The sequence below is a fragment of the Harpia harpyja genome, chromosome 18 (assembly GCF_026419915.1).
Source record: "Harpia harpyja isolate bHarHar1 chromosome 18, bHarHar1 primary haplotype, whole genome shotgun sequence".
NCBI lineage: Eukaryota > Metazoa > Chordata > Aves > Accipitriformes > Accipitridae > Harpia > Harpia harpyja.
The window spans coordinates 23736716-23808804 of NC_068957.1; the positions used below are offsets into that span (position 1 = coordinate 23736716).

Sequence of the window (72089 nt, forward strand, 5' to 3'; positions counted from 1 at the left end):
CGCACCGGAGGCACTCCCGCGGCGCCCACCGTTACCTGCCCGCCGGCGGGGGATGCCGGCCGGGCCGACCTGCGGCGGGGGCTGAGGCCGGTGCGGCGGGGCCGCTTCCCGGCGCCGTGCGGGGAGGCCGGGTGCCGTCAGCTGAGGGAGCGCCGGGCGCGCCGAGGCGGCCCCGGCCGCTGAGGGGGGCTGGAGACGGGGGGCGGGGGGCTGAAAAGGGGGCTGCGGGGCAGCGCGGCAGCCCGCCGCGGTCCCCCGGGGACGCCGTGGGGGTCCCCGTGGGGGTCCGTGTCGGCCGCTCCCCGCAGCGGCCCCTCGGCCCGGCGGAGCCTGCACCGCGCACAACTCGCCCCCCCCCCCCCCCCCCGCTCCCCGGGGGGCGAGGGGCGGGGGCGAGCACTGTCCCGGCCGGCGCTGATCTTACGCTCCCATTGGCCGCTGTCTGCGCTGACGTCACGATCATGATGAGAATTAATGATCGGAGGCGCTGATTTCATTGTGTGACGCCGGGACCGACCCAGCCGAAACCGGCTGAATCCGGAGCCCCGAGCCCCCCGGACCAGCCCCGCACAGCACGGTAAGCCCGGCGCGCTGCGCAGGGGCGGTGGGCGGGAGCGAGTGAGTCCCTGGGGGGGGGGGGGGGGGGGGGGGAGCCGGGTCCCCGCCCGGGAGGGGCGCGGCGGGCGGGCGGGGAGGAGGAGGAGGAGGAGGAGGATGGTGATGATGATGGTGGTGGTGATGATGATGATGATGATGCCCCTGGGCCGGCGGCCTGGCGGTGGGGGAGGGCGGGCCGCGCGGGCTCGCTCTCGCAGACCCACCTCGGGCGCGCAGGCGCACTGCGCCCTCCCCGGCGGCCCCGCAGAGGCAGGCGCTTGGCACCCGCCGCCGCCGCCGATGGCGAAGTGCGCATGCGTGGGGCCGCTTACTGGAGGAGGCGGGGGGGGAGCCGCCCGCGCCTGCGCTGCGCGCGCGCACTGCTCCGCGGCCCAGGCGGCCTGCGGGGCGGTTGGCGCGCATGCGCTGAGGGAGGCGGCGGGCTGGGATGGTGGTCGGTGTCCGTCCCTCCCTGTTGTCTCTTTCCCTGAGCTCTGGGCCCCTTCTTACCCCTCGCGTCAGCCCTGGGGCAGCTGCTTGAGGCTGGGCTGGTACAGCTGGAGGCTTTTTGGGGGGAGATGGTTGGGGAGGGGTAAGAGGAAAGCTTGGCGTTGCCTTATGGTGTGAGGCGTGCGGGGCCCACAGAGGGGCAGGTGGACACCCACGCGTGAGTGGGGCAGGAGGTGGCCAGCAGTAGGGGATTGTCACGGAACAACTCAAACCTTGTTTCCCGTAAGGACTTCTACCTCTCAGGCCATATCGGCCCTGTTTTGGTGCCGAACGCAGCCGGTCGTGGTGGCAGTTGAACAGGGTGTCCTTTTGCTGTCAAGATTTCAGCCCTCGAGTATTTGGAAGGGAACGAGGAGGAGGAAGCACGCTGGTTGCGCAGTCTGTGGCGTTCTGGGGGGGTGATGGTGCAGGGGAGGTCTTGCCTCTGGAAGCGCTTGTGTTGCACGTGGGCTTGCCCCACTCCAGGGAATAACAAGCAGTCCCCAACCCTGTACGCCCGTGTTCTGTTAGCCTGGGGCTTCTGATATTATAGGTAAGATTGTATGTAACTGACCAAAAGTAGTTCTATATCCGCTGAACTGGAGTCTTGAAGCAGCTCACATCTTCAGAGTAAAACTGCATTTTAGTATTCCTTTCCTTCTTTCTGACATGGGTCTTACGCTTGTGTACGTGCTTAATTTAAAACATGTGGCTAATCCAGTTGCAGTCAGAAGTCCCATTTATATGAGTGAAGTGGGATGGGATGCATAAACCTGCAGAGTTGTGGTCACAGGTTATTATGTTACTAAGTTACTGAGGGCTGTCTAATTTGTCCCTAATAAAAGGCTGAATTTTATAGGTAGGACTGTAATACAATATTACAAATGCTGTACTTAGTGGAGAGGGAAGCAGTTGTGCTGCGAATCACGGATATTTAAAAGTATTTTTACGAGCTGGTCTGTATATTACACTAACCCAACCATAACCATGATCTACTGGACTTACAGTTGTGTAGTCGTAACTATTTTGGCCTGAGTAAGAAAGAGGCAGTAACCTACAAATTCGGATTATTAAACATTGTTGCTTGATGTACGTCCAGTATCTCCACACGTGGTGTGTTTGTTGGTTGTTTTCTTTCCATTTGGGCTGTGCAAAAAACTGTGAGCTTTTGGCAGACGTGGAAAGTGAATTAGGTGATCGCCGGTACAGTTCAGGTTTTTAAAGCTGTAGTAATAGTGTTACTACTGCACTCTTGTTTTATTTGTGTATATGGTAGCTTTCTTATTATAGTTGCAGATTTATATTGGTGCCGAGTCTTGTTATTTTGTACCACTGGAGATCTGCGGAGGGAAAGAAAAAAAGAAATAAATTGAGGAGTGTGCTGATTTTCTTGTTGTACCTGTTATGGATGAACAGACCAAAACAGCAATAGTCCTACAGGCTCTTATGAGATGACTTTTTTCCAAACAAATGCTTGTTTGATGCTGAGGTTGAAAAAAATAAAACCTCTCAGAAACTGCTTATTCCCTTTTATCACTATGTGTTAATCCCTGACAGTTTTATAGTGTTTTATACCATAAAGATTTTTACACTTAGTTACTTTGTGGTGGCTTGTACTCCAAGTGAATTATTTTTATTATTAATTATAATTTCACATCCAAGACTAGTTTCTGTTACTGTTTGAAATGAGAGGATTATCTGTAAGTTTTTATTCCCTATTTTTCAAATTAATTAATATTAAGGTAGCATTCTATAAAGACTTACCTTGTAAGTAAGTTTACTTGGTTCGGCAATCTTAATATTTAGAGACTTTTTGACATTAACACTATAATGCTATACATTGGAGGCAGACTTTAGGCCACAGAAATTTTTTTTTCTTCTTATGCTGCTGCTTTTTTTTTTCTTTTTTTTTTTTCTCTCCAGATCTTTCAAGTAGTCATTGCAGAACAGCTAAGTAACTCTTGAATTTGGGGTTTTTTTTCTAACCAGGGGATCATTGATACAGGATTATTCCCATTTTCTTATTGTTCTTTCTTTTGTAGTAGTCCTTGATACCAAGTTGTTTTCTTTAGTTTCTAAAAATACATCTCTGGGCTTCACCAGGTCTCCCTGGAGAGATTCTTAACTTTGGATGTTGAATAAAGTAACTAGAGTGGAAGGAGTAGGCATTTGCAGCAAACTGCGTGGGATAATTGTTATATTAAGTACCTGTTTCATGAAGCAAATGTGCTACACTTCAGAAGCAAACTCGGCTTTAGTTCTTCTGTGTTCTCCCCTCTCCACTTGTGCTCGCTCTTGCCACAGAAAGGGAAGGAAGGTGGATACTGTGGAAAAAGTTGCTCAAGCAGCTAAAGAAGTCTGAAGAAGTTCAGCCGTAAGAATAACCTTAATCTCATCTGACGAGCCAATGTGACGGGTCGCAGTGTGTCAGTAGGATTGTCCTTCGTGAGGCTTGTACTCAGCAGTCTTGGAGAAGCAGAAGGGCACGGAGTTCCTGCCTTCGTTCTTATCACTTACCGGCCTTAGATCTCTCGCGTGTCCCCAGTGCCTGACTTAGCACTTGGACTACATTTTTGTCTCCCGAACCACCGCATATAGCAAAGGGATTCTTCTGCTACTATGATAATGTGTTTTTTAATTAGTATCCAGTTTAGAAAGGGAATGAAGAACAACATCTTTGTATTGATGGGTTTACAGAAGGTTGAGGGGTGTGAGACCACCAAAGTGGAAAGCTGAATGATGTTAGTTGGCCTGGAAGACATAACAGGGGTGAAGGAAGTACTTACAGGAAACCTGCTTTTTCATTTGTCGTAGATTATTCTCTCCGCTGTCACATAGACAGCAACATACTTGGCCAAGGCTACCTTATTTTATCAGCAGAGATGGCAGAATTTGAATCCTTAAAAATACTGCTTTGCTACCTCTGTCTTTTATTGAAATGAAAATATAACTTACGTTCATGGAATCTCAGTTTGCGTAATGCTTTGCCTGAATTTTGTTAAATTTCACAGGGTTCTTTTCTGCAACAAACTCTCTTTTCAGTGCCAATATGTTGCCAACCAACTGGACACCTGGCTTCCCAAAAGCTCAGATGCATGTTTTCTAAGCTTGGCAAGTCAAGATTGAAATGAAATTATGATAAAAATCCATGTGGATTTCTAACTTGGAGTCTGAGGTTCAAGACAAAGGTGAGAAAGCCTGAAGAAACTGGAGTGCTTCGTAGGTACACAAATTGGGAAAAGGAGTTTATTTCCTTTGAAGTTACTGAGATTGTCTTGAGTAATACTGAGTCCATTATGAAGGCATACGGCCTGCTGATTCCCTTGATACTAATGTGGCTACCTTAATGCTTAGTATCGTCAGCACTTTGTAAGTTATGTCCCATATTAAAGAAAATGTAAGAATATACAGGTAATACTTCTCAAAAAAAAAAACAAACCCCAAAGCCAAAAAACCAAAACCACATTGTAATCCTGTGATGAATATACCCTGTATTAATTTGTCTCAGAGACAGTAGCATTATGTTCTTCCAGATGTTTGAATGCTCAGTGTACTTAATGTAGATAAATTGCTAGGTCTGACAGGTATGGAAAGTGAGCAAAGCTTGTTGCCTGTGGAGGTGGGCTATGCAGAGGCAGCGCTTCATGGATTAATGTGGTGGCTTTGGACTTTGTGGCTTTCTGATGGAGCTTCCAAACATTTAGTAACTGTTTTTTTTCAACACTGTTTTAGGTATTCTAAGTAAGTACTTAAGAACTGCTGATAGCAAACTGATTTCCATCTGGACTTTACAGATTACATACTATCAGTAAATTTTTAACCTGCAAGAGAAGGAATATTGCCAAATGTTCTACACACTAGTATGAAATCAGTATGCCAGTTATTGTTTTGTCCTACAATATTGAGATTGAATGCTTGGAGATTATTACTGCTATTTCTACTTCTAATAGTAATCTTGTGATCTTTTATACCTAGTTAGAGATTATTATATAGGCAGTTAAAAAGCAAAGAAACTGTGATTCTTAATTTCCTTTCTCCTGTTCTGTGTAATCCAAGATCTTCATGCAAAGTCATATTTCCTGCCCAGCTATGACCAGAGCACGCGTCTTGTGAGGTTGTGCTACATCTGCAACCCAAATAGGAAAAACTGCCTTGCAGCTTCCTGGGGGGCGGATGGGTTCACTGGGGGCTTTGTTTTAGGTATTAGTGCAGTATGTTGAGGTTATCTATTGCTTATGCGCTGCGTGGAGCTTAAGGTCTACTTGTTAATAACCATGTTATACCAAGCAGCTGTAGGGTAGTTCAAAGTATTATGGGATGTAATAGAATGGCTTGTTGTAGTGGGCCTGTGGATCCAGTGGTTTGGTTGGTTTGCTCTGAGTTTAATATTTTGAGTAGAATTGGAACCAAGTTTTCTGTTGGACAGATGTAGCTGCCTGCATAGCCCTGCTGAACAGTATGTGTGTGGTCTGGTTTATTCCACAATTTGCCCCTAAATTTCTGTTGCCTCTGGTAAAAGGCAGTTTAAAAAAAAAAAAAAAGAATTAATTAATTGGCAGAGCAGAACGAATAAGATTGATTTACAGAGCAGGATAGGTAATGATATTTTAAGAATATTTTAATGTCCCTTCTGTAGTTTTGGTAAATGTGCATGTGGATGGATGGCAGTGGGAAATGATACAGAACTGCCTACTGACTTAGGATTCAGTATACTTAAAAACCAACTAAACAAACAAAACTATTGATAAATCCTCACTTGCTTATTTGAAAGTTTAGATGTTGGAATGTAAACTCAAGTTATGCGTCAGCTTCCATAACTCTGTGTTTGTAGGGTCCTGCAATGTGTTTATTTAAATCAGTTTCTGATGGCCTCCGCGCAGATCCTCTGAGCTGTGCTTGACTGGATTCAAGGCAGAAGTTACTAAGGAATCGTACCAGTATTTTGGCTGGCAGGTGTAGTTTACAAGTGATTAAAATAAACTGCAAAAATGAGTTGCTTATTAAACCAGACCGTGACCTCTCTTGAGCTTAGCTAGGCGAAGTCTGTCATGCAATGTATATAGGTTTATCTGAAGATCAAGAGACTTCCTCAAAATGCTCCACCCTGTCCTTATCTAAACTACAGATGTCAAACACAACAATGAAAGTATTCTAACACAGAAGTGGCTTTGGATACAGAAATCCACATAATTAAAAAATGTGTTAAGCACCTGATACACATCTTCACTTGCAGGTCATCAGGTCTGGTTCTAAAAATTTATCTTGCAATTGGAGGAGTCTTCATCGCAGTTGATGAACTATTTGGAGAGCATGCTTCTTTTTGATGAGCCTATGTATAGAAATGCTGGAGCTATTGGATGACAGACTTCATCTGGATCTGGAAAGATAGAAGGTTCATAACTTATTTCTGACGGAAGTCATTTGTGGGAACTGATCTCAACTGAATAAAACAGGACCACTGGTACTGAAAGAATAGTAGACACAGAAGTGTAAGCTGCCTCCTGCCAATCCTGCAGGAGGAAAAAGAATCACAAAATTAACTCTTGCTTATTCTTTAAAAGTGACATAAATCAGTTGGTGGCTGCATCATCATGCATATCCACATGGGAGATCTGAAGACAGTTCTTAACTTTATAAAGTAGGTTTTTATGAACTTTATTGATTTGTTAATGGGCTAATAATTGTCTCCTCTGTTGCTTGCTATAAATTTCTTTAAACAGCGGAGTATTCAGAGCAAGAGTCTCCTTTGCCCAGCTCTGACTGTGACTGAATACACATTCTGGGGGAGGCATAACTCTGGCAAAGCCTGACTTGTAATGCAGCTGGTAGTGCTGCATTTAATAATGCACTAGATTGAGAGGGTGAATTAAGAATTGGGAACAGAGGTAAAAATGTGATTGAAAAATCATCTTCTGGTTTTAGTATTATTGAAAAGAAAACAGTAATATTTTACAAGTTGGTAGTTAGTGATTTTTCTCTTGTCTGTTGACATTCAGAGGAAAGTAAACTCTGAAGTCAGAGCTCTGGCCTACAAGCATTTTACTCCAAATCCTAGATATCTTTTTCTTTATAGAGGCTTGTTGAACTGTAATATCCGTTACCATTACATAGTATAATCATCTTGATTAATAACGCGAAAGGAGTTGGGTGCCTGCTCATGCTTTTTGAGCCCTTAATAATTTTATTTGGTCTAAATTAGAAGCAGTTCTTGCGCAAAGATTAAGTATATTGCTACTCTCCTCTTTTCCATCCAAAATTTCCAAACCTGGTAACTAAAAGCTTGGTAGCTACAAAGGGTTCCCTCACCCCCTTTAGTTTCCTACAAGATGATGGTATGGTTTCTTATTCTTTAGTTCATTCTGCATTATTTTGATACATGTACTGAAAGTATTAAAAATAACTTGTGGCTGGTGACTGTTTTGCTTTCTGAGACATGAGGTCGGATGCAATGCAGGTTGTTCCTGGCCAGCACTTGTGGTGTCTCAGCTGGCAGCCTCCTGTTTGGGACAAGATAAAGGCCCCGTTCTGGAAATACTGTGATGATGGGGCTCTTCTTTTCTTACATATAACCAGAGGATTATATTCTTTGCCTGTACAGACCATATAATGGGCATAAAAATTCAGTTTGCCATTAGGGAGTCTGTTCTGTACTTGCTAATACTCGGCTGTTTGCCTTTTCCAAGGTAGGGCATAAATTTTCGTGCGTAACAAAGCTGTGCTTGGTTTAACGTGTTCATCAAACCGCTGCTGAAGAGGCTGCCTCATCCCTGGCCATCTCCCGCCTCTGCCGTGGCCCAGTATAGCCCCGTGCTGACCAGTGTGACCAGTGGGAGTGCTGCTCCCCGGCTGGGCCCTTGGGTGCCCGCTGGCCTGGACGGCAGCGGAGCGGCTGCCCGATCCCTGTCTGCCCTGTCCCCATACAGCGAAGTGCTCTCCCGGGGGGACCCGGTGCTGAGCTGGCTCAGCAGACTGCAAACAAGACCCCAGGAGTTGCTGTTAGCCTGGGAGGAGCATGGGTCTCTTCACTCTGGTTGAGCCTGCTGAAAAACTCAGCCCTGCTTCGGACAAAGCGAAGGGGCAGGAACGCATCCTGCGGTCTTGTAGCCAGCATTGGCTTATACCCCTGTAAAACAACCCTTAAGTGTTCTTAAAAAGCCTGATTTATAGCCTCGGGGTATAGTTTCACAGTAGCTTGAACCTTTCTAAACGAGGGCTGTGATTTGGGTGGTCCCTCGTTTCTGTTAATATTAGAGCGTTAGCATTGCAGTGGGCTGGACCAGAACTGCCTAAAGCCCTTCTCTTTGGTTTTTTTTTCCCCAGTTAGTCTTCTGTTCTGGTTCTTGATCTTTGTGACTTTGCAGCTGGGAAGTGCCGGCGCTGACGCAGGAGCAGGAGTAGCATGACTAGCCATAACGGAGTGTAGGATTTGCTGAAGTTGGAGACGGTGGAAACTTTACTTGTGCCAAACAGTCATCTTTATTTTATCTGACATTTTGTCTCTTTTTTGTGGTAGGGAAGGGGAAACAGACCTGCCAATATTGTTGGAGCTGCTGGTGTTACTCTGTATTGCCTAATGCCTTTATTTTTTTATTTTTTTTTAAGGGAGAAACTTTTTCTTTGAAACTAGAGGCTCTTGGACGTAGCAACACAATGTAATATTTACTTATTTTTGAAAAGCTGTCAGTGTTGTTCCAAACATGTAGTTCATCTGTTCAACTTGAGTCCATCACAAAGGAATCACTAATGCTGACTGTAACAGGTTTTTTTGGAAAGTAAGTAAAAGTGTTGGTCAAGGACTCTGTAAAAAAAACATGTCAACGCTTAGTGTTATCACAACAAGCATAAATGAGAGGCTGTGCATTCTGCAAGTATTACAGTTTTTATTCCAACTTTCAGAGTATCTTCTTTTATTTTTAGATGAATCTGCGTTCTGTATTTACTGTAGAACAACAAAGGATATTACAGCGTTATTATGAAAATGGAATGACAAATCAAAGTAAAAATTGCTTTCAGCTCATATTACAGTGTGCACAAGAAACTAAACTGGACTTCAGTGTAGTCAGGGTAAGTACTGAGGCCTTCCAAATTTGTATGTTAAAGTTATACACATTCATTTCTTTACATAAAATATCTGTAGAGGGCTGGAGTCTCTAACTTCATACGTGTCTTAAATCAGACTTCAGTATGTGTGTGTGACGTTCATTTTTATCCAGTGAGTCTGTTTATAGTTTGTTTTCGCTGAAATGTCTTCACATGATTGCTGTATTTAGCAGGGGCCTGGATTGCACAAGGAGCGATTTTTGTTTGGTTGGTTTGGTTTTTTTGGGTTGTTGTTTGTCTTTTGTTGGTGATATTATGGTTTGGGTTTTGGGGTTGGCTTTTTTTTATTCATTAAATTGCAAATTAGTTTGCCCTGTAGAAACCTTGTGCAATGTATTGTATCAAAGAAAGGTCATGTTATTAGGGAACTATTCTTAAGTTAAACAAATTTCTGTAAGCTAATGTATTTGGGGGAATAATTGTAGAAGTATTTCTTTTAACACACTCTGTCACACTTGTATTCCATGTCACAATCATAAATATTGTGGTCCCTCATGATTATTTACAGTGAATACATTCTTTTCTTATAAAAGAAGAATGTCACTAGTGCTAACGGGAGCTCTTCCAAAGTCTGTGAATTCCACAGGAAGGGAAATAATAATCCCTTTGTGAAACACTAGACAACAAAATGGCTGTTGTCTCAGAGCAGAAATAGAAATCATGAAGCGTTAGCTGAAAAAATAACAACAGTAGTGGAACCACTACAGCAGGAGTTGCTGCAACACTGGACACTGAAGAGGAAGAAGTAAGACCAGTTGAGTTTTTTTTTAAGTGGTATACCAGTGCTGTATTGACAATAACAACCCCTCCTGCTCCCTAATTCTTACCTGGATTCCCCTCCCTCAAAATACTCTGAAAATACTAAAACTTACTTTCTCAGCTCTAGATGGTGGGAAGTTCTGAAAGTCAGCCAGAAATTCAGACTCCCTGGAACAGACAAACAGTTGTAACAGGAATCTGGATGCTGATGATGCAGTCAGGGCCTGTTTTTCTATTTTTATTCTGATTGAAGGACCTAGAGGAGGCAGCCAGTCTCTTCTACTTGCAGTTCTCATTCACTCTCCGTCTTCATGTTTCCCTGTCCCTCTCTGTTTCCCTTACTGCAATAATGTATCATAGCCTTTCTCCTTTAGTTTTCTGCCCTTACTGAGCCCTTATTTGCAATACTTAAACTTTTTTCCTGCTTGTGAAGTGCAATGGAAACAGACCCAGCATTTGTCCTGCATTTCTCATATTTTTGCACGATCTTAGCTTTCCTTCTTTACAGCCCTCCTTTCTGCCTCTCCTAATCCTCCCTTTTCTTCTTTTTTTCTTTTTTTTCCTATAAAACTCTTGGACAGCAGTTAGTACTTCTTTGCACCATGTCTAGCAAAATGATACTTGGGTTGCAGCTGGCACTTGCAGATATGACTATAATAGGAACACGAATTCCCTAAATGTAACAGTTATGATTCAAATGTCATAAATCTATGAATATATTCTTGCCCTAATCAGGATTTCTGTAACCTTTTCCCATAGAACTACATCCAGTCTTTCCAATCTTGAGCTGTGTTGGAAAAAAGAAAAGTCCTATTTATTATTTGATGTAAACCTCTACAGATTTTTTTACTGCAATACATAAAAATATGTTCTTCCTTTCAAAATTAGGAAAGGTAGTAGAGTTACTCCTGGGAAAAAACCCTGTCCCTCTTCAAATTTAATAGAGTTGTATTCTAGCTACATCAGGTTTGAAGGACTGAAACCAGGCTATTAATATTAGTATACTTCTGCTGGTTGCTTGTTGTGTTTACATGAAATGTGAGCAATGCGACTTGAGGAAGTGCAGAAGTTCTCCAAGTCTGATTTTCACAGTTTCACTGAGTGCTGGGAGCAGTGATCAGGGAGGTGGTGTGGGGTTCTCCCCATAGTACAACAGCAGATATCAGAAGAGTTACAGCTTCGTTATTCTTTTACACATCTTGAAAGATTTCCTGAGGACGCTTTATTTTCAGATTTAGGGTGGACCTTCTGGTCAAAACTAATGGGCAGGCACCACTGACAGTCTCTGTGGTGTGTATCTGGATTGTGGGACAGTCTGAAGTTCCAGCTCTGCCTGAATCAAACTGGGAATGTAAAATCAGGCTCTCTTAAATTCCAGGTAATTTTCTTAACAGCTGGACTTTTGATGTATCATCTCTTCTGGGATCTTCTCCTCCTCCTAAATAATAGTTGGGAACTTCAGTAATGCTTCCAGTGTTAGAGAAAGTGCTCCCGAAACTTACTAGTTGGGGAACTTGATTGGAACAAAGATTTGTGTCTGTTTTCTTGAGATAGTTTGTACTTAATGACTCCTCTGTCACATCCGAAATTAATACCATGACCACCAAGCTAGTAACGATGTGGAGCTTCCCTTTCGGTCTAAGGATATAGTTTTACATAATTATTCTCGGTGCTAATGTCTCACAGCGCTAAAAATGGGAGGTTTTGTACTCTTTCCCTTCTCCCAGCTGCACAATTCTTTCTCTCTTTTCTTCTTGTGCTGATCATCTCTTGCATTTATTCAGTTTCAGAATAACCCAGTTAAATTTGCTAACCTTACCAACTTACGGTCTTTTTTTTTTTTTTTTTTTTTTTCTTCTAATTCAGTTTTATGCCTTTTGGGGGAGTTGCACTTGCTGATCCTTCAGGTGGGTGCTTTTGGATAAACGGTGGGAGTAAGAAGCTGGGGACATGGTCAGGAGAATGGGACTCTTTCAGCAGTGGCAAATCTGACTTGTGCTGTCTCATGAAACTGTAGTTTAATCCCAAGTGAATAGTAGTGCTAGTAAGTTATTTACATTTCTTTGAATGCATTTCTTTTCAGGAAAATTGTGAGGAAGAACTTCAGATTTTAATTCTATACAGGTGGAAAAGTTGAGAATGAAATCTCTTTTCCTGGTCCAAAACCTGCAGTGTCTCTATTATAATTATAACTTCTATCTTGAAAGTTTATTGACTGAGCAGAAATTTAAAAAAAAAAATTGATCTTCTAAATTTGTTTTATGCAATAAAGTAACTTGATCTGTGGCTATAATTTCTGTATTTAAACTTACTTTTGAGAAGAAAAATTTTACCACTAGTAACAGATTTTATTGCATGCAACAAATCATGCCTTAGATTAGGCATTTTGTAAAATTTGACACCAAAAATGAGTAGAATGGAATGGAGACTTCAACATGCTTCTATATGGCAGGGATGCGTATTTTTCTGTAGAAAAATCTGTTTACTTCCTTAGCAGGTATCTGTATGTGAAGAAAGCTTTCCTCCCTTCATGTGATGAGATGGAAACCCAAGATAGGTACTCAGTGCAGTTTGCTTGTAATGGGGTGAGGGAGTTTATTGATTAAATCAGCTGGTTTGGGTTGCTGAACGTTGAGATCTTGCTTCGGTTTGGTTTTAGGTGTGTAGCAGATGACATCCAGAGTGGTGCAGAAAACTGTTTCACCGTATCTCTATATGTGTATCTGATCCTTTTAATAACCAGCATAAGCAGATGCAAAAGCTTATTTTTCATTCTTCGGCACTTGTATCCTGCTCGCTTGTGCCCTCACATTAAGTACAGACATACTGTGGTGAAAGAATTGAGCAAGTCCTGTCTCTCTGATCATGAAAGTTGCCAGGAATAGTTATGCTTCCAGTGTTAGAGCTGGTGCTTCCACCAGATCAACTCTCTTTATCTTGAAATACTGAAGTTAATGTTTCCCCTTCAGTTCTTCTAGCTATATCTTAATGTGTTACTTGCAGGACAGGCTTTCCTGTGTGTTTGAAACAGCAGTACATTTTAACCTGTGCACAACTACCACAGTACCTGCATTTTCAATTTTTACCTCTACTAGCTTTTACACAAAACCATATACTGTCATTGTCACTTTCAGAAATGTCCGTAATAGCAAACTTCTGTTGGAATCTAATCCCAGTAGTCTTAATCTTGTCTATCAGTGTCTTTCAAAAGCAGGTTTTGACATCAGATCGTGGTTTGTGCAGCTGGTAGGGGAGGAATTAGTCCATACGTCTGAATACTTCACAGAATTGTTTTGTAGTTGTCTAACAGAAAGAGTTCTTTTTCTTCCTCTCATCTAAATTCAAGACTTGGCAGTTTCTGTTCAAGGCAGTTTTGAAGGTCATATCTCTGTTATTTGGTTGCAAAAGTTTAGCTACATATCTCAGTGACTGTTCTGCATCCCAAGGTGCTAAATATTAAAAACTTAAAATTGGAGGAGTTACAACGGTGTCAATGAAATAAATCTTAAGGGTAACTTTGGGACAGGAGGCACGATTACAGTCTTAGGATTTTTGAGAAACTGGGACTTTGGAATTGAGACTGGGGTTCTCATGTGTATTGGTGTATGAATTGCAAGCATGAGAGGCATGGATTTCCACCCTGTATTGTTCAGGCGCTGCATAATCAGTAAGTGATTTACATATTTGTAAACTTAGGTCTCAACTTGAACATTTAACATTTCATCAGATCTGCTTGAAAATAGAATTGCCTAATTTTTCTGCTTATTTAATACTTTTTGTTTGTTGTCGTTGTTGTTTGTTGTTTGCAGACGTGGGTTGGCAATAAACGAAGGAAGATGAGCAGCAAGAGTGCTGTAGAATCTGGAGGCACTCCCCCAGGGACTGTCCCTACTACTCCCTCAGTACCTCCAGAAGCAGCAGTTAGAAATGTGGTAAATATTGCTCGATCCCAAAGTCAGCAGTCTTCTTGGACCTCTTCTAATAACGATGTAATAGTTACTGGTATATACAGTCCTGCTAGTTCATCTGGTAGGCAAGGATCCACCAAACAGACAAATGCTTCAATGGCAGACATACATAAAACCTCTATTCCACGACTACCAGGAAAAAGTGATACAGAGTTTCAGCAGCAGCACATCCCTATAGGACGACAAGTACCACATTGTAAAAATGCTTCCCTATTAGTAGGGGAAAAGACTATTATTTTATCTAGGCAAACAAGCGTACTGAATTCTGCGAACTCCATATATAGTCACACTAAAAAAAGCTATGGTGGTTCTTCAGTCCAGACTGCAGAGTTGGTGTTACCTCAGAAACCGATGATATGTCACAGACCCTGTAAAGCTGAACCCGTGGGCTGTCAAAGGTTACAAAAACCAGAACATGCAGCTCTCGCATCGCATGTGCCCCCTGGACAAAGGGCTAATACCAGGGACCCTTCTTGTAGCACGCAAAACCTGGAAATACGTGAAGTGTTTTCTCTGGCGGTTACAGATCAACCTCAAAGAATTGTGGGAGGAAGTGCAGCGCAGAAGCATTGCTCGGTGGAAGGCACCTGTCTGTCCATTGCGATGGAAACTGGAGATGTGGATGACGAATATGCTAGAGAAGAAGAACTAGCATCCATGGGAGCACAAATACAAAGCTATTCAAGATACTGTGAAAGCAGCAGCTCTGTTCGAGTAGAGAACCAAAGTGCAGCCTTGTCCGGGCCAGGAAGAAATGTGAGCTGTAGTTCACAGATGGTGAATGCCAGGGACGTGCCTGACAATATTCTGTATCATAACAGAGACTATCATTTGCCTGCACGGACCTCATTACACACAACATCCAATACATTATATAACAGTGCTAATCCATCAAGAAGTACCTTTTCTCCTCATTTTACATCTTCAAGTCAACTGAGGCTGTCACAAAACCAAAATAATTACCAGGTAATCCATCAATTTATCTGTCTTCAAACCTGGAAGACAAGGTTGTAGATAAGCACTGTTTTCTTTGAAAATTGGTAGCTGGTAAGCGATAGGTTCGCCTTTCTGCAAGCTGCGCTCCTTTTACATCTTTCAGTAGATATAATTCCTTCTTAAACATAAGTGCAGGTAAGACCGTAGTATGGTAGCACTCTTATCTGTATAGCTGAGCCCATGGCTGCAGTGGGTAGCTGTATGTTAAAGATCAGTGTGGGCTTCATAGATTCAACAAAACAACTTTGGTTACAAGAGGATGATACCTACGACTGCTGAGGCATGCTAAAGTCTGTGTTGTCCTGACATGGCTTGCCAGCACATGTCACAGCGATACCCTTGGTTTTTCCTCTGTAGGCATACTTTGCATGTGGCACAGGGCAGAACATGGGATCATGCTGTCATTTGTGTGCTGTACAGTTGCTTGCCCTTATTAATGTCAGCTTGGATTAGCTCTTCCATCAGCACTGCCTGTACCCCCTGTGCAGATGCCAATCTCTTGGACCCGTTTTCTGTTAGGGATTAGGATCTCCTGCAAGGTGGTTAAGATGATGGGAGATGCTAAATGAGCAAATATTCTTCCTCTCCCACAGCATCTAATTCAAATATCGCTTTTACATTCAATCCCATTATTTCCTCATTCTGTAGTAGAGTCCCTTCAGTGATACTGAGAGGGGAAAATTAAATGCAGATAATTGAAGAACTAAAAGATGTTCAGAAGAAGCTATGACACTGATACGCTTACATTTTTTTATTTTTTGGTATAACTAGAGGAGGAATAGTTGTGCAGGAAACGTCCAAATTGATTTTTTTCATGGATTTTTATGCCATCTGGCACAACATAGTCTAGAGACACTGAGATAAAAGTCTTAAGACTGACAGGATGTGATACTGCGTGTGTTCCGTTTGTGCATATGCCTGTTATTACCTTTTTAATTTATCCTGAAAGTGAACCATGTAAACAGCATACCATCTTTTCTTGTGCATTGCTCACTACTATAGGGAGCAATACTTTGTGAAGCATTTTGTGTTTGGTTTTTGTTTGGTTGGTTTTTTTTTCTTTTTTCTGACTTGTTCCTATCTCATGAGGATTTGAAAGAAAGCTTTTGTGTCCAAGTGCCACTTTTCACCAGAATTATTGCTTTTCTTGGTAAACCTGAGGTTTGATGAGCATATATACTCTGGAGTAGATTCTATGTAGTAGATGGGATGGACGTCTGCAATTCTTATTTATAGCCTTTTCTAAGCTGAGCACTTTAGACGAGATGTTCTTCCCTTTCTTCCTTCTCAGATAGTCTGTCAGTATTGCCTATTACTGTTCTTACTTGAGTTATAAAATTCATTAAATGCTGTTTACTTTTGACATCCCAGTTTCATAGAAGAAGAAAAGCTGTAAATGTGCACGTCTGTTCAATAAAGGGCTGGTAAAACTGCAAAAGTGCAGACGATAGTTAAGGAAATTTTTCTGAAGTTTCATGAAGTGAAATACATTATTGATACCTGCAGCTGTGTGCTCTTGGTACTTTATTTCACTCTTGAAAAAGCATGAGTGAGATGTATTTCTTACTGCTTTTTTTAATTCTTAAGTGAAATTTGAAATAACTTTGATTTGGGATTTTTTGAGGGTAGGGGCAAAGTCTTTTTAAACAGCTGGGAACAGTTCATGGTAGGTGACATTTTATCTGTTCATGTGGTGTGGTACGGATCAGAACAAGATCTCTGTAACTTTGTTTTGGGTGGTTTTTTTCCTTCCCTCCCACCCCCCTACCCCCCCCCCCCCGTTATAATGACGTACCTATTTTTTTTTATAAGTGAGGAATTCATCTGTACCCTGTTTGACTTCCACACCTGTCTCTCAGAGACCCTGTTCTTTGGATTGGGATTGCACCTTAGACTAAGGGAGCTCCTGTTTCCTGTGGTATCCCTTGCTGTTCCAGAGCTTTAAACCTTGGAAAAACTGGCCAGGTTGCTATTAATTCACTTATTCCCGTAAGCATGCATGCTGTGCACCTCTGAGATGACACTCTTCAGTATTAGAGAATTTATAAGGGAGGGCAAAAGCTGTGGGGTCAGAGCATGTAGTATCATGGCTCTGTGGAAGCTGCAGAGGAATACTGTCCTACAGCCTGGCTACGTGCCGTCGTACCTTGAAGAAACGACAGTGCTGATTTCTCCAGATCACTGCATTCCTTGCTGAGAGTTTTTAGCACGTTCCAGAACAATGCAAAAGCAAGTTCTGTATCTTAAGAGGTGTTAGTGTGTGAGAGTGATGCTTCCAACGCTCATTTATCACGTTGACAAGAGAATTTCACCTACTGCCTTCAAAGTCATGTGTAACAAACAGTGTACCCCGCTAGGCTGATAACATATTTTGTTGAAATCATCAGTTCTGCACTAGTTTAAACCCCTCCTCCAAGTCCTCCCCTTAATTTTAAGTCCAGTATGACTATTTCATGTAGCTTACAGCTTAATAATATTTATATATTCAACTTCCAGAGACATAGATTTCATAACAGGTGCTGTCTGAATTCTTCTAGTCTTATGCAGGATGACACTTCTTTTGTATGCAGTCAGTTTCTGTTAATGTTATTGCTTGTGTTTAGTTAATTTATCCATCAGTGTAGGAATGAAATCCTTAAACTTAGGGAAATCTTCCTAAATTTAAAAACAGATTAAACCAGAGCTACATGGTTATTGAAGTAGTTAAACATCCAAGCAGATGCTTCTTCAAAGTCAGGACTGTGTGATTTGTGTTTTAATGAAGTAATTACTGTCATGTATTGGTGGGGTATCTAATTAGCAATTAGTTATAGCTTCCTTACTGGTTCAATTAATCAAATTCATGTTAGTGTAACTTAAGAGTAAATTTAATAAAGTGATCAATTTTAATGCCTGAGCAGTTTCAGTAAACAAATTGTTCAACCTACTTGCTTTTCTTGGTTTGGCTTTAAGCGTATTGAACTAGAGAGGCTATTCTTGCTCTTCCTCAAGGCTGAATCGTGATTTAGTCTTGGTTTTCTTTCCCCAACCCTAAGGGACAAAAATACTGTTGAAAGTATGTGTATTTTTAATTACTTTGTTATACACACTGAAGCACAGTTATCTAGTTTAGCCCTGCCTTCTTCAAGGGAAAATCTTAAGCCTTGCAGCCAGTATGTCAGAATAGTGTCTAGATATATTATATACTTATTTATTTGTAAGATTCACTTTGAGGATGCTACTTTATATGAATGAGCTGCAAGTTTGCTTTATTTAAGAAACGGGAATCCGTTTTTATTTTGTGGGGGCTTTTTAACGTGTCAGAGCAATTTGTTTACTTCCCTAGGAACTTTGGAAGACAAGAGGAGGACTTTCTTGCTAACTTTGGGCAGTGCACCTTTTTGCTAGTGTGACCAACATGGTCTTCTCAGAAGAGACTTGAATAAACTGTTTTGTGACTCTCATTTTTGTAACAGAAGCGGAGTTACCTTTGTCACAGGAGTTCCTCCACTTTATTTCTGGGATGAAATACTTCCAGCTGCATGAGTGGGGAGAACCTGGGGGGCTCTGGGGAAGACAGCAGCTGTGAGCAGGCTGCAAAAACACTGCGTATGGCCTCAAGTAACGCTGGGACACACAGCAACCAGGACTGGGTTGGGGCTCTTGGTTTGTTCCAGTGCACTGAATTTGGGACAGTAAATCTACAGGTGAATTGGGAAAAGATTTTGTAGGGACCTCATCTAGTGTAACCACTTTAATTAAGGTAACAGCACTGGCAATACACAAGTCTTGCTGTACCTTTGAACTTTCTTTAGCATCTGCCAGAGTTGCAATTTGAGACACAATATCTTTTCTGAGACAAGCATTTCAGGTTGTCATTTTTGCAACTCACTGTAGCTTCCCAGTTGGACTAGGACTGGAGTTACCTGTGGATGCAGGATAACTCTCCATCTCACTCAAAAAAGAAACCCAAATGTAAAAAAAACCCAACCCTTGTGCCTTTTTTATAGAACCAGTTCAGAATACTCGCATGCATGTTGTCTTTCAAGTAGTTATATTGAGATAAACTTGGTTGTATTTGGCATCACGCCTATCAGAACTTGTGTGCATTTGTCTTCCAAGTAACCGTTAATGCTCTGCCAGACTGACTGCTTTTATTCATGTAGAAAAGCACTTTTTTCTGTAGCCCCACTTTAAATTTGTGAATAGAAGCCATCTGGGTGGATACTGAGGATGCATTTACAGCAGATTCTGTGGTGTGAAGCTGTTGTGTGGGATATAGAATTGTAATAGACCTAACTTGTTTATACAGAATTTCTAAAATGTGTGTGTGCAACTAAGAAATTAATATTTTAGACACAAAAGCTGATGTAAACTTGCCCTTAGGGGGGAAGGGTGTTCATTTCTAGCCCCTGTCAACCTGCCTTGTGCTGTAATAAGAAAGTGTCTGACCTTAGGTCATCTCCAAGCGCTTCCAGCGAAAAGCTTGAAGAATAAAAGTATCTTATGGCTTGTACACTAGACAAAGTGTACCAGGTATTCTATATTTGGTTATGCTCATGCTACAAGATTCATTAGTAGAGCACTTCGCTAATACAAAAACTATTAGCGTAGTTTGATACAGTCAGCAGAAGTGCGGAGATTTTTCTTCCTCACATACATAGTGTGTATAATGATTTGAGATTGATTAATCTCTCGAGAGCTATGTTTAGTCTCTCAAGCATTGGTTGTCTGCAGCAGCAGATGAACATGGAATCCTAAATAAGCCTAAAATATTCCAGGCTGTGACACATTTCAGATGGCCAGGAAAAACAATCCAAGATTATTATTTAATAAATTCTGACTTCTGGGAATGATGGAGAAGCAATGGGAATCAAGGCAGCTAACCTTTGTCTTCATACCCCTTGCCCTTCCTTCTCCTACCTGATGTCCCTAGTTTTTCTGCTAATATGCAAATCCTTAACATCTGACATTGAATAGCTCAGTTACTAATGTGATAGGTTTTTTTCTGAAAGTTTAACTCATGTAATTGAAAAATATGTGACAGAAGTTCTGTCAGACATTGGCCCCTGTCTAACTCCAGTCTGCTTAATCTTACCAGTTTTGTGACGCATTGAAAGTGAGGAACACAAAACTTGTGTTCTGAAATACAAGTTTTGAGATAGCAAAAGTACAGAAACACCCGCGTTGCCGTCGTGTTATCTTACCCTTACCCTTTGTTTTTAGCCTTACAACAGTAAGGCTATGTGTGACTTTGTTTTGCTTTTAAATCTTAACCTGTTTTAAAAACGTTCTTATCAGAATTGAATGCACAATACTGAAGTCTTCTGAAAGCTGCTCAGTATTTGGTATTATAGCAACCTAAGCTGTTGTTATTTTCTGTTCTGTTTCCTCCTTCCCCTCTACAGATTTCAGGAAACCTTACCGTGCCTTGGATTACAGGTTGTTCCAGAAAAAGAGCGGTAAGTATATCTCCATATAAGTATCTAATGCATCAAGTGAAGGAATGAAAAGCTTATAAAAATGCATTTTTGAAAACGTTTGTTCTATTTATATTGTGTGGGGTTTTTTCCCCTCTATACTTTGACTAATACAAACATTGTCTGCAGGTACAATGTTTCATTTTAATGTAAAGTTGATGTATATCTTTAAAAGCAGGTCAAGGTCATAATCCTGTGTCAAGTAATGTGATACCCAGATATATGAATAGTGTGATTAGCTGAAATGTAACATCTGAATTGATAAGGACTGAGAGTTTAGAGCTCAGAATAAGTTTTTTATATTGAAAGTGAAATGATTGTTAATTGAGGCAACCGAATGCTTAAGAGAGTAGCTCCCTCTTCAGCTACTCTGCACATTCACAGAATTAGTCCACGCTACCTGTAGTAACTTTATCAAGTCTAATTTTATCCACATATATGTCATTTCATATTAGGCAGAATCAGCCAAGTTGGTGTCCTCAATTCACAAATGACTCCAAACCATAACACGCGGTATGAAACAGCTTTTGTCAGGAAAATACCTCTGTCCAACTCTTTTGTTTGATTACTGTTCAGCATTTCCATTCAAGAGTAGTCTGCTAGCTTCTCTTTGAAGAGCATGTTGATTCTGCTTGCTTACCATGAAAAGACACCCTAAGCCTGCAGGTTGGATGGTACAACCAAGCTTTCAAGAAGCTGTTAGATATTAGTCCAGCTATATCAGAAGCAATAGCTAGGGAGATGGCTATCATGATAACCAAACTTATCCCATCAAACCCCCCCAAACCATTGAGCTGTGAGTGTCATGTGTGCTGCTTTGGCAATGATGTCTAGGTAATGGAAGAAGCTTTCCTTGCCTTCTCCTCCCTTCTGTACCTGGTACTTTTTTCTTTTTTTTATTATTTTCCGTTCTTCTGTTTAATCTTCAAAAGGTGTGAGTTTGGTAGCATTTCCTGTATAAGTAGGAGTCTAAGGACCACCACATTAATTGTGTTTTCTCTCAGGCTTTTGGTAGCTGTTAACTGTACCACACTTATAGTTTCTGCAGACTTTGGTAGTATTGCTTATTTCTGTTTATATAGAGAACACTTTATAAGAGCATATCCCAGAGGAACCAGTACTTTTATACAAATCCTGTTGTTGCTTATTCCGTCTTTTTTTTTGTTGGTTTTTTTTTCCTGAGTCCTAGTTCTCTTGAGTAGGCTTTTTTAAATGTAGCCCTTTTCTGGAAGGCACCTTCCCTCTATCACTTAATGACCTTTTAAGACACCAAGCAGCTGGTGAGTGTCCCAGAGTACAGTTTCACTGTTCGGCTGAGCTGATTTCACAGCACATCACTGTTGAAAGAGGGAGGTTTTCCACCCCCCCTCTCTACTGGTGCACTGCCGCCCCATCCATAGCACTGGTGCTAGTATCTAATTGCAAGGTAATCCAGGTCAAGCGTCTGACCTGTCAGATGCATACTCTTCTGCTGAGTTTGTCCTTAGTGAGTTGAATGTACTTGCTGGGGATCAGACGAGTGCCAGAGCCAGCTCAAAGTTGGCAGCAGGAGCATGTGGCTGGGAGCAGTAAAGGGAGTGGGGCATGATGCTGTCCCCTACTTTCCAGCACTGGATAGGTTGTTGAGGCATGGTGGTCGTGCTAGATATCTGACACAAGCTGTAGAATAAATTTCTGCAGTAAGTTTACAACCTTCAAGGATGTGGAAGTGCCTGTTTATTAAGGATGGTTATTAGGGAATTCTTTTTCCTTAGACCTTTACTCCTGTGTCTTTGTTAATCAATAAAATGCATAAAGCCTGTTGGTTAATACAGTCCCATTTGACAACATCTGTTTCCAGATTGTGGATGCACTTTCTCTGATTTGAATGCATAATTAGCCTTCTTAAGGAGACAAGTTTAGGAATTGGCGCTCTAAAACTGCTGTATACACACAGGTGTAAGAAAACAAAAAGAGAGAAAAAGCTCCTACTTCGTAGGAAACTTCAGTTTCAGATGTGAAAGTCTTTTGAAGAAAGACCGTGAGGGAACAGAAATAGAATGGATACAGTTGTAGAACTGCGATTATGGCAATTACTGCCATTCAAACAGTAAAAAGGCTAATCTGTACTTTGTTTAAAGTGGAGAAGATAGTCCTTTAGATGCTCTGAATTTTTAATCTTTTGCCTTGATGTTTTGTTTTCCTTGCCCTGTCCTTCAACTGCATCAAGAGAGAAATAAAAACTGTGCAGTTCTGCAGAAACTCTTTCTAGTCTGCTCAGCTATGCTGTAAGATGACGTAATCGTGACTGTTAATGAATATTAGTCTAGAAATATCACCCTTTCAGTTATTCATGAGAATGTCTTTGGAAATTACAGAGTTCTGTATTCAGTCATGGTGCATGTGCAATGCATTGGCCTTTACAAATGCATTGATTTTTGGTTTTTCACAGGGTGGTGGAAGGGTAACAAGGATTCAAAAATAGCAGTGAAGATACTGGTTGAAGACAATTAAAAGGGGGAAAACATATTTGCTTTTGTCCTTGCATTTAAGTCTTGAGTGTAATAACTGTGCTTCTGTTACATGTCATCTGATGTCTTAGCAGAATGGTTAGTGTTTATGGTAGCTATAACTTGGTATGCTAACTATGAAAACCATTTGTCACATAGGTGTTGAGTCTAGGTAAGCTGTGCCTGGCTTAGTTGTGAAGTTTTATTTTTGGGGGGAGAGTGGGGGTTTGGGTTTGCTTTTTTTTTTTTTTTTAAATGTCTAAGTAGAAACTGTTCTAGTGGTCTTAATATAAAGTCTGAAACACAAAGTCATTAAGAGAGCAGATTAAGGTCTTATAATTATTTCTGCCCATCACCCTTCAGAAGCAGGCATAGTAAATCACATGGTATGTAGCATGGGTCTTGGATGGGATTTTAAATGAAACTTAAGTTGTCTTTCATGTTAACGTCTGGGCTAGTTCATGCAAGGTTTCAATGGAACACTGCCCTCAGTGGAGAAACTCACGGGGGAGCTGGTCTTGTATTTTCCCCCTACCTGGAGCAACACTGCATTGTAGTGATGGCTTCAATACCTTCCTGAACAGTGAACTGCTGCACTTTGGTGGAACTTCTGCCATAGGTAGGTTGGCTGAATCTGCCTAGAGATTCAGCTTGGGGTCTCTGGCCTCTCCATCTGGCATGTATTTTGGGGGTCAGATACCTGAAATGAGTGGAGAGTTCCTGTGTTAAATTTTTATTTTTAAATTGCTTTTTCAATATTGACTATTTGAATAAAATTCTGGAGATAGTGGCATTAAAGTGCTCGCCTCAGAGTCCTGCCTGTCACAGAAAGAGTACAGTAGATGCACTTTGAATCAGGTAAAGGAGCTGGTCAGTGTGAAACCTGCCACCAGTTGTGCTGGCACAGCTGTGGGCATGGGGAAGACAGCCGGATTGTGTGGAGGAGACTAGGTGGGGGAGATACATCAATATAACTACTAAAGAAAATACCTTATTGGACTACGGTCTATAAGTCTCATGCAAACTGTCGGCTGCCGCTGTAAGCCCACGTGCGCTGGAGGGAAAATATCTTACAGTGGCTTTTAAAGTAAAATAAGAACCCATAGGGATTAAAGCTACCTAAAGTCAAAGTGTACCTTAGTTGTACCTTTTGTTTTAAAATTATACCAGTATTAACTTGTGAAGTTCTCTTAACCTGTTTGCATTCCTCTCCTCTAGAAGGGCAAGGGGAAGAAAACTGTATTTTAGTCAAGATGGTTAGAGCATGTCTGAGTAAGGTAGTTGGAGTCTTCAGCAAGAGAGACAGACAAGCCAACCTGAAGATCTCAACAGGACTGAATTGTGAACACTGTCCTTGTTCATGTTTTCTGTGTCATTTGGATAACCCGTTAATGTTTTTCCTCTTTCTGTGAAATATTTCACCACATTATCTCAAGGTATTTCACTTTGTTGATGTTTACCTTAGATAATAATAACATGCATAGCATGTCATGACCTTCTTGCTGTGAACAGCACCTTTTCACTACTCCCAACAGCAATCCTTCAGTTAATGCAAAGAGAAGGCAAGTCTTACCATCATTTCAGACAAAATACATCTTTTTATTATATGTCATGCTGCACCTAAGTTCCACAGATCACCTAGGCTTATTGTACGCTGTGACCCTGCAGGCTGGAAATATGTCATATCTGGCCAGGAATTGGAAAAGCAGACTTTGTAGTCAAATGTGAGGAAGACATTAATAGGTTAAGTAAGAATCATGATAATAACTGTCTAAATATCAGTTTACTTTGCAGCTGAATGTTCACTACTTAACAAACCAGTTCAGAATCTCAAGAAGAAGGGTGAGTTGTCAGTTTTTGTGGATTGGAAGTTGGTTTTGGAAATTATGGAGTGAGATGACTGGAGTTTAGAGTGTAATTTTTTGACTAGACTATTCTATTGCACTAATATCTCTTTCTTTTTTTTCCTTTTTTTTTTTTTCCTTCTTAGCTGTGTTTGGTTAAGAAACACATATTAACAGAATATATGTAATTTTGGCTGAGTGTTGAAGCAGTTACAGCTCTTTTCAAGCTGTGGTACTATGAAATATTTATTAGTCCTGCTTCCACCGCAGCAAACTTCAAGCTTACACAACCAGTGGGAAAAGATGCAAAAAATCTCTCTTCCAGAAATCTTAACAGTTTGTGCACTAGCAGTATGTTAGCAATAATAGTTTAAGGGTGCCTTCAGATGCTGTTTGGCTTGCAGTCCGTTTCCAAACACCTTTTTGTCTGAAGGCTGTGCAGCTTGCTGCTGTATCTTCTGCTCTGAATGAAGCTGGTAGTAGCAACTCTTTCCTAGTCATTTGCTTTGCTAGGGGCCTTCAGGTACATTTCTTTGTCCTCAGAAGATTGAAGGTATCTCGTGATGGGTACTTATCTGCTCACGTGATGAGAGGGGACCTGTCAAGTCTCAGGGAAAGGCAGTGTCTAGATACCAGCTCTCTGAATTGCTCTGGTAGTTATGGCCACCAGTTGCCTTTCATTTTTTTTCCCTGGGGAGAACCATGCGTGGCCTGGGAGTCTTTAGGGCTTTACTGTGTGGAAATGCATGCAGTTTCTGCCTGTCTGTGGAAAGTATGGTTCTTTCAAAAATGCTTCCGATTGCACTGCTCCTGCACGGGCAATGTACACTGTGTATGAGCATCAGTGTCTAGCCAAAGCAGCAGGACTGCTTCTGTAGCAGGAGACTGGGTATCACTGAACTGGGGGACAGATCTGTGACTGTTGTGAAACCTGAACTTAAAACCCCAAACTGAAGGAATGTGTAATCTGGCGTAGCTTTAATGAGGTTAAATATGCTGGTAGTGTTAAGGGAAATATAGACCCTCAGAATTTGTGTATGGGCAATGAAATCAAGAAATAATAAACTGAAGAGTAAGAATAATATTAAATGGTGCAGATGGGAAAGGGGGAACATATGTGTGATGATTGATTCAGAAATAACTATTATTACATACAAATAAGATCCTGAGATATGAATTGATAATCCTCTGAAAAGATCAGTTAAACATTAAGTAGTGTCAGAGTTCAGAGAGCTGAATGCTGGCATCATTAGGAATGGCGAACAAAGTAAGCTAACACTATGCTTGTATAGAAGAATCCAGGATTTGTTCATACCTTGAATGCTGTGTCCACTTCTGATCTTCTCATTCCTCCCAAAATATAACAGAGAAGCAGTGACAGTGATCAAAGGCACAGAACAGCCATATAGCGAACAACCAAATGGGCTGTATCTCTTCAGAGTTGAAAAGAAGTGACTGGGAGGGAGTGGAGAAGTGTGATGGAGAGCTTTAAAAATATGAAGAGTGTGGAGAAGCAGATACGGACTTACTTGTTCCAGTGTAAGAGTAGGTATCAAATCAAGCTAGCCTTAGATTGGCTCAAAAGGAGATTGGACGTGTTTGTTTAGGGTAACTTAAAGTAAGAAGTGCCTCCAATTTATAAGATACTGGGATTGCTAGGAAGTAAGTGTCACTGTTTGTCCTAGTTTACTTTTTACTAAACTTTAAAGAACCTTTAAAATACACAAAAAAAAGTATTACTCTGAGATTTCTTGCTGTTTCTCTGTGATAGAGTTTCTGAGCGGTAGTGACTAAAATTTGTTGTGAGAGGTTTGTTTGCTAGAAATAACCATTACCTTAGAACATTTCATCACAGAGCATCGGAACTGAACTGTTGATTTAATATGATTTCACTGAAATTTAAATAAACATAACTTTTTGTTAGCAACGTACAGTGCTCAGCCGCAGCATAAATGCAATAGTTATTACATTTATGTTAAAGCTCTAGTTCTTTCATTTTTTAATGTCTTTTATTAATAATCTGAAGACTGTGTATAGCTTTTGTGCATGTGGTGTGAAACATTTTCAACTCATGCATAAAAACTGATCTAAAAAAGCAGGCTCTAATAAAAGATGGGGTAAGGACACTCCACTGCAATGCAATTATTCATACCAATTATAGACACCAGATTTGCACCACAAATATTGCATGCACAGTGGGTATTATGAGGGGCTTGGCAAAGTGCCAGGAATGTCTATAATAAACTGGGTCATCTCTTATAAGAATGTTACTACACTTGAGAGGTCAGGGAATAAGCAGGGTTTAACCCTGCGCTCGGCAGAACTGCTGATTCAATTTGTTCACAAGGATTGCTTTTCATTGTGAGTTGATAGTCTATTTTCTGCTGGAAGAAGCTTCTCTCTGCTTTTCATACTATGGACAACAGAACTGGTAAATGTAGAGAATTCAGCAAACAGTTAACATTGCTGAGGATAAAGCCAAGCCTCGAATCAGCAAGCAGGGGATCTGAAGAGAGGAAATGAGAATTGTATTCATAATAGTTGTTATAATGAAGTGAAAACAAGAACTGAATTACTGGCTTGTCTTCAGCTGTGGAAAGTTATGTCCTAAATATGAAGCTTTCAGTATTGTCTTTTGATATTTTTTTCCTATGCTAACTGATGCATAACCATGAATGTTATGATATTTATAGGACTGTGGGTTTTTCCTCTTGTTTCTTCAGCTCCTCTGATGATACTAAGCATGAGAAGGTTATTAACTAAATTGATGGAAGTATAGTTATATGTTCAATGTAGAAATTCTACCCTTTATTTTCTCCCAAAAGTAATTAACTTTTATAAAGCATTATGTAATTTTGGAGCAATTTATAATGCAGGTGTCAAACTTAGGTATAATCTTTGTCAAGGGGACAATCCTGCAATTGAACATAGTTTGTGATTTCCTAAGAAATTCATGAAGAGGCATATGGCACCATCAGTTATACAAAGGTAGGTAGTCTGGATCTACATTTTGGACAAGCTGAAGTGTTATTTACATCTAGTGAGCATAAGGGTCCAGACTGATCCTGTTACAGTGGTGCAGCAAGTGAGAGCAGAGTAAGTAAACGATCTTCCTTTGTGCTCTCTGAGATACCGTAAAGCAGCTGACGTTGTGCGCAAGCGTGCAGGCAGACAGCTCCTGCGGCTCACTTCATACGCGGTGACCTGCTAGCCTTTCAGCAGCTTCTTTGTGAATCAGAGCCCTTAAATGTCGAGAATCTTTCTTTTGGGGCACTGGTAAAATTTCAAGTCCAGAAACCTGATAGATTCTGTCTGTCTTTGCTGCAAAGACTGACCAGCTGTAGTACAGTCATCATGCCGCCAAAATGTACCTTTCTGAAGACAGCGCTTTCAGCTTCTCTGAGGCTCAATTCCTACCTGCTCGGCTGTGTTCAATAGGTTACTCAGTGCTGATCTTGGTGGAAAAAAATGGCAAAAATGAGATAGAGACTCCAAAGTAGAAAAATTAAAGCAGGATGAGAAGTACTAATTGGAGAATATGCTGAGTTTGCTGGGCTGGATTGAGCCAGGCATCTCAGTAAGGCTGCTCTCCTCAACCCTGAGGGGGACCTGACTTTTCATACCATCTTCTACTTACATGCACTTGTTTTTCCCCTCAGTTCCGTTCCTGCTTTCTGGACTCTTTCATGTGGTGTGTGTTGTGGGTTTTTTGTTTTTTCTTTCATATCAGTTGACTGAAAAGACTTGTTCTCCATTTCCTTCTCTGACCTGTGATCGGTATCAGTGTGATTCACGTGCTGCTGCACGAGCTCTTCAGGAACGAGTGAAAGGATAAAGTACCTGGTGTGGCAGTAACTGCAACAAAAAAGTGAAAATACATATTGTCATCTGAAACACTAGGGATTATTTTTGACAAGGAGGTAAAGCAAAAATGTAAAGTTCTTCACCCCCCCCCCCCCCCCCCCCCCAGTAGGTGGCTGCAAAAGACTTCTTTGGGAATGTAGCTACAGGAGAGTTCCTGTAACTTTTAAAACATCTACTTTGATCTAAACTGTGGAGACTGACTCTACGACCCTGGTCTTGTAGCAAAATTATATAGCAGTTGTGAGGTGACAACCATTGAATAGTGATTTATCTAATAAGATTTTTATTAAAACATTTGTAGTAGTTCATCAGAATTAACATACATCCACCTAAAATGAAAAAGATATGACACTGCTTTTTTAAGTAAAATTTTTGAAGGCCAGGTGGTTTTGCTAAACACGGCTTTCTCCACTTAAAATTCTTGTATTTAGTAAGTAAAAGCTGAGCAGCCTCTGCACCCTTCCTACAGTACCATCCCTTTGGTAACTCTATCTGTAGTCAGTTATTGTGTATCTTTTGTCTAACGTGGGATCCTTTTGCGTATCACAACTATAAAGCTTTTCTCTTAGCGAGTATTCTTGCCCTGTATTCTTTCAGTAGAAGCAGGATTTTGTTAGATAACCAGAAAATCATGTGGCAAGCAGAAATCTGAACTTACTCCAGCATCAGCTGTGCAGTCTTTGGTTTTTGTTCTAATTTGGCCACTGCAACTAGGTGAGAGAAGACAACACTAACTGGAGTTTGCTCCCTTACATCTGCAGCAATATTAGGCAGATTTCCTTTTGCTTCTCTCATTTCAGCCCTCCGTTGGGGATGGGAAATTTCCACAGCATGTTCCAGGTGGATTATTTAAGCTGTACATATTAAATATGAAGACATTTTTTATTTTATTTTTCTGATAATTGCAGATCGCAGGAAGCTGTGAGGGTGGTGGATTGTTACAGCAGTGTTGTCAGCGTGAACTCTCCACAACCAACAGCGAATGTTACCTACTTATTTATGTCTAAAAAATGCTCAGTGTACTTTAGAAGGTGAAGTTGCTCTAAGCGTTCAGGAAAGCGGGATAGGCCAGAGTGACTTGTTTCTCTGTGTAGTTTGAGTGTTGCTATCACGCTCCTTTCTGCCTTCCCTTTCCTCAACGCTTGGCTGCTGCTCCCCGACTGCAGAGCAAGAGCTCTTCCCATCATTTCCAGAAGTTACAATCTATTTTCCCAACAGCTATAAGAGGAGATATTGCTGCAGCGATTCAGGAGATAACTATACTTTTGTTCTTTGGAAATGGCTTGGAGCTCAGGTCAGGCGTACAGGGAGAACCGGCATCTGCTAAGGGTGAGTGGGCATCAGGGATTTCGCTTTGCTCAGCAGGGTGCTCTTGAGGTGAAGTCCACTTACTGCACTTCGCTGCTCATCCTAGAGCAGCCTTGAAATGTGCTGACTAGATTCCTTTTAGATTAAAATAGACTGCGGCGTGCCGTCTGGGAGTGCATCTCGTGTGCTGTGGCTGCTAATAGGTGCTCGGTGTGCAGGACCGGAGGAGAGCTGCTCCCGGGCAGCGTGCGTGGTGTGCCCATGGGCTCTCCGCACCTCCCGCCTCGCTCTGCAGGGAACCTCTTGGGGTCCTGCGCTCCCTGCGTAAGACGTCAGCTGATGGATGGGCAGCTTCTCTAATTCTGTACCTGAATGTATGAAATGATAGCCAAGAAAAACATCGGAGTGCCTGGTAGCAGTTAATAATGGACCATATTTGAATATAACTGGTACTTTTTTTTTTTTTTTTTTACTGGACCACCTGGGATTATTTCAAGGAGACAAGGGTTTGATACCCCTATTTTATGTTCATACATTAAGGAGACTCGGGTGCTTCTAACATTTTGAGAAATAGTAATTTTTAAAAGAAGAAAATTGCAAGGATTACCATATTCTGAAGATTAACAAAAATTAAAATTGGTAACTGTAGAAGATTGTCAAATTATTCTAGTTCTGCAAAATTTATTTTTACTCCATGTTAAAGTTATTTCATTCTAACTTTTAACAGTTTTTAAATGAGCAAACCCATATTTCAACTATTGAAATCATGATTATGTCTTACAAAATTCAACTGTTGAAATAATGACAAATTTGGCACATGTGGCTACAACTTACTAGTGCAGACTTTATTGTTGCATTTATGTACTGCTAATAGCAGGAGAGATGGCAAACATGGGTTGGTGTAAAAAAACTGTAGATTTTGGTTAAAATTCTGGGCTAAAAGCTTTTGATAAAGCTTGTAAGTTCTGCTAGCAAATGATACCGTATGCCCACAACAGTTCAAGGAGTGGTAGGATGTCTAGGATTTGTTTTTCAGTGTTACTCCTTTTATCAGTAATCCACTATCACATATTTTGATAAATGTACACAAAGAGTTAGGGAACTTGCAAATAAACAGTGGAACCAATTTAAACTCTGAAGCTTACCAAATAAACATTAAAGTATTCCCTTTAGGAACTCAGAATCCTTTGAATTATGCATGTATTGTAGTTTGCAGTAAGATAAAAGAACTCTAGGTGGGGGAGGGTGAGAAACTTGAAAAGCCTTAAGGAATAATTTGCATAAATTGGGTGGAGAGAGTAAACAGCACAAGGGGAAAAAAGTTATTTTCAGTAAGGCCTTATAGAATGAGATAAAACAAATTAAAAAAATCAGGTGGAGTTGAAACAAAGCTGAAGTGCTTTAAACTTGTGTTAGCACTGCCATTGCCTTTAAAGCAAATCCCAGGGAACTCTGTACTGCCCTGGATAAAAAAAACAAACTTAAAAAAAAATTTCTTAAGGGAGAGTTAAAAGAGAAGAAAAACCATGGAGACAGTATAACCTGTGTGTCTTACTGTATGCAAGACCTCTGGAAATTAAATGAACAGCATAGGCAGAATTTTTTTTAAGTCTAACAGTATTTTTTTTTTTATCTTACAGTTACAGGACCGTACACAATTTAGTGACCGAGACTTAGCTACCCTAAAGAAATACTGGGACAATGGCATGACCAGCCTGGGCTCAGTCTGCAGAGAGAAAATTGAAGCTGTGGCTGCAGAATTAAATGTTGACTGTGAAATAGTGCGGGTAAGAAATCTAGAGTCTTCCCTTATCTTGTCGCAGAAGCAAAAATAGGACAGATGAAAGCCTTTAAAAATTTCATGAGGAAGCTTGAAATAGATTTCACGTATTACATAATGAATGACCATGTTGGGAAGTGCTCTCTTGCTCTTTCTGCAGTCTATATATAGAAAAAAGCCCTCAGGTAAGAGTCTTATTGATCAGCAGCAGCAGGAGCACTATGAGCTGTCTGACGTTCTCTTTAGACTTGAGTAAGATTTTAAGTAACAGTGTTACATTTTTTAGGGATATCCTAGAAGACTGAAAAGTGCTACTAAGATTGCTATTAAGATACAAAAAAGCCTTTCTAAAAATACAGGGGAAATATTTCTCGTTACTGCTTATAGGAAAAAATCATTGTCAACATATGAAACAAAATGCTCAAAAATAAGAAAAAAATATTTTACAAGACTGTCCTGAAGCCAGGTTGAGATGTGATAGAGGGCAAAGGGTACCGTGAAGAATTCTGGGTCACTTTAATTTGATAGTCTGTATAGGTGTCGTTGAGGAAGGATTGCTTTAGGAACTACAGGATTGGTGTAGATAACGTGATTCCTGAGAACCATCCCACATTATCTCTTGCAGAGGTTGGGAAGTTTTGGTACGGCATCAGTTGTTGCCACTGAATTACCAGACACATCATCACTCTCAAACTGTGGGTGTCTCATTCGCTCAGAGTGTTTCCATTCTTCAGAAAATAGTCTGACTGTCTTTGCAGTCGGTACAAAAACATGAGTCTTCCTTTCATTCATAACAGGCATGACAATTGTGACTAGTCCTTTCAGCCTTCATCTTCTTTTTCCACCTCTTTCTTAAAATTCTGACGTTGCTACAAAAGCAGAACTAGGAGCCCTTATTTGAAACTCTTCTTTTATGGAGATCTCTCTTGGGTTGGTGTATCAAAATGGTACCAAAGCTACTTTCAGTATTGAACACTAATTTGGTTATTTACTTGCTTGTTTTCCTAAGCACATGTGAATTATAAAAAATGAATTGTACTTTTGGAGGCTGAAAAGAATTACTCTTTTCTCTGTAGAGAACAAAGCTTCTCCTTATTTTCCAAGCTCTTCAGTTTGCTATCTGAAAGGTGAAGCTGTTTCCACTGACAGCATCTCAAAATGGGCCTGCTGAATATGAAATACCTTATTCACAGGACAGTGAGACTGATACCCATGCTTCGCCTCCCTTACTTTGCTCCCTTAAGAACATCCTTACTGGCACACATGCGATGACAGTACGAAGTTCTGTATACATCTTTCAGTTGCGTCTGCTTGAAATGCTTTTGTCTTCAGGGCAGGTATACTAGGCTCTAATCAACTCTGTAAGGCTCTCTGGCATAACCTGTATTAGAACATAGACACACGAATGAACAAAAAGATTTCTTTTCTTCTTAGTAACTGGTGGTGTTACCAGTATCTGTCCTACCTTGGCCTCTGGTTCCTCTGTATGGCAGACTTGAGAACTGTAGTAAGAATTAGGTGGAGGTTGGTCCTGCACTATGCTGTACTATTTTTTCTGGTTTGTAAAGGCTGAATTAATGCTACAGGACATACGTGAACTTCAGTGCTTCCTGTTGTCCTTTCTCTAGGGCATGTTCTGTGTGTACCAGCTGTAGGACAGGTATTTTCCATCACGTGCTCTAGAGGATCTGTCCTAAATTTCTTCTGGGATCTATATACGCACATCGTATTGTGCCTCTCTCCTTACCTGCCAACCTGCATTTTCTTCAGTAGGAAACACTGATCTATGGAGGTTAGTGTGCAGCACGGTCTTCTTCTCCTAAGGAGTCAGGACACAGCAATGATGCAGTCAGCTGTAAGGCGTGAGGGAACCACAGCATCTCCACCCTTTACTGCATGTTCAGCCAAGAAGAGTTGGACGGAGGGACACTTCTGGAAAAAGCTCTCCACTTTCAATACTTGTACTTTGTTGCCTTTGGATTTCACCCTTCTTTGAATTCTAGGTAGTGTGCAACTAGCAACTGTTTCTCCATTGGTGATGTAAAAAAAAAAAAAAAAAGGGTATGTCAAATAGTACTAAGTACATATATAAGACCAAGAAAATACATATACATCAAATAATACACACAACAAATATATATTATATAAATAATGTAATTTTATATAAATATATATAACTAAAATACTCATATATACATATCACTTGTTTTAATTCAATTAAATACATTTCTCCTTTTTTCCCTTTTAATACCTTTTTTAATGGAAATTCATGATTTGTCCAGATAAATGTTGCTTTTGGAGAAGTACAAATGATTGATGATTGATCTTTATGACCCATACTGGCTTGAAAGATCTCCAGTACCAAAAGTATCAAATCTGTTTTCCAGTACAAGGAAAGATAGTGTTTGCCACTATGCATAGTTCCACTGGATTTGATCTTTTAAGGTTGAACAGGGCATTTTATTTGGTAAATTTTGTACTTCTAGTAGGAGAGTGGACTTGCAAAGTGACTGCTGGTTGTACCTGAACATCATGAACATTTGCACCCTCAAATGTCTTTCTTGTTCCCAAGACACCAAAAGAGGGAAATTAGAAAAAAAAAAAAAAAAAAAAAAAGAGCTAGGTTATATTTAAATATGTGAACTCTGGCCAATACTTCATTAAACTTACAATATTTCTTTGGCTTACGTTATAATTATTGCTGATTACATTTGTTTGGGGTTTTTTTTGTAGTTACTTACACATTTTTGTTTATATTTCTCTTGACTAATTCTATTCATTCATACCAAAATAGCATCTGAAAGCAGAATAGTCTTCTTGGCAGCGAGACATTAGACATTTGAGAAAGACGGGTGACAACTACCAAACTCCTCTGAAATATATGAGGAATATAAGAAAAGTGCATGACAATTTTTTATTTTTTTATTAATAGAACATAAAGCTTTTGTACATAAGAGGTCAAAAGCTACTCCTAAGCACCTACCACAGGCTAAAGATACCTCCTCCTCTTTCCCAGCAGCTCATCAGATAAAAGCTGGATTATTGAAGGTAGTGCTTCAGTCTGAGTTTAGCAGCAAAATCGAGCAGTTGCAGCAGAAAGGCCACTCATTCTTCACAGCTGACTAACGGCTCTTCTTGTTGGGGGCTCTAGGCCTTGTCTGGATCTGGCTTGTGGTCAAGAGAGACATTGGAAAACCAACTCAGAATCTTCCATCTTTATTTTTTCAGTTAAGTGGAATTTCTGAAGGTTCCAACCTAGAATCTTTCTAGCACGTTGACACCCTAACCTCAATATCTGGAGAGCTGTAATCATGCTTTTTAAGTGGCTCTCTGCCAGTCCACTTACTTGTAAGCTGCCTGAGGGCAGACATATGCTGGCTCCTTCTGCCGGGACTCCAGCCTTTCTTCCCTTGCTCTTGCCGGTCATCTGTTCACTTGAAACTGGGGAAGTTGCTTCTGAGTTCATTGCTGGCTGCTGTAAGTAGGCTTAATGAGTCTGATCACGTGCACTTTACAGATGTTTGAGGTTTTTAAGGAGGTAGTATTTTAGGGATATAGAATTATTAAGCTGGTTTCCTACGTAGAAATACTAGTCTGCTCTTACACTCGCCATTGTACTGCTCCAGAATATTCACTGTTAAATGTAGCATGGAGGGTATGGAGCCTTATTACTTTTCTTTCCCATTTTAATTTTAGACATTATAAAAATATGTTCGTCTTCTATGACATATTCAGTATGTTGAATGAAAGGTTTTATGCTTTGAAAGGTATATAAAAAGACAAGTTCTACATTTCCCAAGTGCCTCAATTTTTTTCTGAATTTTTCAGTAAAAAAGAAGCAGATCCGCTTTTAAATTTTATAGTCATTAGCACTATTTATTAGCATCATAAAATTATGAGAAAATTTAAAGAATGGCAATACACTGTTTGGAAAAAAGAGACCTGGGTTTGGAAGGGGCTGCTTGTGAGGATTTTTTTTCCTTTTTTTTTTTTTCCCCAAACTGTATATAACGTACAAAAATATCTAGGTAGCTCTCTGTGTACCTGTTTCACATTCTTCAAAGAGGAAAATCGGCAAGCTGGGAAAGCAAATACCACCCAACAAAAATGATTAGCTAAAAATAGTGTTAAGCATGTCATCTTTTAGCTAGTTAAAGAGATTCAGCTTTAAGAAATACTTTTTTTTCAAGGCTGACACAGCATGAAACTATCTTTAGTAGTTGGGACTGCTGTTAATATTTCTTAATTTTTCTATTTGATAATCAAGGTATTATAAGCAAAAAGTTTTTTACTAAACTTTTTCATGCCATATATCAGAACTGTAGTTGAAGTGTGATGGGAAAGAGGAGCAATGCAGGTATTTCTGTAATAAGGCCAGAGTAATGTTTAGTGTATCTTTAAAGAAAAAAATCCTATAATATTTTAATGTGTTTGGTAAACTCTGTTGGAACATAGACCTTATGGAAAGTATGTGCATTTTGCCATGCTCTGATCATATGTTTTCAAAAATATGAACTGCCTGTGCTTTCTAGAGCTGTGTTTGATTTTTAGCAATCCAGAAATTCCAGCACTAAGCATGATTCAGAACCTAGTAATGACCATGCTGTGCATACATCGTCATTGCAGTAATCAAGCACACTCTGTACAGTGATAGCTTACGTGGCCAAACTTCACCGTTCTCTGTCCTGGGCCAGCGTGTGGTCAGATCCTGGAACAGTGAGGATGGTCCCACTAGTGCTGTCGGTGCTGCTCCTATTTATTGAGTTTTAGATGATGTAGTGGTGGGAGGAGAGCCAGGTCAAGAAGACTGGAAGTTAGCAGTTGGCAAATAAGTTGATTCCTGGCTCTGAGAAGGATTTTTGGTTGCCAGTGGAAAACTGACTTGGATGGAACAAAGTGACCAGAGTACAAGAGCTGTTAAACAGAATTGAAATTAGATGAGAAGCCAAAAGCCTGAGTAATGCAAGTGAAGGGAGAGAGTTAAGAGGTGAAGAGTTGCAGACAATTCTTATTACATCATAAACTCTATTTTGAGTCTTTAATAACTTTTAGTGTGGACTTTTCTTTATCAGAGAAAGCAAGTTAATTAACAGTTATACAGATCCACCTGGAGAATTTTGAATGTGGTTTGGTTTTTTTTTAATTTTATTTTTTGAAACACAGTTTTACTGATGTAAAATGAACTTAAAGCATCCATACCCATCTGATCATGAATGTGTTTCCAGGTTCCTTGGTCTTGGACCTGTTTCATCTCCCACCACTGCTTACAGTATGCTCTTAAATACCTTACTGCAAGCAATGTTTCTTAACGACTTGTCTTCCAACCAAAGAGGACTTAAGGATAATATTGCTGTGAACTTAATTGTGCCAAGTTATGTTCTGTCATCAAAGTGGAGTGATGTAGGGCTATCACCTTGGACAATTTCTTCTGTGCTGTAGGAAATCCTAGAAGACGTGGGCTGTTTGGGTTATTGGATGCTTTAGTCCCCTTATGAAAGTTGCAGAGTGGGAGAACCTGGATCAAAGATCTTATGTTAAATTAATTGAATAATTTAGGTGGGGAGAGACCCTACAAGGTCACCTAGTCCTACTCTTTATTTAGAGCAGCATTGACTTCAGAGTTAGGTCAGGTTTCTCAGGATGTTGTCCAGTAAAATGATGAGTACCTCTAAGATTGGAGGTGCCAAGACTCCTATGGACAAACTGTTCCAGTGCCTCAGTGTGAAGTGTTATTTTTTCTTTTTTTCTTAATTCCAGTCAGAGCTTCCCTTGCTGTGACTTGTCAATGTTGCTGCTTTTCCTTTTGCGGTGCACCTTCCTTTTTCCCTTGTATTGGAGGACTGAACCTGGACACGGTATTCCAGGAAGCAGCCTCATGAGGGTCAAATGTGGGGGAATAATCACCTCCCTTGAATTGCTGGCTACACTCTTGTTCCTGTAGTATAGATGTGCTAATTTCACTTGGTTGTGGGCCTGTTGCTTTTGTTATAGTTTCTGATATCATTCATGTTTATTTCTCTTACAAGACTTGGATTGGGAATCGAAGACGGAAATATCGTTTAATGGGGATTGAGGTCCCACCCCCTAGAGGAGGTCCTGCTGATTTCTCTGATCAATCTGAATTTGTTTCTAAATCAGCACTTAATCCAGGAGAGGAAACTGCTACTGAAGTGGGGGATGATAATGATAGGAATGATGAAGTATCAATCTGCTTATCTGAAGGAAGCTCACAAGGTATTTGAAAATGCAGTTACTACTGTGCATATATTTTTAATTTTGTGCAGTGTGCATGCTTTCGATTCTCTGTTGTACACATTCAAAAACATCTGAAAGAGTGTCTAACAGTCACAAGTTATCTACCTTGGCTATATTGAAGGTACTGTTCGGTCTCTTTCTTCTACCTCTCTCTATATGAATTTTGTTGGGTTTGTTATCGCAAAGCTTGCAGAAACCTTTTATTGTAAAACCTCTGTTTCTGCCAGATTTAGCTGAAGTTAAATGACAAGTTCACAATTTGCTGGTGCAACTGAGAGATGGACAGACAGTACAAATGTATAAGTCTTGCTTCCCTAGGAAGCCAGTTTTTTAAAAAATGCTCTCTGCTAACTGGCCAGTTCTGCACAGCCAGCTTGAGTCCATTCCCATTAGCCTGAATCACACCAACAATTTTCATCTAAATAAGCACTAATGTGTGCAGACCTGCTTGCTTTGAGCTGACCAGAGCTATGTACTTAGAGTTTTCCTGATATTAAACTCATGCTGATGAGATATGTTCAGAAGATTTATTAGCTCAGACTTGGTCTTGAACTAAAAGAGCTTCACAGTATGTCAGAGCATAGCAGAACTTCTGCCATTAAGCTGTCTGCGGTGCATGTATGGTCTCTGACAAGCAAATACAAACCAACAGAAAAGATCAAAGTCAGTAGCAGGGGACTACTCAGGAAGCCTTAGAACTGCACATACGGGGTGCCTGTGTGTTCTCAGTAAATTGCATGATCTTGAGTGATAAGTGTCTCGAACTTAATTCCCTTTTACTCCACTTCCCAGAACCACATGACCACATTGAATCGATCTCTCCCTTTCCCTCTTGTACATTAGCACTCTGGGCCTAGGGCAGATGAACTGCTGCTCAGCACATTCACCAGCTTCACAAGCTCAACTAATTGCTCCCAGTGCTTCTGATTAGAAGAGATCAATAAAGCCTTTGCTCTATAAACTAAAAGAAAGCCTGATCTAGTTAGTGCATGCTATTGCAGCTTAATATACCAGACTTGATCTTGTCATTTTGTCTGAACAATTTAAAGGAAAGAACTAGAAAAATGGAGAACTGCTGGGCATGAATTTGTGATAGCTTTGTCATATTCTACTGTAAAGAGAATAAGATGATAAAGAAATGGGTCAAGTGATCGACAGCCAAGTGAGGTGCAGAATCTAAGAGTCCTTGACTTGCCTGAGGTGTGGAAGGAACTGATTTAGTCAGATCTGCTTGAAAGAAAATGGTGATGGGGAAGAGTCTGAATTCTCTGTAGCTTAAAGTGAGGAATAACACCACTTTTATTGAACGAGGCTTTCATAAAACAAGATAAGGCTGTAAGGCCATGAGTAGATTATTAGAGTCAAAGCTTAAGGAAGTACAAGAAAATGGTAGGATTTCCACAGCATTCAGGAATCCCTCTTCCATTCCTTTATTCTACCACAAGAATTATTTCTATTAATTTCTCCAGTTCAAAGGAGTAGGTTTCACTGCTGCAGCTCAGCTTATTTTGAACTTCCTGGAAAATATTTCTTCCAATAATCATGTGTACTATTCAGTCACAGGTATGTGATTGTTTTAATGTTTGAGAACTATAACTTTTGGTCCCAATTTATAAAAAAAAAAAAAACAAACCACAACACTCTCAGAGACAGGAAAAAGATATTTTTAGTCACCTAATTAGAGAGAAAGCGTTGATGGCACTTGCTTTTAAAACAGTGTGTGCAAATATTACAAAAAAAAAAAAAAAGCTGTACTCGGATGCAAAAATAAGCATTAAAGTTCTCATAATGCCTTACCTTTTTTAAATGTATGTTAATTGAATCCATACCTTGTGTAAATGAACACAGCTCTGTGGAGGCCATTATAGCTGTGCCAGTTTATATTAGCTGAGGAGGAATATTTAAAGAGTTGAAAGTGCTGTAGGGAGTTGCTTCGTTCGACTATTGAATCCAAGTGGTGACTGTCAGGGTTAGCGAGTGACTGGTGCTTTAGACTGTTTCAGAGTCCCTGAGGTGCATCTTCAATGACCTTCGTTCCTCTGAGTGGAACGATGGGGTCCTATATTGCTCCCTGCTTTACAGTTCTCCCATTTGAACCCATTTGCTTTTGCTGCTAGCAGAAATTTTCCTCTGAAATTGTGACCAGTGGCAGATTAAATTTATTTGAAACAAATTCAAATCAAATTTGCTCAGTTTAGAGATATTTAATTGGTATAAAACTTATTTAAAATAATTAACTGTCTCTGTATGGTCTGGCCTAAATTTTATCCTATCTTTGCAAGCGTTGGTAATCTCCAGTTAAGTAATGTTGCCCCTGTGTTTGCGTGGAAGTGATACACCCCTGCATCATTATTTCCCCTCTTTCAGTATCCCACATGAACACCTGCTGCCCATTCACTCACCATGCCTCTTTTTCTCTTTAGATGTAATAGCTGAACTGTTTGACCCTTTTAATGCAAGCTCTGTCCTTTGCAGAACTGTGTAATTTTACTAGCACTTGGAAGCAGTGTATTTCCAATTAATAGCCTAGCTGTTAATGACATCGTTTAAGTTTTTTATCATAGCTGTCTTGCCTCTGTGTTTTGTTTTATTTCCTGACTTGCTGTTTCTATCAACCGTTTTCTTCTTAACAGTATATTAATAGGGAGAATTTAAGTAAATCTGAGAAACATACTTAATCATAGGGACGAATAAGCTTATCTTTCTTGTTTTTTCACATTGGCCATAGTCAGGGCTAATAGAATCAGCTAGTGCTTGTGGTTGAAATTTAAGAATAAGATTTGCTCTGTTTTCAAGTGTGTACTTTGCTTATACATAAGAAAGCAGCTTAGGTTCACTAGGAGCAAATATTTGCCATACAAGAATGAAATAATCTGCTTGATCAGTTTTTGGTTCAAAACTAATCGGTATCTGCAAGAAGGAGGTGGGATTCTCATCTGTACCCTATATTATTGAGGCATGCAGGATTTTTCATGTAGTAATTTATTTTAATTTAAAAAAAAAAGTCCTGTGCACCTCTGATGTGAAACTATTCATCACTTTTGAATATTCCAACCTGAACCTAAAATAGGAAGGTTTTAGTATGTTGCAAGAAAGTAACTGATAGTTTTCCTGTTGTTTCAGGTAGCAATTGGCATGATGTTGGCCTGAAATACTTGTGATATGATGTCTTTTTTAATAAGACATACAGTATTTTTTATGAATAGACATTGATAATATGAATTTGCTTTTGTATCTAGCAGATGTGACATATTTAGTGGTAAAGACTATTAATGTTCCTTCAGCATAAAATTTGAATGAAATCTGAAAAACTGATTTATTTCTGCAGAAGAGACAAATGAAGCTCTTCAAAATGAGGAAATTGGTCACAAAGATGATGACCACAATCCAGTATCTACTGATAATGTGGTATGTATACATTTCCTTTTCCACTAATGGGACCTCCTTAATTGCTAATGTTGAGGTTGTTGTCCAACACTAGTGTTTTTCACTAGGTGAAAACTTCAGTTGAGTGTGCTAAGAGTCCTTCCTAATTGGTTGAGCACTAAAAGAAACTGTAATAAAAGTACTAAAACATAGAGCTATGCACGTTCAGAAGAAATTGACTTATACGGCTTTTTCTGTATTATAACAATTTGGTGTTCTTTTTCTGGAGTGCAAAGCACAACGCTTGGGTAGTGCTCTATAAGTACCTAGTATAGTAAAACAGTAAGAATAAGAAACCCAGAAGAATAATTGAAAATGGTTTTCTGTAGTTTTAAGAAAGTCAGGTCTTCCTAGTGCTGCTTCTCCATAGCTAACCTTGAACATGTGAGATCAGACTGGGGTGGGTGTGTATTCTTCATTCCCATACCCTTGACAGGGCATTACTTAGATGTTTCTTGTTTTCTCACTTGCATTCACATTGAGTCAAACACAATTGTTCTTGCTGGTTTTAATTGACTGCAGTGAGACAAGGAAGGAAAGACAGAGGGAGGAGTCATAGCAAATAATACAATATATCCCCTTTGTTTAGCCTGCTTTCTCTCAAATTAGAAGAAAGGAGAGGAGGAAGAGGAGAGAAGACCCCAAGTGGTAGGGTAATTTTTATCTTAAAAGTTATCTGCAGAATGAACAGGTGATGGTTCCAGTTCCCAACTGCACTCTTTCTGTAGTTGGAGATTAAACGACAGTAGCTCAGAACATGACAATAACATTTGTGTTACATTAATCACACAGAACCTGAAGTGGGAAAGCGAACAGGACATTCCCTTCCCGAGAGAGAGAGAGAGAGAGACAGGAGAGAACATTTTCTTTCTTTTGTTAATATATGATCATCTTTCGCATAAACTGAAATCCCACGGCTGTATTTTCTGTGGTTGCCTGAATAGAAACAGCAGCCTTTTTCCTTTCTGTTTACCTTAATGGCCTGCTGTGACCTTAGATATAATCACTCTGAGTTTCAGGCTGATGTGTTTACCATGGAGATGCAGAATGTAAAATGACAAAGGTAAAAGGTTTGCAAAGATGATGTCTGAGAGACTCAGTTCTCTGGTCTACCTGAACTCCAGCATGATATAATTTGATATAATAAGAGGGGGGAAAAAAAGAGAAGTAGTTTTTTCATACTCTGTTCTGAAAACACTGTAACAACATTTTTAAAATCTCTGCAGTTAAAATTGGACGAACATACATTGGACTTGCCTAAGAGATATGGTTTTCTTATTTGAAATTCTAAACTGTTCTTTCCCTTACTATCTTATAATGTATTATTATAAGAACGATAGTGTGAATGTTTGGCATTTATTTAGAGACTCTTTCCTCAAGCTGAGTCTAAAACCAAAGATATTTGAATCACAGTGTTACTCAGGATATGATATAGCAGCAGATCTTTGTGACATTAAGCCTTTGAAATGTTATCACTTCAGCTGGGCCGTCAGACACAGAAGCACAGAAAATGTGGTTTACCCTCCCTACCGTTAACACATACTTGTGAGCTTGGTGGGTACTACTAGCGAGAGACTGTTAACCTCTCTTGAAGGATTTCTTCTTGGTTATTAGAAGAAAATTTCTGATGACTGGTCTGCAGGCAGGCAGAAGGCACACACATATGCTGCAGAGAAGAAACCTCCTCTAAAATGACACCTCAAGAGCTAACCATTAAAGTGTATTGTGTCAGTGTGGGCCCTTGCCTACGTTGTATTAAACAGTATACTAAAAACCATAGTAAAATTGCTTTAACTTCCTATATACAGTCTTATAAATGTTTACAATTGTCAAAACAATGAAAAATAGTATAGAAACCCAAACCCCTCTTCTTATACTACCACTGCTTCCCTCTCAAAAATAGAGCGAAATTTATGGTTTCATCTGGGCAGTCATCCTTCTGAGTTCTTGTTGAAAAATGCCATTCTTACCACTATCTAATTCAAATTCATTCTGTGTGTTTGAGATGTAGCTTAGAGATGAATAAAAATTAAAATCTCATAGGTGCACTAAAAATGTGTACATTTTGTGTTTTCTCCTATTGAAATAACGTTTTAACATAATTTTCTTACGTAAGAAGGTTTTCTGTGGGGAAGAAAAACAGAACATGCAAGTGGTAAATAATGTAAAAGCGAATCTTTTAAAACTTGAGATACAATTGGAATGTATTTCCAAATTCTAAACAGCATTAAGCTTGGCCTTTAACATTGTACTTCAGGTATCTTTAAAGACCCAATATAAAAAGCTCCCAAGAATTTTTGTGACTTAAGTGAAAATGTCCATGTGTATGTATTTGGAACTGTCCTTTGTATCAACATTCTTTATTGTGTAGGGCATTTGACTTGCAGTATGGCCAAAAAAGGCCGAAGGAGACCTCTTCATTGTTTTAGGCAAGAAGTAGGTCAGTTAGGACTTGCCTGTCACTTGCCACAATGTCTGTTTTGCTCCAGAGGAATAAATTTTCATAACCTTCTTCGCCCTGCAGGAGGTCTTCAACAAAAGGCTTACAGAATAAAATGCAGGCTTGTGCAGGCTGTAATGAGATACAATATGCAACTTAATGCCAAAAGCATGGTGACATATAGCTCCTCCTCTGTAAACAGCCTGAGTCACCATGGCAGCAGCTCTGAGTACCGACAGTTTCAATTTGGATTCTTCCTGGATCTTGTGGCTGAGGTGCATGATTGCCATCTAATGGGGGCTGCACAATTCAGAATTTCTCATGAGCAAGCAAAAGGTCCTGTTACCTTCATCCTTTCATGCCAGTTTGAGATATGGATTGTTGTTTGTCTGTCTAATCTAGGCATTCAGATATTTGGAATGAACTGTTCCCTTCTGTTTCAGAAAATAGAAATTATAGATGATGAAGAAAGTGATATGATAAGTAATTCTGAAGTGGATCAAATGAGTTCTCTTTTGGATTATAAGGTGAGTAATTAGGCTATATAATATTAAGCAGGATAGTCCACAGGACATTCAGATGGGTGTATCTGTAAGGAATTCAGCAAAGGCATGTGGGAGCCTGCAGCTTCTTTGCTTTTTATTGCGGTAGTGCACGTCATACCCTCAGTCACATCTCCTCATCCCATTTACAGCCAGATTACCCGTATTTCAACCCAGAGGGAGGCAGGAAAAATCCCATTTCTTTACATTACTTTAGCTGTAGCCATCTGCATCTCCCACCATGTGTCCCAAACAAAGCAATTTATTTAGCCTCTAAACCAAAACTTTCTTTTTGAGCAAGAATTGTTCTTTGGAGTGCTGCGGTGTGCTTTTTACATGCAGCGTGGTGCTGCCAGCTCTGGAAAAGGACGTAACAGCTGGAATCTTCTAATAAAATGGGGGGATCTGAGAAGAAGTCATTCTCACAATGTAGTGCAGGACACGTCCGGAAGCAGTAGTTACGGGAGGGAGGAAAAGCAGTTGGATACCTGACAGCTGCTGACTTCTGCCAAATGGTAAAGGTTACGTGTGTGTTACTGCTCTAAGAGTTGCCACAGTTCAGTGTTGTATATTGAGCATGTTTTTCCCTATGTAGCTGGTTTTTTACTTGGAAAACAGGTATGTTCTACTAGTGGTAATCAGTTACCAAAATAATAAATAGATCATCTTTTCAGAGCAAAAATTATTCCTTCAAGCAGTGTTTTCCTGGTAAGGGCAGTGGAGAATGAGTATGGAGAGGGAATGACCTTTTCTTAATGTCACCTGTCACCACAGTGAAAGGCTTGCTGTGACAGCATGCCCTACAGAACCTTGTTTGTTGGTTTGTTGTTTTGTTGTTCGACATTAGTGATTAGTCTTTGTGCCTATGTGTTTTCTGCGTAAATCTGAATTCCTTGTTTGGCTGGGCAAAATCCATTGCTAAACAGGCAACTTCTAAGTTTCCATCTGAAAGATGCATTCAGCTGACTTTCTTATGAAAGCCTCAAAATCACAGCCCAAATATTTCTGTTATTCTCAGAGCTGTTATAACCTGAAACAGTATGGTGAGCAGTGTTTTGACTGAAGAAATGTGAATTTTCTGGGGAAAAAAAAAAAAACAAAACCAAAAAACCAGCCATTTTTAAAGGCTTGTTACAAACCTTCCAGTTCATCATGTAGTCTCACCTTTACATATCAACTAAAGTCGAATTACAGCCCGTCTAGCAAATGTAAGCATGAATATCAGAGCGTAGTTCTATGTTTCTTAAAAAAAAATAATTCATCATTAAAACAAAATGCCAGCTTATAAATTCACTTTTGAAACTTGCTTATGTAATTATTTGCTGCCACCAAAACCAGCCATCAAGGAACATACTGCATGCAAAACTGCCAACCTAATGAATCGTATAGTTGCATAAGCAAGGGTGGGGTTTTTTTGCCTCTACCCCTTGGTAAATGCAACACTTAACACGAATTATCTGTGTAACCTAAATGCTTACTTTCTATGTGTATTGTGCATTGCTAACAATTTCTGTGGGCATATTTTTTTCATGATTATCTTACGGAGGATGCACATTTGGTGCTACTATGCAGACAACTTTTGCAAAAATGCACAATGACTTCGTTCTTGAAAAGTGAACTGTTTATTTAGGTTATGTGATCTTTGCAAAGGTAAATAACCAGAGAAAATTAATTTTAGCTCTACACTGATCAACAGATTTAGCATTTTGATCTTGTATACTAATCAGTTGGTGAGATTGAAGGAGAAGAGATATTTGGAATAAACTGAAGTACTTATCAAATCTGAATTTTTAATTAAGTTTTTATATTAAGTGATTTGCAAGTACAGTAACACATATTTTTGCAAAGGTTGGAAAAATGCCTTTTTAGCCACAGCATGCACATTATTGATATTTCTCCATTTTGTAAGTACATTCCTATTTATTCCGTAACCTGAGAGATCTTGGGGAGGTTGGTGAGCTGACACTTCATGATACATGTCAAACTCAGCTGTACTAGAGGATGCTATATTTTAATTTGTGGTAGCTTTGTGGAATTTTCAAGTTATTTTGCCTGGTCTTTGTGTCAAGCCTCCTGCTGTAATAATGAAATTTAGTTGCTGTCTCTTTTCACCCTGCCTTTTCAAGATCACTTCTAGGAAGAGACCTGGGCTTTGTTTTTCTTTATTTTAAAATAGAATTAGAGGTCATCCTTATAAAATAAAAAGCAGTGGTTCTTTAAAAGGTTCATGCAAACTTTGGCTCAAGTTGTTAATGCTTTAATGGTAGTCAGTAATTCTGAAACTCCTTGGCCTCATGTTACATGGTTGGTGTGGTGGGTTGACCCTGGCTGGACGCCAGGTGCCCACCAGAGCTGTTCTATCACTCCCCTCCTCAGCTGGACAGGGGAGAGAAAATATAACAAAGAGCTTGTGGGTCGAGATAAGGACAGGAGAGATCCTCACCAATTACCGTCACGGGCAAAACAGACTCAGCTTGGGGAAAATTAACTCACTTTATTACAAATCAACCAGAGTAGGGTAATAAGAAATAAAACCAACTCTCAGAACACCTTCCCTCCACCCCTCCCTTCTTCCCGGGCACAACTTCACTCCTGGATTCTCTGCCTCCCCTCCCCAGCGGTGCAGGGGGACGGGGATGGGGTTTACGGTCAGTTCATCACACGTTATTTTCTGCCGCTTCATCCTCCTCAGGGGGAGGACTCATCACACTCTTCCCCTGCTCCAGCGTGGGGTCCCTCCCACGGGAGACAGTTCTCCACGAACTTCTCCAACGTGGGTCCTTCCCACGGGCTGCAGTTCTTCACGAACTGCTCCAGCGTGGGTCCCCCACGGGGTCACAAGTCCTGCCAGAAAACCTGCTCCGTGGGCTCCTCTCTCCACGGGTCCGCAGGTCCTGCCAGGAGCCTGCTCCAGCGCGGGCTTCCCACGGGGTCACAGCCTCCTTCGGGCATCCCCCTGCTCCAGCGTGGGGTCCTCCACGGGCTGCAGGTGGAGATCTGCTCCACCGTGGACCTCCATGGACTGCAGGGGGACAGCCTGCCTCACCGTGGTCTTCCCCACGGGCTGCAGGGGAATCTCTGCTCCGGCGCCTGGAGCACCTCCTCCCCCTCCTTCTGCACTGACCTTGGCGTCCGCAGGGTTGTTTCTCTTACATGTTCTCACTCCTCTCTCCGGCTGCCGTTTTCTGTCTGTCCCAACTTTTTTTTTCCTTCTTAAAAATGTTATCACAGAGGCGTTACCACTATCGCTGATGGGCTCGGCATTGGCCGGCAGCGGGTCTGTCTCAGAGCCGGCTGGTATGGGCGCTCTCGAACACAGAGGAAGCTTCCAGCAGCTTCTTACAGAAGCCACCCCTGTAACCCCCCCTGCTAGCAAAACCTTGCCACACAAAGCCAATACAGTTGGCTATCACATCTCTTGTGGAGAATAACGAGAAGTGAAATGGCATACGCGTTTGCAGGTTTAGTGTGACGCTACTGGTCGTTCATCAGAAACTTCTACTTGTATCCAAAGTCTACGTGTATTGCTCGATAATTCTATAACTATAGAACTTCTGGCTGTACTTAATATCGGTTTTGGCAGGAATCATAACAAACACATTTTTACTCATTTTCACTAAAAACATTTAGTTTTAACACAGATATGTTTAGGTGTCATTGAAAAGATGCAGTGCTGTTTATTATTTCCAGAATTTTGTGTAATTGTCCCCTGCAGAATGAAGAAGTCAGATTCATTGAGAATGAGTTGGAGAATCACAAACAGAAGTATTTTGAACTACAGACATTTACTCGGAGTTTGATACTTGCTATTAAATCAGATGATAAAGAACAGCAGCAGGTAAGTCTTGAAGTAGGTTTTAATAATGGAAGGTGTTTGTCATTTTGTGTTCTGTCATTCCCTTGGTTTTATTCCATAGTGCCCAGAGGCTCAAATTATGATTAGGCAGAGTCGTGCTGAACATCTTGTAGGCAAAGAAAAGCTGAACTTTAAACAAAAGAAAGATCTGGCAATTTACGTAAGTGATGACATAGACAAAGAAGTGTGACTTTTACAAAAGGACAACCAGTGCACCAGTGTACACTGAGGGGCTGGGATTTGTCTGTTGTGAGATCTAAGATGCGAGATCTAGGAAAAAAAGCCAGGCTGCTTCAGTTTCACTGTGCCGCATTTAATACATAGCACTTCTTTTAATGCTTGGTTGGATCATGTCTTGTGTGAGTAATGTTTTGTGCTTTATTTAGGAAGAGATTTTGTTGCTTTTATTTTTTTCCTTTTGCCTTTAAAATACATCATCTTGGACAATGTTTTTCCTTTCAATATCTATCAATACTGACCTCCTCCCCCCCCCCCCCCAATTTATCCAATACCAACACTGACTGAAAAGCTCAAGAAAGTTTTTTCACTATATGTTTAAAAGACATTTGAATGCTGACATAAAACATATACCTAATACTGGATTGTAATATTTTTTTACTTATAGGCACTGCTCTCAGACTTACCTCCTGAATTAGAAGAAATGGATTTCAATCATGCATCCCCAGAGCCTGATGATACCTCATTCAGCTTGTCGTCTTTATCGGAGAAAAATGCCTCAGACAGTTTGTGATTTATTTTTTTTAATTGACAAAAAAGAAACCCCACATAACGTGTCGGTTTCAAGAGAACGGCATTTTGCTATCCAGTGTTCTTCAGTCCAAAAAAGAAAGCCCAAGGTGAAGTAGACTTTCCTGAAGGATGACTGTAGTGTGTCATGGCTACAGTTTGCACTGTCAAGAAATTTCGAATGTTGTTTTTGGTAAATGAAAGAACTGTGTGAAGAAAGGTTTCACTTTTAGCAGTTTGGCCTTGATTAGGATAACTTCTGACTTTCCAGAATAACTCTTGCTCTGTAGCAGTCTTTTTGAGCAGGGATCCAAGAGTGGAAAACAAATGTCCTGTTATGCAGACAGCTAATTCTTCAGAGTTGCTTGCTCACCAGTCCTGTTTATTATTTTTTTCCCCATTTTTACTCAGGTAGGTGGACTAAAAATTGGGGATCCAAATAGAATAACGGGCTTTTTATGAGTTGTGCTTGAAGCCTTTTGAAAATCTGAAATTAAACTAGTGGTTTTCATTATGTGACTTCAGATTGTTGAATCTTCCATTTTCCTGACCAAAATAGCTGAAAAAACTTTGAAAGGCTAACTGAAAAATTTGAATTATCATCAATAAATTATTAATGTAAAGAAGCAGTCATAAGTGTTGTAACAAATTAGATGGATATGGGAAACCTGATAGCTGCAGAACACGACTTTCTGATACTCTCACAGTAGCAATGGGATTAGATGTTTACACTACTATTTAGGGTTTTATGAATGTAGGTACAGGTTTTATTTGTCAAAGTCTGAATGCTGAAGTTCTGTTCATTGTTTGAAGTATTGGTTATATATATTTCCACAAACTTGGCTTCATTTTATCAAGACACTGTCATAAATCCACAGCTGTCATTGCATCCTGAAAGGTATTCAAGTGTTTGGAATTGAGTTCTGCAGATCTTCTAAATGTGACCTGGTTTTGAAGTAGCCCTGTCTGATGAATTTTTTGGCAACTGCTGGGTGCCATTTCTAAACTGTGAGCTTGATTGCAGGCAGTGCTGAAATGAATTTCTTCTTTCCCAGCTGTCGTTGACATTGAATCCCTTTACTCATCTGATTAAATGGATGTGCAGACACATTCAGATAAATTTAGTGGAGCATGTAGGTGCATGCCCATATTATTGATGCTCTATAACTTCTGAATATTCCTCAGCAAGCATTTTTGAAATGGATACCTTCACAGTCTGGTAAAAAGCCTGATCTTTCAATTTTATGCCAAATAATAATTTACTCTGGTGAATCCTTATTCATGCAGTATCGTAAGTAATCCCCATAATTTGAGTGGGAGGTCCAAGGTGTAGTTCAGAAAATCCAGAGTGTTGGGGAAATAACACTTTTATCCCCCCCCCCCCCCTTAATACTAGGATTAGCTCAGATTTTAGGGTTTTCTCATTCTGGTCAGTTCCTCCCTAATCATTTCTACAGCCTTTTTTTTTCCCCCCCCCAGTATCGGTAGTGAGCTCTGTTCTTTCAGGTTTTTTTCTCTCTCTGTTGTCCTTGGGCATGGGGAGCTTTTAGCAATATTGTTAAATGCCAGCTGCATAAAGGATAGTCGCAGTTTTAAAAGCTGTTTTAAAAAAACAAAACAAAACAGTTTCACAGTTCTGACTACTATACAATTCAGTTAGCTCCCAAAAGACCTCTTACCATCTATTCTACAGAGTGACCCCACAAAAGCGAGCTGTTGGGCCTGTATTTGAGTTTAGGCATTAAAACTCAGAGTGGAATCCCAGGAGGGAGGGAAGGCACTCTGCGTAACCAGGAGGTAAGTGGTAGGTTACTCATCCTTTCTCTGCTTGAGCTGAAATGTCTCATCCTGGCTGGCAGACACATCCTTATAGCCTTACTCAGAGAAGGAGTGGTATTTTACATGCCTGTTGAAATGACCACCAATCTAAAATTAATTAAAGTTTGTGAGCAAAGATCACAGTACTATCCTTCAAATGTAAGATAGAGCTCAACTGTAATTCTGCTCATCCTGAAAAAATAATTTATAAAGGGTTTTCTATACTGGGTTAACAATGCTTTCTATTACTGTTCTCCCTAGATACAAAACTTGTGCCACTGACAAGGAAACCTCTTGTTTTCTGTGAGCTTTGCTGAAATGGAGAAAAAAAAAAAAAAAAAAAAAGTACTGTGATTTGCCACTATTTGGACCTTATTTTCCTGCTTCTTCCACTTAAATTCCCATGACAAAAGGCAGGATACTCTTAATGAGAGTTCTTGATTTCATGGTCAATTAAGTCATCCACCTTTATACAAGAAAAACTTTCATTGATGATTCATGTTTTGCTATGTCTTGCTTCTATTTCGTATGCCAAACAAATCGAAGGAATTAATTTTGAATGAACTACTGCCAGATTCAAGCAGTTATGTAAGTCCCTTTTCTCAAGGAAGCTGGAATCCTCTTTAGGATGTGCAGCCGAAACTCTAGCTGCAGTCAGCGCCCCCGTCATCCCTGTGGGCATGTTGTTCTTTGGTCTTTTCTCTTGCAGGGTGACAAGACAAAACATAGCAAAGTAGTCATGTTTTCATACCCTGAAACAATTGGGAATATTCAGGAAAAAAAGAGTATAAATTATATTCCTGTATAACAAAATGCTATATAGGATAATACTGTACAGCTGTTCTGCTTTTGTTTTTCAATATCAGTGTGTATTTCCTGCCATATGTAAAACAAAAACTTTAATGATATATTACCATCAATGGTACTTTAAATCATTGCAGCAACAATAGTTCTGCAGTACAGTGGCTGAAGAGCAGCTTAGGAGGTGCTGTAACATAATGCTTAACCATCCTTGAGAATTATGGAAATACATATCCAAGTATCGCACTCCAGACTAGCGCCACACACGTGCTTTGTAATTTAGGGCTTGTTTTAGTTTGCTTGTGTCCCTGACGGCAACATAATGTGCTAATCGAGTTTGCAGATTGCATCCTAATCCGTGTAACTTGTTCAGCTGGACCTTAGAACGGTGTGAGAGAACTGGGCATATTCCTTTCCTACTTCGTCTTAGTAATTGTACTGACAAGCATCTTGCTGACAGACATCGCATTCTGATACACAGTCACCAGGACGCTTGTTTCCAGCTGAAATTCTGAAAGTTCTTCAGGTGATGGAAAATGATGGGGATGGCTTTCTGGGCCCATCGCATGTTAGAATTTGGTTTGTGGTTATTTCCTCTGTTCATAGGGTGGTAACAAAAGCCCGCATTAAGTGCTAGTTCATCATTTGCATAGACTTTCCGTGACAGATAAAGCTAATATTGTGTTGTGTTACGATGACAGAAATAAGCCCCCCTTGCTATTTCAGTGGTTTGGCTCTGTAATTCGAATAACCGCTACGGCAGAAGTGCCATGTATTGATGTTTTTATCCTCTTTCTGCAAAGGCTCTCATTTGCTTTGTCTGTGAAAGATGACTTCCCTGGCGCTGTTTATTCCTAATGCGTCTGTCGGAACATGAATGATGAAGTATGTCTTTCTGAAGAAACCAAAGTGGAAAAAGGTAGTTCAGAACAGACACTTTAAACCAGAGACAGGACGCTCGCTCTCCTTAGGGAGCAATGAAAGTCTTTGATGCTAGCAACTTGCTTATAGTTAAGAAAGCTGTTTCCTGAAGCTATGCCTCTTTTCATTTCCCTGCCGATGATGCTTCTGTCAAGTCTAGAGGTCTAACAGGAGTGAGTAATAGTAAATATTCTAATAGGTGAATTTTTGGCAGATTTAAAAGTACACGAACGGATGTACCATAGAAGTGTCAGTTTTCTTGAGTGCTTGGTTCTTGAAGCAGCACTGCACTTTAATCTTTCCAAGTACTTCTTTTTCGCTAAGGCAATAAAAAGTCTGAAAATGACAAGCAGATCGTGGGCTTTGCAGTCCTCTGAGTGAAAAAAAGGAACGTACCAGTTGTATCTTCATCTTCTTAAATTGGGAAGCAGCTTATCAAGTCCATTCACCAAATGGAGACAGCTATATCTACTGTTGTGGTTATACAGTTGAAATGATAGGACAAATCAACAGTATCATGAATTTCCTTCTTGTGGACATGGAAATTACTGCTTAAAATCGATCAGCTATCCGATTTGGGATCTCTATTGCACTACCGTATTAGTAATGTTAAAAAGAAACTAATGCACAGCACTAACTTTTCCCTAGGTACTCTAGTCGTAGCTGACTGTTGGTCTCAGGATACTGATAGCATAAGGAAAGACAATAATATGCATAAATGGAATAGCACAGAATATCTGAAACATGAAGAATTCGTAACTTGTAACGTTACAACCAAAAGCTTGATTTACTACCTCCAGTCCTGCTGCCCAGATCCTTCAGGTCAGCCAGTGAACTATGAGGCTGCTTTACGTGTTAGAAGGACTGGCAGCTCTCTAACCTTCAACTTGCATTTTGAGATTCTGCCTTTTCTGCCCCAGATCATCATAACATTGAGTAAGTTGCTCAGTTGTGAGATGCCTGATCAAAGTTAGAGGACGGTTAGCGAGAAGGCTCCAGCTAGTTATTAGACAAAACAGAAGCTGGTTTATGGTGTTTGATTTCTTTACCCAATTAATATTTTAGCACATTGGCCAAATGTGAAATCTTAAAAGTTACGAGCAAAAAAAATAAAAAAGACTAAGCGGTGCTACAAAATTGGTCTTTTCCATGGCAGAATAGGGTTTTATTCTGACTAAAGAGTATTTATTTGTCTCTGAAAGGCAGCAGCTGACATTTTGGTCAGAAGACGACAGACACAAATGGGGCAGAAACTTGGGCTTGTGGTGGTTGTTGTTCTTGTTTTTAAACAAATGAGCAATCCTCTTCAGTAAAAGAGGCACTTAAGAATGTTCCTGTAAGGAAAATGGTTTCAGGTCAGTGCTTTGGTTCTGGTGAACATTTTACTGTATTACTGAACTAAGTCAATAATTCTTTTCAAATTCTGTATTACATTTTACACACACTACCTCTGAAACGTGACACCACCTTTAAAACCACACAGAAAATGTGAACTTAAACATTTTTTTTAATGTTTTATAGGCAATAAATTATTTCCAACATGCATCCTTCAATTTTGTGCTTGTTTTTTAGTTGAGTGTGAGACATTCACTTTGTTTTTTATTTTAGTACTATTTTTATGTATTTGTCTTAAACACAATCTATGGACAAGGAAATAATAAAGATGTGATATTAGGGAGAAAAGATTAGCATATGTTAATAGTAAATATTTCTATTAAAGCTGAAGGATGATGTAGTAAATGGGCTAGCTGTGCTATTTTTAGTACAGTTACTGTAAGGAATGGATATTAGCCTTTATTCTGGTACTAAATGATTGTTGTAACATTTCTCAATACATCATAGATTAATTTATCGGAGAGAACAGTCAATGAGTCTCAGCAATGTAATGAAAAAGAATAGGATTTTACATTTTTCTGAGACATAACAGTTCATAAATATGTCCTTATATTTTTGTTTCAGCTATTGTTTCTCTTTTTTTGCATAACTATGTATAAAGACCTTGTAGAAACAATTTTGATTTGCTTGTGAGCAAGTGTTAACTTTAAAATGAATTGGTAGCAAGCTAAGGTTTAAATGTATATGTAGACCATACTTCGTAGTCAAATTTCATCTTAAAAGAGTCCCTATAATTTCCCCCGTCACATCTATCTCTGTGAAATACCTGGGGGAAGGGTGACAGAATGTACAAGCCTCTTCAGCCTGGGGATGGGGGAGGGAATGAGACACAAGGAGGCATTTCGGTTGAGTAGCAGAAATGAAGATCCTGGGGTTTTAGTCAAGAAAATGACAGTAAACTAAGAAATTTCTACACCTTGGAAAACAAGAGCTTCTACTTTATCTTCAAATTTTGTGAAATACAGTTCAAAAAGTCATTGGCAAATCCAACGAGTTGTGTTGGGGAAAAAATTGTATTCTCCAATGGAAATTATATCATTTCTATGATTATTTCTAGAATTACTGGGTGTATATGAATACACATATGCATATTTATAATGTGCACAGATATACTGAACTTGATCATCGTATTAGCACCTACAAAGGTATTTTCACTTAAAATTAATGTGATTCTTCTAAAATATATTTTATTTGCTCTTATTTTCATTTCTTACTATATATTGATTACATAATTTTGAAATTTAATCAAATACATCCATACAAATATTGTTTATAGTTTAACTCCTTGCAAAACTGGTAACTTTTAGGCTTGGAAATTTATTAAAATGCCCATAGTAATGGTATTTCTAAGTGATCTTGGCAAATAAACAAACTGCTGTATGTACGAAGAGATAATGAATCTTCTACCATGATAATTTCTGCTTTAGTTTCACTAAAGGTATGTTTGATTAAAAAAAAAAAAAAATACGCTGAAAGATTAAGTATTATTGTATAACTTGGATGTTTTCCTTAGCCTACAAAACATAAGATAATTGATTATCTTAGAACTTGTATCATTTCTTTCTGGGCCAATTTGTTAAGCTTTGTACCCTGAGTGTATTACTGAGTTTCTCTGTGAAAATCAATATTTATATTGCATTTTTATTATTTGTATCAGTATGTGTAGCAAAGAAACTACTACAAATCTTAAACTGAAGTACCTCCACTACGGTCCAGGACATATGATCTTGGCTTATTTGAAAGATGGATGCCTAGTGAAATATTCCATACACTTGTATTGATTTTTTTTTTTTCTGTGTATATAAGGGTATTTATAATCTTGTATTAACAGAGTCATCATGAGAAATGCTTATTTCCTTCTTTAGAAGCCTGCTCAGCTATTTTTATATAAAATGTTGGTCTTTGCCTTAATTTTTTTTTTTTTTTGTGAAAAGTTGTGCCATAGATATTTTAACTTATCCACAGATAGTTTACAGAATTTGCTTTGACTTGTCTTTAGTTAATTATTTTTTCCTCAAATTGTTCTAAATTGTTTTCTCCTCCAAATGTGTCTCAAGGTTGGTTTGCTTTCTTAATTATTATTTTTTTTAAGTTTTGGAAGATACCTTCATATGCATGCTTTGGTAGATCAAGTTTTTCCTCTGTAGTTTATTGTTTATAGTTTAGCAAAACCTTTCATTGAAAAAAAAAAAAAATTGAAGTAATGCTTGTACAAATGTATCTAGAATGGCCCAAATGGTCAGAGTAAAGGGCTATTTAGCATTGGTAAATTTGTCTACTAGACTCAAGGATATTTTTCTACGTCTGTCAAGTTTGGGACTATGGAGAAATGAAATAAAGGTTAACTAACTCCTTTTCCTATATGAAGTTCTCAGTTTCTGTATTTATTATTACCTTGTAAAAATTCAGTCCTATTCAAAGTGTCAAGAATTAAGTTAATGTCCAGGCTCAGTGCAGGTGCGTTCACGTTCTGCTTCCCTAATTCTTCACTTTTCACTATATCACTAGGCAATAGGAATTTCTGAAATAAAACCATTTTCCAGTTACCTGGGTAGAATTCAAGAGGCAGTAATATTTATGGCAGCAATGTGCTATAAATGGTGGGGGACTGTCAGCAATCGGTAGCTTCCTCGTGCTGGACTGCAGTTATTTGCCATCTAGCGTGTAGGCTTAACAAAAAGAAAATACTTAATTTTTACCAATATCCAGTTCTCAGCAGCTTACAGAGTTTTCTGTGTTTATAAAAACAAAATTGGGAAAACAGCATAAGCTCTACTGTGGTTTTGTAGCAACCTGTGAGACCTGTATTTACTTCAGCCAGTCCTTGTAATGAGTTTTCGTTCGTTTGGAATAGAGCTGGGCTGTGCCGGGGAGGGATACAGCACTGTGATGCCAGTCAGTGGGGACTTTTTTTTTGGGGGGGGGGGGGGGGGGAGAATAGGTGCTGTAAGAGATCAACTGTTTATTGGGAGGAGTTAGGAGTATCTTAAATTAATTTGTTATTCCTTTATGGAGAGGCTTTTCAGAATTATATACAGAACTTGCAACCCTCTGTCCCTGAAACACTTCTGAAATGTTCTCCCTTTCCATAACATGAATTTATGTCTAATGCAGACAATTCACATACAACACTAACAACAGCTCAGACTACTTCAGGTGAAGTTTAACACTGAAGTGTTTTGTGTTGTGGGGGTTTTGAAGTTATTTTAAAGATAAATGTGAGCTCTTTATGTTGCTGTTAATCATGATACTGTTTCTTAGCACTTGCTACCTTGAAAATCTCCAGAGCTAAATACTGTGGGCTCTCACCTCGGCCGGCAATCCAAGCGAGTGGTTTGACGTGCTGATGGAAATTGGGCAAAAATTGTTAGTACCGATTACCATTTGCTTTCTGAGCAAATGTAGGTGATGAAAATAATACCGCAGCTGTCCTGAAGAGCTTACAGCGCGATACCACGACTGAGGGAAAGAATTTATAAAGTCCAGGAGTAGAGAGAGAAAAATAGTTGCAAGAAATCCCACATAAAATGGCTTTGGGGCCTGGGTGCTGCCCTTCCACCCTTGGCACCCGACCAGCGGCACGTCCAGGACGGGTTCCTGCCCGGGCTGCTTGAGACAAGGATGCGTAAGTGAGGTTCAGCCTAATCACCGTTTTATTCAAGACTGCTTTTGTTCACAAACGCTGCCAGATGGCAGTGTAGCCACATCCATACGTATCGTATAGGCACACATCCGCTCACCTGACTCTTTTCTCTTAAACTGCAGATATGTATAAACCTGATTACTAATAAAATTCTCAGTGCTCTGAAGTCAACCAAATTCATCCAAAACTTGGAGCTGAGACTACATCCAACTTCTTAAATGACGGCTGCAGAGAAGGACGTTAAAAAAACAGGCAGAGAGAAGCAGACAAATGAAGAGGAAGTAAATCTGTTTGACACTTATAATTTAGTAACAAATTTATAGGTGACACTGAACTTGGATGTTTTGGGGATAAAACCAACTCTGAGCGGAGATGGTGGCTGTAGCTGTGTTGCCACCTGGTGGCAAAAAAAACCCCCAGTAATGGTGAAAAACTGCCTTAAACTGTCCCCACACTTCATATTTCAGAATAAGCAACTATTTTTATCTAAATGAAAAATAAATCTAATAATAAAACAAGGAATCTGGCATTTACTAATGAGGAGATTGAGATCAGACTGAATGTGCAGCCTTAACTCTGCCCTTTTAGTGTAATTTTCAGAACTAACGTGTGTGTGTGTGTGTGTAAAGGAATAAAGACAGAAAGGTTTGATGTGGAGTTCTGTATCCTTAATGATACTTTCAGATTTCACTTTGGTTTTACATTTTGGTAAGTTCATCTGTAGAAGCTGAACCACTGCATTAGAGTAACCAGATCAGTCATAAACTTGGGTTTTTGTTAATTCAGTGCTGTGCAGAAGTAATAACTAAACAGGATTTTCGGGACAGTATCTAAAGAGACTCGACACTAGTATTTTTGCTAAGCCAATGAAGAACAAGTGAGTATGTGTCAGCTACACAAAATTTCCTGGGTCTTTTCAAACCTGAAGGAAACTGTTCCCAGAAATAAAAGTGAAGCATCCAAGGACTTGCAGCCCGACACACAGCCTTCTAGCCGTTTTGTATTCTCTCCTGTCTGAACACTTTCTACAAGAAATGCCTGTAAAAGAAACGCTATCAAAAAGAAGATATAATATTGTTCGCAGTCACCTGAGGAGTCCTGCTGAGGTCCATAAAGGTCTAAAAAATGTCCGTGACTGTTGGCTTCAGCCAAAGGGAGGGTTTTTTGCCCAGGAAAGAGGCTGGTGCAGGGGAACCGGGGAGTATCTCTGGAAGAAGGTGATACCCTGAACCTCTGGCCGTGATGCCAAACGCTGCTCAGGAGTAGTGAAAAGCCTCCGCACGCCCTCTCTTCTTGTGCCTGGTGTGAAGGCAGGACGGCTGGATCCGGCCCTGCTGCTGCTGCTGCCGCCCCGGCTGCCCCTGCCCCAGGTGAAATCGCTGCCGGGGGCTTCGCATCCGTACGGGGGGAGTTTGTGGGGCTTTACTCTGACCCTATGGACTGAATGCCTATCGGTGGTTGAAAGTCGTAGGCTGGGTGCATATTCTGGTTTAGTTTTCTCCACGAGGAATTAGCTTTGGGGGGTACCAAAGCTGCTCCATGAGACGAGGTGATGTGCGGCAAGCAGGGGCAGCTGGCGCGGCCGCTCCATCTCCGTGCTCCTGCTGCAAATGAAGACGCTCCTCTGGCTGCAGGTAACGCTGGATTTATTCTTTATAACGTGGCTGAACAGAGCATACACGGCTCTGCTGGTTGTTAAGATGTCTGAGCTGCAAGAGATACAGTTTGGGGCAGAGGGGACTTTATACGTCATTGTTCATTCTTCTCATGCAGCAACCTCATCCAGGGCCAAAATATTCCCCACTGGATCTTCCCAGCCTCGGCTCCGCGTAGGCAGCATACATCAGTCTATATGAGGCAGTGTCACCCAAGCCAACGCGAGTGTGTTACACAATGCGCACAAGCTGGGGACACGGAAAGATAAATAAATCTTTCAGAGTGAATTATTTGACCAGCTAAACATGAGCTATCCAGGAGCTGTTCTCCATGGAGAGCAAAGGTGAGGGGAAATAGTAATGGAAGAAAAAAAAAGAAAAAAAAAAACCAACCACAGGAAAAAAAAAGGCCTTTTCTATTCACTTGCAGTTTGTTTTATTTTAGCAGGGAAGAAGGGAGGAAAGGAGAGGCTCTGGTATTCCTGCCAAGGAGATCTGAAAATTTTCAGACTAATATTTTATCTGATTTTTTTGCTATTTCTCTCTTTTGTTGGAAATCTGGAATAATCATGGACTGCATGAAATTTTTCACTAAAAAAAAGCTGATTTGAAATTTTATTGAAAGAATTCTCACTAGCCCCAATCTTCTGCAACGGGCTCCTCCTCTTTTCTGTTTAATGTGAAATTTTCAGTTAATGGTCTGTTACCTCTTTCTTCAGACAGGTTTTGGGTACAGCTGCCCTCACGCTATGGCGATGGGAGAGAAGAAAGGATGACGTACTGACACTTGCTTGAACGAGCCCTGCCTTTTGGCCTGGAAGGCCGTAAAAACAAGACTGCAGTGTTATTATTTGGGCATGAGGCCAGCTGCATCATCTGCCCGCTCCCGAGGGGAACCAGCCTCCCAGGGTGAATGGAGGAGCTGTGTGTAAAGCCCCATCTCGGACAACAGCATCACCCGTTTTCTGGAGAGACGCACTGGATTTCATCTATTGTGTCCATGTGAATCACACATAAGATGATCCTTCTCCCCACTCTGCTGCTTCCTTGCTTCTCCCATATCACTTAATTAAATAATTACCCAGCAAAACCCTCCGACATCCGATATACATCATGCGGAGAGCATGCCTTTGCTATTTACTTGGTGTTTCTGTGTTTTCATGCCTCTGTCCCTGCAGCAGCCAGGCTTTGCATCCCCCAGCAGTCCCTCACCAGCTGTAGCTTGTTTTCAGCTGTGCTGAGGCAGGGAGCAATACAAGGGCAGAGCTACCCTGTGCCCTTCAAAACCACAAACAAGAGTCCCTGCAGCAGGGAAGCATGGTAGTGTCGTTACTTTCTGTGTGCCAGGGCTGAGCCTCTCCTCGGGACGGGGACGGGTCTGGGGGATTAACAGGGAAGGGTGTGCAGATCCCGAGAGGGGACATTGGGAAGGGGAGCTTGGGGGGAGCCCCCTCCCAAAACAGCTTCTTAATTTCAGATCAGAGGATGTTTTCTTTTCTCCTTAAGCTGAGTGTGCTTCCGAATAGCCGAAGCCCTATTTAAAAACTTCCTTGCTGGTTTGAGGCTTACAAACCAGAGCAGTCTGGAAGAGAGCAGGTGGTGGTAGCTGTGTCTCCCATGGACTTGTCTCATCTTCCCAGGTGACCACTTGGTTCAGAAAACCAAGGCTACGGCTGTGTAACGGGTGCTTCTTTCCCCTCGTTATTTAACAAGTGATGCTGCTGTGAGGTTCTTCCCCAGGAGCATCTTTTCTTCCTCTGGCTGGCGTTGGGTTTCCAGGTAGCCCCGGGTGCGGGTGAGGTACCAGCCCCGTGCCTGGAGCAGCGGCTGCTCCCAGGGCTCCCTCCTGGGGAGGACAGAGAGGGTGAGAGCAAGGCTGGTGGCAAGAAAGGCTAAAAGGAAAAGGAATATAGATTGAATAAGGGAAAGAAGGGACAAATGGAACTAAGTGTGAAAGATGAGAATGCTGGTGAGAGGAGGTGGAGATCAAGGGGGGGGGGGGAGAAGAACAAAAACCCCACGGAAGCATTTGGAACAGAGGGGAATTTAAAGTGAATTAAAAAAGACAACCAGCAAGTACAACCCCATCAAAGATGGACAGAGCCTGTGGCAGGAGAGTCGCAACCGCACCAGGAGGCCACATCTCGGGATGGCCGAGTCCTTGAAATGGCATCTGAGAGCAGATATTCACCCTCCGATGCTGTGCACAGCAGAGCGCTGTGCCTTATAGGTATGCCTAATGAAAACTGCAGGTTAATTTGCCTGTGTTTAATATTCTGTCAATACTTTCACTCTGTAATAGTTGCAAACCCATTGCAACCAAAATCCCTTAGACCTTATTTCCAATAATAGTAAGTAAATGGCTCACTGTGATCTGAACTATAAACAGATTTTATGAATTCTGCCAGAAATTTAATATTGAATTATTTCTTTATGCCCACATGTCTTTCCTGGTTTTCTTAATTCTGCCAAATATTTAGCTCAGCAATCTCTTCTCTCAGCAACCCACACTCTCCTAGCTACATAATCCCATTTTTGGACCATTATTTAAAATTTCAGCATTTTTACAGAGCTGGCCAAAGAAGAAAAACTGATTTGAGAGGAATCAAACAAACGAACATGTTCATCTCTTGTTTGTGGATCAGGTTATTTGCTCCTCACGTGAAATCTGGACTGATTTCAAGCAGAAGGGTTTGAACCTAACCACGTAAACCTGGGTGAGCCCTGGCCCTCCTTTCCCTCTGAGTGTGCCTTTTGCCTCCCCATTGAGCTCAGGGGCCTGAGAAGAGGATGGATACATTTTTGCATGCTCTATGATCACACTTCAGAAGTACCTGGTTTTCTGAGTTTCGTTTCTTTAAAACATTAATTTATTTAAAATTTCTTCTTACAAAACCCTAAGTGCTTGGCTGAAAATGTCGTTTCTTGCTGCCGTCAGTGGGCTGTGAGCTCTCTCGACGCCTGCTATGATCTGTTTCCTCATCAAGAAACAGGATGCACACACATAACTATTTCTAGAGTACGTGTTGATTATTGTCTGAATGACATGTAGAAAAAAACAGTGAGAAAATAAGCCTTGCTCAATAATCAGCTAATAAAACCCCCCAATTTTGTGCAAACATCCATAACGAAGAGTTGTATCACCTTTGTATATTACGTTTCAATTATTCTTCCCCCCTTTAAATCAACTTTCAGCTGAAGAAGCCATCTGAGACAAGAGATATTAAATCATTCACTGTAGCTGCTTGCTCCATGCCCCGAGGCGTCCTGCCGTAGGGGGGAGCAGGAGTGGCTGGGGATGATGGATCCATTCTCCCGATGTGCTCCCACCCGGGCCGGGGCCAGCCGGCACCACCGACTGCTCGCTGCTCCCACGCTGAAGCGATGTGTTGATTCACTCTGTAATTGATTTGGGCAACTCGAGGCAATCGGTTTCCAAGATACCACATCCTTCAGATATTTAAAAATCATAACTCCGGCAGTATATTATATTTAAATGTCGATGTATAATATGTGTGTGTATATATATACATTCATAGGTCTCTGTGTGAATTGAAAATGTATAGATGGGCAGGGAAGCGTGTGTAGCTGTTGCATCTCACCCGAAGAGGCTGCTGGCGGTGGGTTCAGTGGGTGGCCCCTCTCTGAGTCACCGCGCAATCAATATCTCAGCATGGCCTTAGAGGTTCCCGTTGGCTCTGCTGCGCTGGGGTTTTCAGTATAGCTCCAATTAACATCCTGACCATGTGCAGTTATTAAAGAGCGATTTCAGATTTTTCTTTAAAACACAGGGGCAGTAACCAGTTCCAGCTCAGCAAGGTATATTTGGTCGGCTGTTTCTGTGGTTCCTCATTGTCACCTCCCCACCTCCATGCTACTGAGCAGCTGCCACGTTTCATGTAGGGATCGCTGCCTTTCAGCGGTGAATGCTTGGCTTCCTATAGAAAGGAAATTTCTAAAGAAGAGAGAAGAAACTCTGCCGTGATCCCCCTCTGGCTTTCCAACAAAAAATTGTTTAAATATAGGTTAAATGTTATGAGTCCCCGGAGCTGCACACGCATCTTTGTGAGCTCTGTTTTTCAATGCATGAAAAGAAAACGCATATACTTAAGAGGAAGAGGGGAAGGCTCTGAAGCAGGCAGGAAGGGAGGGCATAACTTGGAGGGTGAATGGGGATGGGGACACACGGGTCACGCCGTCTTGGACTGGCTCTGCAGGTGCAGCACAGCGCTGAGCAAGAACGAGGGGAAGTGCCCGGAAAGGCAGAGTTCCCAAACTCCCTGCTTTGGGCTTCTAGAGCAAGAGCAATGCTTATTTAAATCCTGAGGTCTGGCATGAGCCAAACTCAGGCAATGCAGTTTTGCCTTGTCTTGAGGCCAAGACAAGGTGTAAAATATGTTAAGAATGGAGATAAAACAAAGGCTTGGATTTGTGTCCTCCTGGGTTTGTGACCATCACAGTTTGGATTTGAATTTAAAGTCGGGATCCAAGATCACCCAAATCCTTGTTTCATCTGTCTCTTGGGTGTAGGTAGCAGCAGGAGACCACAGAGGAACCGTAAGGGAACAGAACTGCAACAGCTGGGAACTACAGGTAATAAAGACAAATTAAACCGATAGACAAAATGTCTGTGCAAGTACCTAATGGAGAAAGATAAGCCTGTAAAGCAAGGGCAGCCCTGTGGGATGGGGTCACAAATGCACCAGATGCCAGAGATGGACGTACAGGTCTCGGGGGAGAAAGGAAGAGTGGCAGGGAATCGGGACCAAGCCACAACAGCCTCCTTGTTGGAGTGTAAGGGGGGCTGATCTTGGTTGATCAAATCAGAAATAGGGTTGGTGAAGTCACCTGAAGACGAGCGTGTCACCCGGGACTGCACCGATTCAGTTTGGCCCGGGTGGGTTCAGAAGGAACAGACTTCTCGCTACGAGCCCTGGTGTGGTGTGTGTGCTGCATGCCACATTGACGATGCTGCCTGTAGGTGTAGCAGTGGGATGAAATGACGGTTGATTTTTGGCTCAATAAGGAAAAAATAAAACCCAACCTTTTTTTGTTTGGTTATATCCTCACTATAAGCTACATATTGTGGAATTTTCATTGAAACATTTTAGGACTGTATTACATGCAAAGCCTAAAATCTGTGCACAAAATAATAATTTGTATTAAAAGCAGTACAGTAATTGTAAGCAGAAATTCAAACACAATCCATTAGAAAATCTCCTGCTCAAGAGGTTTTAAAGGCTGGTTTTACCCTTATCTAGTAATAACATTGAGTTACTTAATATTTTTCATATCCTAAAAATCTTACAATGATGAGTATTTTTTCTAAAAGTATCTCCTAGTTCAAGGAAAGAGATCTTGAACTGATTCAACTCATGCTCTGAAATAAACTGAGTCACTCCAGCTTTCTCTAGCCAAGATCTGACCTGATAACTTTAAGTTACATTTTTCTGGTGACTCCTTCAACTGGTTAGTCCTTTAAAATACAACTATAGGCTTATAAATGTGTATTTCTTATTTGTAGTAAAAGGAGGGGATTGTACCCCTAAGGGGCTCTTGCACGAACTGTCTGGCACCAGTGGAGCCAGCGTTGTGCCGTGCTGGTGGGAAGCAATGCCAACCATTTCCAGCCTAGACCCTGGCTGAAGCAGACCTTTCTCAGATGCTGTTTCTGAGAGATTTCTCAATGTGCTGCACCAGGATTATAATAACCCACGTGTACAACTGGAGCTCCCCGAGGAGTCTGAATCTCTCCGGAAATCTGAAGGATGACGCAAAAAGGTTTTCGCAGTTCTCTATGAAATGGATGCCAGCTGAAAGATGGACAGTCTGGAGGCAAAACAGTCGGTTCTGTAGCACTCGATGTGCTTAATAATTTTCAGCAGACTCGAGAAGAAATTAAAACACAAATTGAGAAGCAGTGCACTCCTATGGAGATAAAACAGAAGGAAGATGTTTTTACATAGAGAGTGGGATGAGGATAAAAACAAAAACGGGCTTGACGCTGTGTTAGGGCTGATCAATCTGCTTGTTGTTTGGAGGGTTAAGGACCCCCATAAAAGCTCAAACCATGATTTCCTGCTCAAAAACATTTTGAGGGAGGAGGGACTGAGGTCCTTGTGGTGTGTGTCGATAGAAAATAACTCAGTACATGTGAATATTTCAGTAATGTTGAAATGAAATGCATTAGCAGTTGTTTTGGCAGGTACTTTTCAACATGAACCACCAACCTGTGCAGATTAATCACCTGCTTTCGAGGCCGTGCTTTGGTAAGGAGCTGTTTGGTTCTGCTCAGCAGCCAAGGTGTTTTGTAGGTGAGCTCTCTTTTTTTTCCAACTGTATAGAGTATAATGAAACGTAGGTGTCGCTTTGACATGACAATAGCATTAAAAAAGCACTCCCAGAGTCTCAAAACAACTTCAGAAGAAGCCAGAACTGCAGGGTTGAAGTTAAACAAACAAGCAGACAAACAAGGAATGACAATTTTCATTTCCCCTAAGCTTTCTGCAGCTATCGGTGGGTTAAGCAGATCTATCGGTGTGACACACGGGGCCTCGGAAGGAAATGCTGAGCACTCAATGCAACATTTTATGGAGGAAAAATCTTTTATGAAGAAAATACTTATGGCAAAATGTTCTCCTGTATAGAAAAACGATACGTTTACCCCACTGAAATCGTATCTAACTCTGTAACGGGACTTGGGCACTGCAGGAGTCTTGTGCTGGTTCTGTGCTCAGATAAGCATCATCCTTGCTCAAAAAAAATGCCATCTCTCAATGTTAAATGGGTACATAGTTTTATCTGTGGCTGTTAATATAGATAGAATTGTCTCTGAGTGAAAACATCTTCCATCTAGTAAGCTAAGTAAGCAATATTAATAGCTGGATGTAAAATGTCTGTAAAAACATAAAATACTTTATAACTGTCTTATAAAAACGCATTAAGCAATGAGGACTTTGTCATAACAGAAGAAATATGTTACTTCTGTTGCTGCAAGCTTAATAATTATGCTTAATCACCCATTGTTTGGTGATTCAAAATTTAGAAGGGTGTTTTGATTTAAATTTTTAAGAGTTCTCAGAGTTCATGTGCTTTAGAAAAGCATCATTGCAAGGCAGTTGTGGTACTCTAAAATACACAATTTAGCACTAAATCTGAAGTTGCAGAGCTGCTCACCCAGCCACATGCTGCCTAAAGCCCTCACTGCTGAGCTCAGTGACAATTTTAGCTTTCATTTAACAAGGCTGACTTCTTTCCCTGAGTCGATTTGAACTTCAGCCCTTTATCATCTGCCTCTGTTTATGTGCATTTATACATACTTTAAAATTTTTAAATTAATATTTCAATGTGAATATTTAAAGTATTTTAATTCTGACTATCTCTTTCAACGGTTCCTGTAATTACAAGGTATGTCATTCATTTTAGATTTAAATATGCTTCCTTCCCACACAAACCCAGCATTATTTCTTTTTTTCTTTATGTTACTGTTAGCATATTTTAAAAGTAAGTCTTACTATTTTTTTTTTGTATTAAGAAATCAGATCCTCCTCTTTTTAAGAGTCCTACCCTAGTGCTATTTGCTGTCGTTCCAAAGATGGTACCAGATCGTGTTGGTTGCAGGAAAAAACATCAAGGGCTCCTCCTCTTCCCTTTATTAGATACAGATTGATGCTCAGAATTACAAGTTTAAAAAAAACCCTAGCATTTAATGAAAGTAGCACTTTATTTCCCTGGCTATAAGATACACTGGTAGTTCTAAACTCTAGGGTATTCAGCACCTGTCCATTTATGTGATGGGGTCAGGATCAGCTGAGCTACATTTGTAGCTCAGAAGAGGGAAGGTACAAAACCAGCCCTAGAGCACTTTCCGGGGTGCAGCACAGAATCTTAGACTGAGGGGTTTATTGGTGCAAGAAAGTAATTTCACTACATACTGCCTACACTGCTAGAATAGGAGCAAGCCTGTTCATGAAGTTACCCAAACTTGAAAGAGAAACAGCACTGCCGGGTCATTGCTACAGACTCTCATTTTGATGCAGCTTTTGCCTTTTCCCCTTTGCCATGAAGACTGTCCAGGTAACAGCAGAGTCCCAGCAGTGAGGCTCTAGATCTAGCTCCTTTCTGCTGTATTTTTTAAAGACTTGCCATAACAGCTGTAGGGCTCAGTTCCAATTTGCTTAAACTCAGTGAAACACCACTAACTGGTGAAACGTTGTAAACGTATACCAGGCTGGAGCTGACCTTTTGTAGCTTCATTGGGGTTTTCAAGGTAGCCCCTACCAGCGTTATTCTTGCTGTTAACAGAAGATTATTTATTGTTTACTCCATAGTGGTCTGCTGATGTTCTGGTTTCCTGGGTAATAGTCATTCTTTAAAAGTCTGACCTCATTCTATTAGATGCTTTCTCTGTTGAGTGCTCTCATTTCTCACTGAAGCCAATACACAACATTTACTAAAAAAACCTCCCATTAAAGGCGGTGAGAATCTGCCTCTCAGATGGTGTGGACTGTATTTTTTCCTTATCATTAAGAAGTCTGTTCGTCTGTCATTTTTTACTGCTTTCATCTGTTCTGCCATGGCTACTGATCGATTCCTGTGACAGCTCATCATTAAAAGGAGAAGCAGCTCTTTCGGTGTCAAAGTCAACTTGTTGAAAACTCTTCATAACCGCTCGTCCTCATAGATTTACGGCAAATGAGAAAATATTACAAAGAACTGGGAACAGTCGCAAGTAATGTCCTTTCTTAACTTAGCATTCAGCTGCCCCGTGACCACTGTCATTTATTAAAGCAGTAAAAGAAACAAGATAATGAAATGAACTGCGAAGCACTTTGTGGCATTTCCCTGTATGAAAGATACTGTTTAAAGATAAATTGCCATTGTAATTGCTGCTTCAGATTTGTCCTGGGAAAGCACAATGTGACTGGGATAAATAGTTTTGACTTTGCTGGTAATGCTGTGTTATCAGATAGCATTGACAGGACTGAGCAGTTAACTCTTGCAGAGCAGCACGTTAAATAATGAGCAGGTCAGAGTTATAGTACTCTGCGTAATGCCAACTGAGAGTAACGTGAGATAGAGGCATGCTTCAGAGACAAACTTGCATCTCTCCTTAGTCTTTTAAACAAACCAATATGTGACTGTAGAGGCTTCTCAGCCTGACATCCATCCTAGTATAGAGTTTCAAGTAAGTTCTAGTCACTTACCTGCTCATCTGCATACAATACTGTTATTTCTTTAATTGTTTCTATTCTTGTATGTTTGGTATGTAAAAATGCAGTAAAGCCATTATGCAGGAAAAGAAAAGGAAAGTAGTTGAGATGATTATTCTGTTATCAGTCATGACTAAGATGAAGAGAGATATACTAGCAAGACATTGTTCCTAAAATAGATATCTTGCAAACAAGAAATGTCAGTCAAATGAGGTTTAAATTAAATTCCTGATAGCAATTACTTACAGAATGATCGTGTTCCCATTGAAATTATTATGAACATCGTCACCATTTTAAATGGAAAAAGAAGTTGGGCTTCAGGTACTGCTTCTGAAATGTATTTCAGAATGTCCTCAGCTTTTAACATGTGCTTATATCCTGCTGAACCCAAAGTCACACTGCTACAAAATGCATACTTGGCTGAACGGTGGCTTTAAGCAAGACTCCTTGCACAGGATAGTATGAAAATGAGTTAAACTGAGAAATGGGCACTTGGAGGAAGTATTGAATGGCCACCAACAAGTGACCTCACTGGGAGGAGAACTGATGAAGTGAAGAAATGCGATGTGCATTCCAAATAAAGAACTGATGAGTCAAGTTGTGCCCCAATTGGAACATAAGCAAAGTCAAGACGGATTGAAAATAACCTTGATAACAGTGGAGAAGAAATAGCAGTCAATTCAAGTTATGTTGACCCCCAGAAGCTATAAGAATAGCAGTGGGTTGGGAAGGTACACTGATTTCTCTTCTTTCAGGAGTAGGGATTCTTTAAGTACTGCTGCTACAGCAATTATCTGAAGACCTAAACTAATATTACTGAAGTGGTATTCAGCGACCTACTCTCTATTCCCAGTAATGTATCTATTACTCATGCAGTCAAGTCCTTTTGTTCCACAATAAGGAGAAAACAATTTCTAAATATAATATTTTAAATCAGTATCTTTATACTGCAAGACACAAACAGCTACTGCTGAATTATTTCTGACAGATACTAAGTCCCTATTTAATCTTCCAGGTTGAGACATTTTTCTAAGCATGGCTCAGTAAGAAGTTAATTATAGTCTTCCTAAATGGGAAGAATTTTCACCTGAGATGATTAGGATACTGGTTTGAGGCATGATATGTGGGCTTCTAGCTAAAGTTAGGAACTGGCAACATCTTTGGCTCTGTATCATTTCAGAAGTAACACCCTCTGCTGTCACAAAAACTTCCCTGAAGATTGAAATCATGATGATTTTGGATGCAATCAATTCCTTAAGTATTCATCATTGTTGATACATTTGCATATTGGAACATCATGATGGTTTATTCTGTGCTCCGAGGCAAAATTCACTGTGAATTCAAGTTGAAATTTTCAGGCTTGGTTTCAGCTTCAAGGATTAAACAGGTTTGAAGAAACATAATGAAGCAAGTTTTGGAAAAATACAGAAGTATGTGAGATTCAGCTTAAAAAAAAAAAAAGGATCAATTGCTTGTGGTAGATTTGCCATCTGTTGGTGTATGCATACTGCTGCAGTAACTTATTTCAGTATTTAATTACTTTTTCTGACCTGCATTTGGCTCAGCTAACCTTAGGAATTTATATAAGAAATATAGTTGCTTAAGTTTTCTTCGGTAGTCTTTGGAAAGAGCTGAATTACCAAAGAAATTCTTGTTGATGAGTACTTAGAATGAGGTTTGCTAAAGCTGGGCTTTCGGGTTTTTCACTGTAAGTCATTACATAGAGGCTGGAGCATCTCTGTGGTTCTCTGCTGGCCTTTTCTACACACAGACTTCAAAACTGTACACAAAGCCCAAGTATCCATCCCTGCAGTGTTGCTTGTGGTGGTAAAACAAACTCCCTCCTTACTCGATCACTGCTTGTGTATCCAGTCCTCATGGTAGGCCTGTGTTGCGGTTTAACCCCAGGCAGCAACTAAGCACCACGCAGCCGCTCACTCACCTCCCCCCCACCCAGCGGGATGGGGGAGAGAATCAGAAGGAAGAAGGTAAAACTCGTGGGTTGAGATAAGAACAGTTTAATAGAACAGGCAGGAAGAAACTAATAAGGATAATAATAACACTAATAAAATGACAATACTAATAAAAGGATTAGAATATACAAAACAAGTGATGCATGACACAATTGCTCACCACTTGCTGACCGATGCCCTGTTAGTTCCCGAGCAGCGATCCCCCTAAGGCCAACTCTCCCCAGTTTATATACTGGGCATGACGACGCATGGCATGGAATAGCCCTTTGGCCAGTTTGGGTCAGCTGTCCTGGCTGTGTCCCCTCCCAACTTCTTGTGCCCCTCCAGCCTTCCTGCTGGCTGGGCACCAGAAGCTGAAAAATCCTTGACTTAGTCTAAACACTCCTCAGCAACAACTGAAAACATCAGCGTGTTATCAACATTCTTCTCATACTGAACCCAAAACATAACATCATACCAGCTACTAGAAAGAAAATTAACTCTATCCCAGCCAAAACCAGGACAGCCTGTAATTTACTTTGAGTCGTTTGTCATTTCCCAAAGGACTTTGATAGCTAATGACTGCTCATTACTTTCCTTTCTCTTTGTAATTTGTGCATGTTATTGGTAGTTATTTTATATTTACTCCCAAATCACGAGTGAAAGTGTGTACATTCATTTACAAGTGACTAAATAGCCCAGGAATCTTCAACCTGGGAAACAGAGCAGAGCACGGTAGGATGGTGGAGGTGGGATATATACCATGCATAAAATCACAAACGATGTGGAGAGGGTGATTAATCACTCTCCCTTACAATAAAAGGCTAGGGAGCATCAGATGAAACTAAGCAGGATGCTCAGAGTGAGATACTTTTGTAATAAGGTTTACTTGTGGAACTTGTTGTGAGATGTTATGATTGCTGAAAATGTAGCTATTCAAGAAGGCTTGGGCAAATTGATGGAAGAAATATCCATCAAGACTACTCCATGCAAGATTCCACCCTTGGCTCATGAAACCTGAATTGCTGGAGGCTGAAAACAAATTCTGGAGAAGTACTCTCACCTACTGCTTACTCTGTTTGTCTTTTCTGTCTGGCATCTGCTTTCTTGGCCAGTGTTGGAGATGGGATACTGGATCTTTAATTTGGCTGTACGTAGCTTTTCGTTTGACGATACAGAACTTCTGAGATGTGTCAGTTGGCTGGTTTGTAGCATTCACTCTATTTTTGGGGAAAAAAAAATATATTTTAGGACACTTGAATTCAAAATGCATTTTGAAATGAACTAAAAAGCTTTAAGTGAAAAAAGGTTAGATAAGCATCAAAAAATCTAGTAGGATCTTCATTCACTGTGCCTATCTGCAGTTTTCATCCCCTACTGTCAAAGCAATGTGATCAGCAGAGATAAATTAATTGTATTTTCCATATGGCTGAGATACTTCTTTAGCTCATTTTGGACAAACGTGGCAAAATTTGCTGCTAAGTTTGTCCTGTGGTTCTAAAATAGCCTGACAGAAGGGTGCTTGCTTTGACGGTGAGAATGAAATAGTGAGTATCAAGGATCTTTCTGAAGGTGTTGATCTAGGAGCATCGTCTCAAATTGCCTTCCTTTTTTATCCATAAGTGAGCTTTTAAAAACTTGCTACAAAAGTATGAAAGATGTAGATGGAAAAATATAATCATAAAGCTGAAGCAGGGATTCAGTAAGGGCCTTTTCACTCGCGCTTCATACATTCAGGATAACCATAACTGAGTATAAAAGTGATTCTTGCTG

The 72089-nt window shown here is 40.3% G+C and overlaps 1 protein-coding gene across 4 annotated transcripts; it reads left to right on the forward strand.

Annotated features, from left to right (window-relative positions):
* Window positions 1-213: 213 nt before the first annotated feature.
* HDX (highly divergent homeobox) lies at window positions 214-56217 on the forward strand. Of its 4 annotated transcripts, XM_052813562.1 has the most exons (12): window positions 214-577; window positions 4129-4274; window positions 8689-8858; window positions 9004-9150; window positions 13755-14879; window positions 20297-20350; window positions 31514-31660; window positions 37680-37887; window positions 41237-41316; window positions 44218-44301; window positions 48032-48154; window positions 48798-56217. In XM_052813562.1, the coding sequence occupies exons 4-12, from the start codon at window positions 9004-9006 to the stop codon at window positions 48921-48923; spliced, it is 2094 nt and encodes a 697-aa protein (XP_052669522.1). In that variant the 5' UTR covers window positions 214-577; window positions 4129-4274; window positions 8689-8858; the 3' UTR covers window positions 48924-56217. The 4 variants fall into 4 exon arrangements, with proteins under 4 accessions (XP_052669522.1, XP_052669520.1, XP_052669521.1 ...); XM_052813560.1 differs by lacking the exon at window positions 8689-8858; XM_052813561.1 differs by lacking the exons at window positions 4129-4274; window positions 8689-8858.
* Window positions 56218-72089: the final 15872 nt, after the last annotated feature.

Coding starts and splice junctions, on each gene's coding strand:
- HDX (XM_052813562.1), top strand. CDS start 9,004: ATGAATCTGCGTTCTGTATTTACTGTAGAACAACAAAGGATATTACAG. Junction 31,661..37,679: donor TTGACTGTGAAATAGTGCGG/GTAAGAAATCTA, acceptor TTCTCTTACAAG/ACTTGGATTGGGAATCGAAG. Junction 44,302..48,031: donor GTTCTCTTTTGGATTATAAG/GTGAGTAATTAG, acceptor TGTCCCCTGCAG/AATGAAGAAGTCAGATTCAT.